At 35.0% G+C, this 72,089-nt stretch overlaps 1 protein-coding gene and 1 pseudogene across 1 annotated transcript; one reads left to right on the forward strand and one right to left on the reverse strand.

Moving 5' to 3' along the window:
- The first annotated feature begins 23,366 nt into the window (after positions 1-23,366).
- Positions 23,367-26,550, forward strand: LOC118036991 (uncharacterized; annotated as a pseudogene).
- A 2,196-nt stretch (positions 26,551-28,746) lies between these two features.
- LOC118037005 (chaperonin 60 subunit alpha 2, chloroplastic) lies at positions 28,747-56,047 on the reverse strand. The gene is made up of 3 exons (XM_073411754.1): positions 55,617-56,047; positions 55,141-55,341; positions 28,747-29,597 (listed from the first exon to the last, which is right to left on the reverse strand). Exons 1-3 carry the CDS (start codon positions 55,932-55,934, stop codon positions 29,310-29,312), a joined length of 807 nt encoding a protein of 268 aa, XP_073267855.1. The 5' UTR covers positions 55,935-56,047; the 3' UTR covers positions 28,747-29,309.
- Positions 56,048-72,089: the final 16,042 nt, after the last annotated feature.

The raw sequence follows: 72,089 nt of genomic DNA on the forward strand, positions 1-72,089 counted from the left end.
GAAGGGACCTCATAGTGAAACCATTTGTTAGAAAAAGCATGGAGTTTACTAAGAATTCTTCCCCCTGGGTAGGTCACCCATAAGAATGAGACCACTCCTTTTCTTTTCCACTTGGGTAGGTCACCCATCACAATGAGACCATTATTTTTTCTGGGTAGGTCACCCATAAGAATGAGACCATTCTCCATCTTTTTTTACCTAGGTAGGTCACCCATAAGAATGAGGCCATTCCTCCCCTGGGTAGGTCACCCAAAGAATGAGACCACTCTTCCTTTTTTCCACTTGGGTAGGTCACCCATCACAATGAGACCATTCTTTTTTTTCTGGGTAGTTCACCCATAAGAATGAGACCATTCTCCATCTTTTTTTTACCTAGGTAGGTCACCCATAAGAATGAGGCCATTCCTCCCCTAGGTAGGTCACCCAAAGAATGAGACCACTCTTTCTTTTTTCCACTTGGGTAGGTCACCCATCACAATGAGACCATTCTTTTTTTCTAGGTAGGTCACCCATAAGAATGAGACCATTCTCCATCTTTTTTTTACCTGGGTAGGTCACCCATAAGAATGAGACCACTCTTCTTTTATCCACTTGGGTAGGTCACCCATACAATGAGACCATTATTTTTCTAGGTAGGTCACCCATACAATGAGACCATTATTTTTCGGGGTAGGTCACCCATACAATGAGACCATTCTTCATCTTTTTTTTACCTGGGTAGGTCACCCATAACAATGAGACCACTCTTTCCCTTTTCCACTAGGGCAGGTCACCCATCATAATGAGACCACACACGCATTTTTTGGTTATGGGTAAAGGAATCGCCAGATGAGATTCCAAGTTGATTGAGATCGCCAGAAGGGATCTCGCATTTCGATATTGGTCAAAGGAGGTCGCCAGAAGGGACTTCATATTTCAGCCTTGGTTAAGAAGAATCGCCAGATGGGATTCCAAGTTTTTGGGGTTAAAGGAGATCGCCAGAAGGGATCTCGAGATGACTAAATTTTGATCATAGTTTTTGGGTTGAGGAGGATTGCTGTAAAGATAAAGTTTCAGAGTAATCGAGCTCCGACCAGATCAGTTTCGGGAGTTCAGTTTTGGTTTATCTTTATAAAACTTACTGCGCAGAACCTCTGCTCCGTAAGCTTTATAAAGAGGGGGCATCTGTTGTAACCCATTTCCGGGTCCCCAAATAAATGAAATAAAATAAATAGCCAAAGGAGGTTAGAAAAAAAACAGGAGGCAGAAGCGCTCAGAAAGTGGTCAGAAAAATCAGTCAAGGAGGATAAAAATACAAAGATGGATTTTTGACAATATATTCTTGAAGGGTAAGAGCCCTGATGGATAAAAAATTTGATTTTTGAGGAGAAAAGTTCAAATTTTGAGGTTTATGGACTTAATTGGATTTTTAATTGAATTTATAGAGGATTTGAGTGCAAGAAAAATTGATTTTTAAGTCAATTTGGACTTTAATTAGAAGAAATTTAAGTTCTGGGGCCAAAATATATTTTTTAGGAATTTATTGGGTCAAATCAGGGGCTTAATTGCATAAATATTGAAGTTTAATGGCCAATTAGGGACTTAATTAAGAAAATCCGAAACCAGGGACCAAATTGGAAGAGGCGCGTAAATGGAGGGGCTGCAATTATTCGGTTCAGGGGCCTAATTGAAGAAATTGAAAGTTTATTAATCAATTGAGGGTTTAATTGCATAAATCAGAGGCCAAGGACCAAAGTGAAAAAGGCGACCAACAAGAGGGACGGGTACCGAATTTGGCAGGGATACAATTGAATTGAACAAGAAATGATGGAGGACTGATGTGAAGTTTGGTTAACTTAAATGAAACGGCGTGTTTTCTCCAAAACGACGCCGTTTCATATATATATATATATATATATATATATATATATATATAAAGACCAGAACAGTGTCGTTTTGAACGACACTGTTCATCTTCCTCCTTCCCCCCGAATGAGCAGAGCAGCAGAAGAAGAAAATGGTTTGTTTTCAAATCTTCCCGCCTCTCTCTCCTCGCCCCCACCACCTTTAGACAATGGGTGACCAGCCGTTGTGTGATCTGCTCCCGCACTAACAATGGTCCCCCACACCTGTTCTGCCCCTATAAATAGAGAAGGAAAAAAAAGAAAAAACGAAGAGGAATAGAGAGAGAGACCCGAGGAGAGAGGGAGAAGAGAAATAACGCACGAAAGAGAGGGGAGAGCAGGAACAAACCGAAAACAAAGAAACCGAAACCGAAAACAAAACAAAAACGAGGAAGAAAGCCACTGAGAACGAAAAAGGAGAAAAGGGAGGAGGAAGAAATTTCACGCCGTCGTTCGAACCGCCCGAAGCCGCCGTCCACGAGCCACGCCACCAGCGACCGCCTCCTCCACGCCAGGTACACACTTCATTCCCCCTGCATTTCTTTTATTTGTTGCAGGTTTGCCTCCTGCATGCTACATGCAGGAGGGGGGGGGAGAAAAATAATTCTCCCCCCGCTGGGCTGCCAATGCTGGGCCAGCCCGATGCTGGCCCAGCCCCTGCACGTCTGGGCCGGTCCTGGCCCAGACTGAAGAAGAATTTTTGGTTGGGCCGAGTTCGGCCCAACCTTTCCTTGTTGGGCTGAGTCCGGCCCGTTTATTTGGGCTGGCCCAGCCCGAATTGTTTTTATATTATATATTATATAATATGTTATAATATATGTGTGTATATATGTATATATATAAAAAAAATATAATAATTAAAAAAAAAATATTTTGAAAAATCTTAAAAAATATTGTTGATTTTTCTGCATATTTTTGTCAAAGTGGTTCAATTTTGGTTTGTATTTTTATACCGTAAAGATACAAAACCAGTGTTAAAAATACCCGGTTTTCGTCAAAATATCAAAGATTTTCAGAATAAAAAATGTTTTTGCTTTCAAAAAAAATTCTAAAAAGTCCCTAAAAATGTTGATTTTTCTGCATATTTTTATCAAAGTGGATTAATATTGGGTTGTATTTTTATACCGTAAGGATACAAGCTCAGTATTAAAATACCTGATTTTCGTCAAAAGCATAAAAAATAATATTTTCCAAAAAAATTGTTTTTGTTTTAAAATACGGCCTAGTCTCTCCAATATATATATATATATATATAAATATTATAACATCATATTTTCACACAACAAAGAAAATTTTTCAAAAAAACAATATATGTATTAGCATGCATTTTGGCTTTAATAACCAGTTTATTCAAGCCATGAGAACTAGGCCAATATTTCAAAAATTCAAAAAAATCTTTTTTGTTTTCTTTTAGTATTTGGGATTACAAATTTATACGTAAAACGTATTCCTAAGTATTATTAATAAAGTTTTAGTATAGACGTTAGAATGATTAGGATTTTACCCGATAAGATAAAGCCTTTCTTACCGAGGAGGATTTTTCTTGAACCATAGACAGACCAACAACTAGGAAAACACGAAAATATCTTAGATTTTATCAGACAATAAAACAATACAGCTTACCTTAGGTAGGGCATATTTGGGGTGCTAATACCTTCCCTTTACGCAACCAGTCCCCGTACCCGATCTCTAAGACCAGTTAGGGTTCCTAGTGATCAAAATACTAGGTGGCGACTCCCATTCCATTTTCTACCAATAAAAGACAATATTTTTTTTGTATCCCTATAAATATATATAGATTTTACATTATAGATTAAGAAAATGAAAAAACATGTTATTTTTCGCCGCGACGCCGCAACCAGTTTCGCAAGGATTGGTTGTCAATATTGATGATTGTCACATCGGCTAGGTCATCTATAAACATAAGACACTTGGAGAAAGCTACTGTCTCAACTGGAAAAGAAGGCTTACTGTCAGAAGGCAATGCTGCATACAATTGGTCCAGGTATTCCCCGACTTTTGCTCGCCTTATAACTAGTGCTACTGGTAGGTTGCTGAAAAGTTAGCCCATTACTGGACTGACTTCACGAAGCCCGATCCACATAGTCTAACCCCTCTAGTTTGAGTTTGAAACTATGATTTGAGTGATACAATTATCTAACACCATATAAACTATAATTATCAACATTATATCTGTATAAAAGTTAAAAACTGACTGAATTATTTGTTGGTGAATTGATCTCACTCAGAATCAAACCACTTCCCAGAAAGTCAAGAAGAAAAGCTTATTTATTTTATTGAAATTACTTGGAAAAAATTTAATGTAATATGGAAAATTACTGATGTGCCGTTGAGCAATGTTTCAAAAAACTTAAATTAAACAACAATTAGTCTTACTAGAAATTCATACCACAACGTTTTGCCTGGCAGAGTACTCCATGACTCACAGAGGCACCAGTTTGCGAGAGTGAAGTTTGTTGTGGTAGCATAGAAAATCCACTTTGATTGTGCTTGTGTTTGGTGTGGCTTTATGAAGTGGACTTGTACCGAGAAGCTTAAACTTTGAGCTAAATGGCAAATGCTCTACCATGGTATGGGAGTTAGGCAAATGTACCATCTAGGCTATGCTTGTTTCTTGAAAAATAATTTCTAGAAAATTATTTTAAAATTTTTTTGTGTTTGTTTATCATTAAAAAAGTTGGTCAATGGAAAATACTTTCCAGTCAAAGAAAAATTTGGCTTGGTTTTCAAAAAAGTGTTTTGCTGTAAAATTTGAGCGGAAAACACTTTCCAGAAGTTATGAAAAATTTAAAAATATCATATTATTTGTTAATTATATCAAATTTGGTCCTCAAACATTTGATTGCTATATATAATTTGTTCTAAATATTTATTTTTCAATTTCATCTCTTAAAATTTAATTTTTATATTAACTTTGGTCCTCATTTTTATAATTGTTGTTTGCTTTTTCCTTATCATTTTTTTATTGAAATTTTTTTATGTATCAAATTTGATCATCATTCTTTTGATTGTTACTTATTTTATTTGAAATAATTTATGAAATGTTAATTATTATTATTTTAATTTCTTCATCTTTTATTATTTTTTTATTTTTTAGATTTGATCTCTATTATTTTGATTATTATTTATTTTATTTGAGATAATTTATGAAATTATATTTTTTTCAATTTCATTCTCATTCAACTTTTTAATTTGTAAGATTTGTTCCTCATTATTTTAATAAACTTGAGAAAAATAAAACATTAATAAGTGATTTTCCAACTCATTTTCCATGACATAACCAAATGCTGAAAAAATATTTTCCAACTTATTTTTCATTACACTACCAAACATTAGAAAATAATTTACTTTTTCATAATTCATTTTTCAAAAAGAAATTATTTTCCAGCTAACAAACAGGCTTAATGTTGTTTGGTTTTCCTTCGAGACTTTGAACCATGTGCTAGACCAATAGTTAATTAGTGTTAGATGACTGTTTCATGATCTGAGTAAAAAATGAAGCCTATGGGCATAGGTTCCCTCTTTTCTCAGGAAACAATGGGAAAATAGTATGGACAATCATGATTCTGAGGTTCTTATGAAGCCTATGGGCATAGGTTCCCTCTTTTCTCCATACAGCATCTCAATTTCATTGTCTGCTGTACTGTATTCAGGAGGTTACCTTGTTCACATGGAAAATCCAAATTATTTTGTTCAAATTGAATGTTGTTGAAATCTACAGAACATCATACAGGAATCTCTTTCAATTGCAGATGCGTTGATGGATTAGAGTCGCAATTAATCAAAGCATGGAACTCTAAAAAAGCTGTATTTCTACCATCAGCACCTTACTGTAGTGAGTTCCTGGCTTATTTAGTTTATAATTTCAAGTCATGAAGGCTGGGCTCCTCAAAATACTCAATTGGGTATTGTTGGACTTTCTAGGCAGCATGCTCTGTTGCTTTTCGTTTCCACAATTATTTTGCTAGGGGTTACTCTTTTCCTCACGGGCTCCTTGTTATAACTAACCATGCATCTTTTTCCATGGTAGGTCTTTCGGAACACCATGTTTGGACCAGAAGGACGTCCTCACCATTGCTGTGCATGGCTTGGTGTTGCTAGTAGCTTTCCAGAGAGTGTGCTTCTCCAATTGTTCCAGAAGAGGTGATCCATCAACTTGCTATTTCAGTTGGGGAGAGGGGCTATAATTGATGATTTTTTGCTAAGAGAAATTGAAATGGGAAGACTTGGATTTTATTTTATTTTATTTAATCTGCCGCACATTGCGTTGATCCATACTCGTTAAGGGCATGGTTGAACAGTTTGCAAAGAGGATGACTCCAACAACTGCTTAACCCTCTACCCCCAACTGTGCTTTCCATCTTGCATATCATGTAATGGAAATGTTTTGTTTTTTCCTTTTTTTATTTTGAGCATACGAATGTTATTTTTAAGTCACCTCAATTTGTGGGGTTAGGCTCATATCCTACAAACTGTTCCGGAAACATAATTGTCAGAGATTCTAAGAAAATTGCCCTAATGTAAAAAAAGAAGAAGAAAGAAATAATAATAAAATAAAAAGAAGAAAAGGGCGCCAGAGCAGTCTATTTTCTGCCTGATTGTTTTCACCAATGGCTGTAGAATGGCAGCCAGACTAATAGTCACAAATCACTCTCTGAGCTGTAAGTTTGTTGGATTGTTCTGCTTTGCTTAATTTGCATTTTTCTTTAAGAGCTGTTTCTTTGCCTTTTCTTTTGCCAACAAAAGCAATGGTGTTCAACATCGTAAAATTGTACCATCAATATATATTTAATTGCCAACAGAATCTTTATTGCTTTCAATTATTGGCCCTATCCTAAAGTCTTGTAGTGGGATGACTTGTGATTGACTTGAATATCTACAGCTCACTGGTGGCCAATGCTCCTAATTTTCTTTCTACAAGTTTTCATCCATGGCTCTCGTCTGAAGGCTAACCATGCATGTAAATATTGTCATTCCAATTTTTTTGGTTATATGTCAATTTTTTCAAGCGAAATACTGGTGAAATTAAGCGAATTTTGTTTTTCTAACTTGTGTTTTCTGTATGTAGAACTATCGGTTTTTTTACCGACAGAATTAGCGATAAATGATGAAACTATCAACGAATGTTATTTCAATGGATGGATTCCATTGGTAAATTAGTCAGTAAAATTTTCACAGACAGAATCGTAATCTCACGCCGACAAAAAAATTCCGCCGATAAAATTATTAAGTGTTGTAGTGATTGTAACAATGATTATTTTTTAAAGTGTTTTTTTTTTGTTTTTAAATACATTAAAATAATATTATTTTATATTTTAAAATTTATTTTTGACATCAATACACCAAATCAATCTAAAAATATAAATAACAATAATAATTTTTTTTAAACATTTTTAAAATATAAAAGTAATAACGCTATTAACATCCAAGTCAAGGATTGGGAGTATACAAATAGTCTTCATCTCTTAATAATCAGGAGTACATGGAACGGTGGGGTACAAGCTAGCTATTATTAATTGAAAAACTAGGAGAAAAAACAAGAAAATAATATAAAAAATCCTTGAACGATGATCACCCAATGCAGAGGCTTGTATTTCTTTTTTCATCATGGAATATAATAATTTTATTAAGCACATAATGGTGCAAAATAATATATTTCTTATATTTCATAAACAAAAATCATCCGAGAATGGGTCCGTACGTAGTTGAAAACCCAACACAAGTATTCTAGAATGACAATTTAAATTAATCTACACGTACTCCTTCTGTGACGCAATTGAATATTCCATCTTGATTAATGTTGATTGTCACACAAAATGTTCACGAAATGAAAATGAAAAATTATACAATAATCCTCGTATTAGTCTACACGTACTGCTGATAATTTTAAAAATAATTTTAGAATTAGGACTATTTTCCGTGGATCATGTTAAACAGAGGCTAGGCTGCTGATAGAGAGAGATGAATTTCTACAAACAAAATAAAATCTGTTCAAAATTATTTGGATATTCAGATGCAACTGTCCACACAAGAAATTTTCGATCATGACCACACTACCAGAAATTCGCTTAATACCAACAAATTTACCGACAGAATATTTCTGTCGGCAATTTGAGGTCGAAATTACCGACAAAATTTTTCCGTTCGTAATTCGGTCGGTAACTGTTGACGGGTAATGGCCGACCGAATTACAGACGGAAAGTTCAGAATTAAACAAAAAAGGCGGGTCGCTGGCGTGAAGATTTTGGCGAGGAGGTTTTTTCCAACAAAATCACGGACGGATTCAAAACGATAGGCCCGTACAATGACGTGACCGGTTCACCGTTAAACATACCGACAGAATAACTGATGGATTTGAAATGGTTGATCCGTACGGTGACGTGTCTACTTTGCCGACAGAAAGACCGACGGTTTCACCGATGGAAATATCCAAGCTCTAGAGTGTTTAGACAAGATGATTAAAATAATGTTAATCAATCAATTTTGATCGAATCATGTAAGCATTGCTTTCTTATTTGTCACAAGTGCACATTTGATTGAAGAACTTGGTGCTGGCGTTCGTTGTACCTCCTGCTTTGGATAATGACCTGCTTGATGAAGTTTCGCTCTGGTTAAGAAATTGAGTTCGTTGGCACATAAATTTCGAACCTGGAATCATGATATCTGTGGTTGTTATAACTCAATTTTTTTGATTTTTTTATTTTATCTTAATGTTTTTAAAAAATTTCTTACTTTGTAAAAAAATGATAATGAAAAAAAATAAATTAAAATTTGAGTTAATAGATATAAATTGAAAGTTTGAAAACTTAATTAAATTTTGGATTAGTTTAATTAATCAAATTAAAAGTTTAATTGAAGAATTGATAAGTTTGAGAATTTATGTAAATTTAAAATTAGTTTCATTAATAAAATCAAGAAGTTAATTAGAGAAATATCAAAGTTTAATGTTTATTCTAGTTAAAATTTGATATAGCATTGGAAGGATTGTCAGTATCGTTTCAAAAAGCTTGAACATCGGGCTATTTAGCTTCTTTTTATTAAAATTCGATTATTACCACAAAAAAAAAAAAAAAAAACCAAGAAGAAGAAAAAGAAGTAAACTATACTATTGCTCAATCCCGCTTAGGACGCAATTGAATATTCAATCTTCTTACTTGTACCTGTCCAAAAGAAACTTGCCACTTGGTACAAACTCTTATGCAAGAGTAACACTCATACCCCTAGTCTACACCTCTCAAAAAGAAATTAAATTTTCTGCCTTTTTATATAAATGTTTATTTTGAAATAGCACAGTTAGTAAAAATAATTCGCAAGAAAATAATATAAAAACGCATTGAAGGATGATCACCCAATGCAGAGTCTCACATTTTTTTAATCATGGAATATAATAATATTTTTGAAGCACATAATATATCTCTGTATTTCATAAAAATATATAAAAAAAAAGTTATCAGAATGGGTTCATAGTTGAAACCCTAACACAAGTATTTTAATAATCATGACAAATATTTCATTTTCCTTTTAGAATTGCAATTTAAATTAGTTTACAAATACTCCTCTAAAACGCAATTGAATATTTCAACTTAATTTATCACAATCTAATTTCTGGATTCATGACCGGTATATAAAAAACATCCTGCTTTAAAATTTCAAATTTATGAGAATCTAAACTAACTTAATATCCAAGTCAAGGATTGGGAGTATACAAATAATCTTCATCTCTTAATAATCAGGAGTCATGGAATGGTGGGATACAAGCTAGCTATTATTAATTGTAAAGTTCGGATTTCACATCATAGATAAAACCTAAAATAATTAGAGTTGGATTTGTTGTTTAACACAAGAAATGAAAACTAGGAGAAAAAACAAGAAAATAATATAAAAATGGTTGAAGGATGATCACCCAATGCAGAGTCTCGTATTTTTTTAATCATGGAATATAATAAATTTATTAAGCACAGGTGCAAAATAATATATCTCTTGTATTTCATTAAAAAAACAAATGTCATCAAAATGGGTCCATAACTGAAACGCCAACACAAATATTCTAATAATTTTGACAAATACTTCATTTTCCTTTTATAATGGCAATTTAAATTAGTCCAAAAATACTCATCCTAAGATGCAATTGAATATTCCATCTTGATTTATAACGACCCGATTTTTGGATCTATGATCAGTACATGGACAAGATCTTTTTTCTAAATATTCTAATAATCATGACAAATACTTCATTTCCCTTCTAAAATGGCAATTTAAATTAGTCCACTCGTACTCATCCTAAGATGCAATTGAATATTCCATCTTGATTTATAACGACCTGATTTCTAGATCTATGATCGGCACATAAACAATATATTTTTTTAAATATTCTAATTGTCGATACACGACGTCGGGTGACGGCTCCGCTCATTTTTGTTTATTTAACAAAAAGATTTATTTATTTTTATTGGGGAAATGAAAATTTTATTGGAGTCGCCATCTAGTAATTTGAGGGAACTAGAAATCCCAAATTAAAGACTGGTTCCAGAGATTCGGGTACTGGATTAGTTATGATTAATTGAAGGTAGACACCACCCTTAAAACATCCTTTCAAAAGAAAGGTTACCCTTACTTGTGTGTTTTTTATTTGATTTAAATGTTATTATATTTCGAGCTTATTTGCAATTTCGTTTTTTTAAATAGTTAACGTCGGTCCCTAAAAATAGGAGACGCGTTAAAAAAATGACATCAGTCCCTAAAAATAGAAGACTTGTCTAAAATTATATTTCGAGCTTATTTGCAATTTCCTTTTTTAAAATAGTTAATGTCGGTCCCTAAAAATAAGAAGACGTGTTAAAAAAAATGACATTAGTCCCTAAAAATAGAAGACTTGTCTAAAATATCGATGTTGAACCCTAAAAAGGAGAATTGCGTCTGAGTTACAAAAAAAACAAAATTTATAGACATAATCCATATTTGTTTGGTATTTAAACTTTTTTATTTGACATCGGTCATTTTCTATAAAAAGAGACGTGTCGACAAACATCGTTCATAGGAGATGCGTTAAAAAAATGACATCAGTTCCTAAAAATAGGAAACTCGTCTAAAATATTGACGTGTCGACAAACAACATTCGTAAGAGAAAATCACATTTTTTTAAAAAATGATTTTGGGGTTTTTTATTTTTTATTTCAAAAAAAAAATTATAATAAACACACACACACACACACATATTTATATATATATATATAATTCACGTCCTGCATGAACAGTAGGACGTGAATTATAATTCACGCCTACTGTTCACGCAGGAACAGTAGGGAAGGAAGAAGAAGGGGAATGGGAGAAGAAGAAGAAGAAGAAAGGGAGGCTCAGTACCTGGCTGAAGGGGTCGTGGCTGCTGTGATGAGGTGGTTCGGCTGGTGGTTGCAGCGGTGGAGTTGGAGGAGAAGATGTTGACGGCGTCAGTTTCCAGTGGCAGAGGAAGAAAGAAGAAGAAAAAAAAACGCGCGGGAGGGGCTGTAGCGAGGAGAGAGAAACTGACGGTGGCTCTTGGTGGTAGGCTGGTGGTTGTTTTGGCTGCCTGTGGTGTAGATGATTGTGGGAAGACCGGTGATGAGGGTGGTGGTGGCTGAAGGCCACGGTGGAGAGAGAAAGAAAGAAGAAATGTGCAGAAACCGGAAGAAAAAACTGGTTTTTTTGCTGACTTTGGACCCGCTTTTGTTTTTGTTAAGGCCATGAAATCCACCTCTATTTATATGCGGTGGAAGAGGAAAATATTTTCTACATTGAGAAAAAATTTCAGCCCTTGATTCAGTTGGGAAGGATCCCAACCACTGGCTCAAAGTAGGTATCATGAGTTGAAAATCTGCAGACAAAAGCTGATTGAGTAGGCCTATTTAGGCTGTCACCAGTGCTAATATATTGTCATTTAGCCCAACCTGATCACATGGGGTTGTAGAAACACTGCAGAGGACCCGTTTCATATAAGAGTTTTTAAATTCGGTGGACATTAAGTACATTAAATGCAGCTGCAAAGTAGTCAACCAGACTAGCTTTTTCAGAAAAAAAATAAAATCTGCATACAAAAGCTGATTGAGTAGGCCTCTTTAGGCTGTCACCGGTGCTAATATATTGTCATTCAGCCCAACCTAATCACATGGGGATGTAGAAACAATGCATAGGATCCGTTTCATATAAGATTTGTCAAATTTGATGGACGTTACCTATATTAAATGCAGCTGCAAGGTTGTCAACCAGACCAGCTTTTTCAGAGAAAAATAAAGAAGATAATGAACAGTGATTTTTGGTCAAAGTCCATTTCAGTCCTCTCTCTTTCAATTGAGCCCTGATTGACCCTAAACCTTTTTATTTAATGCAGTTTGACCACTAATTAACTTGGTAAAAATTAAATTTGGTCTTTTAAAATTCGGATTTTCTCAATTAAGCCCAAATTAAACTCCCAAACTTAATTTTTCACCAATTAAGCCCCAAATAAAATTAATTTGACCCGTTTAAAGTATAATTAAGTCTTTGCACTTAATTAAATCCTTCAATTGGACCCAAATTAATTCTTAAACATAATTAAAATTTAATTTGGCCCATGATTAAATTAAATTGACCCATTAAAAATTTAATTATGTCATTGAACTTATTTTTTATGCAAATTCATCCAATAATCATTTAATTTGACCTTGAATTTGCATTTTTTTTCTTCATTTTTGGGCACAATAAGGTACAATTAGGCCTTGAACTTCCTCCAAAATTGCAGCTTGATTCTCCGATCTCCTTTCTCCACATTGTCAGCCTTTATTTTATTTTATTTTATTTTATTTTTGAAAAAGAAATTGATTTTTTTTTAGAATATCCCAGAATTGGGTTATGACAATCGACATGGTTTGACCCGTATTGACCCGGCGAACTTGGTTTTGGTCGGAAATGACGGTTTTGACCCAAAACTGCCCGAAACTCATTTTTTACCCTGGTCGACATGGTTTGAATGAAAAGATACGGTTGACTCGAGAAAAAATATTTTTGAATTTTCATATTTTTCTTAATTTTTTTGGATTTTTATAAATAATAATAAAAATAAAATAACAGTCAAGAAAATTCTGTGTCGAAAATTGGGTTACAATAGTTGCCCCCTCTTTACAATGCTTACGGTGCAAAGGCATTGGAAGATTCATTTTCTTTTGACTTTGCATAGTAAGTTTTGTAAAGAAAAAACGATGGTGGTATCGAAAAAAATACAGATTTTCAGTTGGTCTATTCTTCTGGGCGACCTGCCCAAGTGAAATACATGAAAGTGATTTCAACAATGGTTTTGTGAACTAACCCGTCTGTGAAATCCGACAACGAATGCACCGACATGTCCACCTGAAAGCCCTTTATCCCGTAGAGTGGTCCGGTCGGTTTGAAAATCTTGGAAAAGGCTCCGTTTATTGGCCCAAAGTGGCACCCTCGGGCAGTCTGCAGCCTTCGATTGCCAAATTTGGCAGTTCGAGGTGCACACTTTGAACCAACGGTTTGTATCCCTCGAGTCGAATCAAGGGCTGAGACTTTTTCCTGGTTGAATACAAGATTACCCTCTTTCCATCCCTATAAATAGGAGCCAATTTTGTGCTCAGGAGGAGGAGAAATTGGGCTCCAAATATCGCAAAAAAACAGCCTCCCCCTGTTTCTATTTTTCTTATTTCCCAGTCAGCCTTCTACAACTCACTCCACCCCTTTTACAGCTGCTTTCTCCAGCGAGATAATTAACAAACCCAGCCTATACATCACCACGAACACCAGCTCCACCATAGGAATCCAACCGGCCACCAAGAAGCCACCGTGAACCTCTCTTTCTTCTCCGTCCAGCGTGTCTCTCTCCTCTGCAAACTTCGTCTTCCTGCACAGTAGTAACTTCGGCGGCCAAGCTCTTCACCAACGCTGCCACTAGCTCGTCTTCCACCCTCTCCACCACACTTATCCCTCTCCACCGAAAGCTCCTCCTTTTTACTCCACGGCGGCAGTAGCCAATCAGCACCACTATTTTTCGTTTTCTTCCTTCTCCAGTACCGGCAGCAGCAACGGCACCAAAGCTCTCCATCAACGCCGCCCCAGCCTCTCGTCATCCAAAAGTTCTTGGGCCGGCCCAGCCCACATTTAATATTATATATATTATTATATTATTTTATAATATTATTTTAAATTAAAAAAATTCCAAAAAAAATTTCAAAAATCATTTTAAAAAATTTGTGATGTTCTCAAATATTTTTCTATCAATTTTGCACAATATCGGATTGTATATTTACACTGAAAAATACAAATCCGGTATTAAAATACTCGGTTTTCTCTGAAATATTCCAAAAAAAATGCAAAAACATTTTCAAAAGGAAAAAAAAAATTTCATTGCATACAGCCAAATCCTAAAATTTTTCCAAGCATATTTTTTGAAAAAACAAAAATTGCATCTTTTTCATGTTTTTTTAAAATGGATATCGTAACCAGATTATGATTGTCCATTAGGATTTGTCCAAAATATCAAAAACTTTTTTCCAACCTTTTTTTTTCTAGGATCCGGATGTAGACTTTAATATTTGTGGGGTGTAAAATTACGCGATAATATATATCCTCGGGTATTAAAGATACAAGGTGTAAATAAAAGCAATTTTAAAATTAAGACTTTAGAATGGTTAGGATTTAACCGAATAAGGTAAAAACTTCCTCACGAGGGGAGATCTGCCTTGAACCTTAGAAAAGACCAGCGAATAGAAACTCGACCTAGAAAAGCAATCAAACAATAATGCAGCTTGCCTTAGGTAGGGTGCACTCGGGGTGATGCGTCTTCCCCTTGCACAACCAGTCCCTTACTCAGACTCTCGCAGACCATAGGTTCCTAGTGAAGATAATACTAGGTGGCGACTCCAACGAACCAAGCAAAACACAAATAATAAAAAATCGCTAGTGGAAGCCGCACGGATTTTGACGTGCAATATTATCAAAACTGAAACACCGATATTCTAGATCCCAGAACCCTATCATGGCTTGAAAACAAGCATGTTGGACCCTAATTTTCAGTAAATGTGATAGATCCCCATATTGTTTCTGAAATCAATTTGATCATGAGAGGATAACTTTTCCCAACAATCTAGCAACTATCCTATACCAAGTGGCATGTCATCTAATTTAACATGCTCTGGCAACTGAGACTCAAACTTTGATGGCAAACAATCCCCTTCATCATGTTGGTTCAATTCTGATCTGGTCAAAAATTCCTCAATAGTAATGGATTTTCCATCTCACACTTCCTGTAAGGATCAGTGGAGATATAATGAGAATGTGAAATGTATATGTTAATGCATTGACATTTGTTTTTGTCCTGAAAGGTATATCCTAGTTGATAGGATCTAGCTCATAAGATTTGGCTCAGTTTATTCTATCCCTAAAGATATTTTTTGGTTCTTAGATTGCCCGAATTACCCATGGGGTAGTCGGCCTCTTAACCTTATACAACATGAGTATGGGAAAAAAATTCCACAATACCCGTTGCATAGGGTGAGTTACAATCCAAGCGAAAGTCCAAATGAGCATCAGTGGACATAAGTCACACTTGCCACCTGAATCTTTCTTTTCTAATCTTAAAAAGGACAAGCTCGGGTCAAGAGCTTTTATGGCTTCACCGTGAAGTGTGTGAATACACAAATAAATAACATGCATGCATGTGCAATCTAAAAAAATTGAAATGATTTACAATTGATATTGCATAAAATAAATAGTGCAAATAAAATAAATACTAAAAAAAATAGCAATAACAAAAACAAATGAAAAGCACGTGCAAGCAATTGGTTCAACCCATGTCCCCAGTGGAGTCGCCATTCTGTCGATAATTTACTCCTACCGTTCACGCAGGAACAGTAGGGAAGGAAGAAGAAGGGGAAGGGGAGAAGAAGAAGAAGAAGAAGAAGAAGAAGAAGAAAGGGAGGCTCACCTGGCTGAAGGGGTCGTGGCTGCTGTGATGAGGTGGTTCGGCTGGTGGTTGCAGCGGTGGAGTTGGAGGAGAAGATGTTGACAGCGTCGGTTTCCAGTGGCAGAGGAAGAAAGAAGAAGAAAAAAAAACGCGCGGGAGGGGTTGTAGCGAGGAGAGAGAAACTGACGATGGCTCTTGGTGGTCAGCTGGTGGTTGTGTTGGTTGCCTGTGGTGTAGATGATGGTGGGAAGACCGGTGATGAGGGTGGTGGTGACTGAAGGCCACGGTGGAGAGAGAAAGAAAGAAGAAATGTGCAGAAACCGGAAGAAAAAACTGGTTTTTTTGCTGACTTTGGACCCGATTTTATTTTTGTTCAGGCCATGAAATCCACCTCTATTTATATGCGGTGGAAGAGGAAAATATTTTCTACATTGAGGAAAAATTTCAGCCCTTGATTCAGTTGGGAAGGATCCCAACCATTGGCTCAAAGTAGGTATCATGAGTTGAAAATCTGCAGACAAAAGCTGATTGAGTAGGCCTCTTTGGCTGTCACCAGTGCTAATATATTGTCATTTAGCCCAACCTGATCACATGGGGTTGTAGAAACACTGCAGAGGACCCGTTGCATATAAAATTTGTTAAATTCGGTGGACATTAGGTACATTAAATGCAGATGCAAAGTAGTCAACTAGACCAGCTTTTTCAGAAAAAAAAATAAAATCTGCATACAAAAGATGATTGAGTAGGCCTCTTTAGGCTATCACCAGTGCTAATATATTGTCATTTAGCCCAACCTGATCACATGGGGTTGTAGAAAACATGCATAGGATCCGTTTCATATAAGATTTGTCAAATTTGATGGACGTTACCTATATTAAATGCAGCTGCAAAGTTGTCAACCAGACCAGCTTTTTCAGAAAAAAATAAAGAAGATAATGAACAATGATTTTTTGTCAAAGTCCATTTCAGTCCTCTCTCTTTCAATTGAGCCCTAATTGACCCTAAACCTTTTTATTTAATGCAGTTTGGCCACTAATTAACTTGGTAAAAATTAAATTTGGTCTTTTAAAATTCGGATTTTCTCAATTAAGCCCAAATTAAACTCCCAAACTTAATTTTTCACCAATTAAGCCCCAAATAAAATTAATTTGACCCATTTAAAGTATAATTAAGTCTTTGCACTTAATTAAATCCTTCAATTGGACCCAAATTAATTCTTAAACATAATTAAAATTTAATTTGGCCCATGATTAAATTAAATTGGCCCATTAAAAATTTAATTATGTCATTGAACTTAATTTTTATGCAAATTCATCCAATAATCATTATTTTGACCTTGAATTTGCATTTTTTCTTCATTTTTGGGCACAATAAGGTACAATTAGGCCTTGAACTTCCTCCAAAATTGCAGCTTGATTCTCCGATTTCCTTTGTCCACATTGTCAGCCTTCATTTTATTTTTTTTTATTTTTATTTTTGAAAAAGAAATTGATTTTTTTTTAATATCCCAGAATTGGGTTATGACACCCGATATGGTTTGACCCGTATTGACCCGGCGAACTCGGTTTTGGTCGGAAATGACGGTTTTGACCCAAAACAGCTAGAAACTCATTTTTTACCCTGGTCGACATGGTTTGAATGAAAAGATACGGTTGACTCGAGAAAACATATTTTTGAATTTTCATATTTTTCTTACTTTTTTTGGATTTTTATAAATAATAATAAAAAATAAAATAACATTCAAGAAAATTGTGTGTCGAAAATTGGGTTACAACACTAATTATCGTCACAAATACTTCATTTCCCTTCCAGAGTGGCAATTTAAATTAGTCCACTCATACTCATCCTAAGATGCAATTGAATATTCCATCTTAATTTATAACGACCTAATTTATGGATTTATGATTGGCACATAGACAAGATCTTTTTTTCAAATATTCTAATAATCATGACAAATACTTCATTTCCCTTCTAGAGTGGCAATTTAAATTAGTCCACACGTACTCATCCTAAGATGCAATTGAATATTCCATCTTGATTTATAATGACTTGATTTCTGGATTTATGATTGGCTCATAGATAAGATCGTTTTTCCAAATATTCTAATAATCATGAAAAATACTTCATTTCCCTTCTAGAGTGGCAATTTAAATTAGTCCACACATACTCATCCTAAGATGCAATTGAATATTCCATCTTGATTTATAACGACTTGATTTCTGAATTTATAATTGGCACATAGATAAGATTGTTTTTCCAAATATTCTAATAATCGTGACAAATACTTCGTTTCCCTTCTAGAGTGGCAATTTAAATTAGTCCACACGTACTCATCATAAGATGCAATTGAATATTCCATCTTGATTTATAACAACCTGATTTCTGAATCTATGATCAGTATATAAACAAGATCTTTTTTCATGGTTGTATATTTATACGAATCAAAACTTACATACGAACTTATCCTTTAAATAACTCAATTAGAGTTATTCGTAATACTAATAACAAAATTAACTTCATAATATTATTTGATTGTCTTAATATAAGAGTTAAATACAAGCTTCTATATTCCAATAACCTATACCGTCCAAAATGAATTATTTCTTTGCCATTCTTTTTTTTTTAATGGAAAAAAAAAAGATTCTGTCTCGGGCACCGAAACCTGAATGTTTACAGATATATTTATCTTTACCTGGACGGCAAATAATATGCATATTTATCTTTACCTGGACGGCAAATAATATGCATATTTATCTTTACCTGGACGGCAAATAATATGCCCTAGCGAAGACGGCACCCTGACTTGGTTGTATTGCATGTTAAGAGATCGTTTGATCATTTTCTATGAGATATTTGCTTGTTTTGCCTTCGTGGCCTCAAAGTTGTTTTACAAAAATATTTGTGTTTTTAGGTACTGGTAATCTATATATATAATCCAAATTACTATTCGTTGCCTTGCACTAGGGTTTGAAAATGCATTCCAAAAGGGCCTTTTTAAATAATTTGAAAAAACAAATTTGCTTAATTTTTTTAATATTTTTTAATCGTTTAAAAGTGCTGATACCAAAAATAATTTGTTAAAAAATAAAAAATATATATTTTGAGTAAAAAACACTTTGTAAAAACAATCGCTACGACACTTTCAAACACCCCCTAATAGTAAAAAAATATATATATAATAAGATTTGTTACAAGTTAAAATATTCAAAGAAAAAGAATAATTAGAAGATATAAAAAATATTTATTTTTTATTTATATATGTCAAAAACTTATCACAACCCTTTATATAGAAAAAATTAAAAAACCAACTATTATTACTAAAAAGAAAAACAAAATATTTCCTTTAAATAGAAAAATCATAAGAGCCTAATAATATTGAATAAAAAACTAAAACAAATCTAAATTAGAAAAAAAAAAATTTAAAAAATTTATTTGATGTCAACTAGTGCATTAATGTTTGATATGAATGTTTGATTATTTTTTAAAGAATTTTTATATTAATACATCAAACCATCAGAAAATATTAATTTAATATTTTTTCAAATCAAACATATTTTTAAAATCTACCTAAATTTAATTTCAAATGCAAAAATAAATGATATCAATATAACACATGAGCATGATAAATGGAATCGTATTAATAACTAGTATTAAAATTGAAAATAAAATACACTTGAGGGTTTAGCCCATTGATCAACTGCAAGGCTTGCCTTTGCGAACTTCCTGGGTTCGAACCCTCTCTGTGTACCCTGTCACCCCCGCGGTGTCTTACCTGCTCACTGGGCTTAAAGGATGTTCAGTGGGCCCCGGGGATTAGTTGTGGTGCGCGGTTATCAAAAAATAAAAATAAATAAAATTGAAAATAAAATTGTTTAATATATTGATTTCATAACCATTTATGTACATAGCTATTAGAAGAAAATTGTTTTATTTTTTTAGTTGGGATTTAGATGTTTTGAGTAGGCTATATATACTAGTACTCATGAACTCAGAATATATAGAAGGTTTATTTCCTTGGTTTGTGTTGAGGATCCTCTGCCCTGATCCACGGCCTTCCATATGTGCACTCTTTGATCCTCAGTTATAGAAGCGTTTTTAGCTAATTCCTTTTACTTCTCTTGTAATTAACATTTATGTGTAGTTTTTACACATTTCTGTGAGAAATTAAACACGGTATATATAAACTGTCAAAGCGTAGAGCGATTTATCACATTCCAAAAGAAAAAGGCAATTTTAATTTTTTGTTTTAAATGAATCCTAAGATTTAAACTCAAAGGATAAAAAAGAAAAGAGAATAAACGTCATTAATCACGAGATCTTCCACCGTGATTCAGGGATTAAAGGATGTCCTTGTTTTGCGTGGACAAACCACAAATTATCCCCATCAATTTTTTTAGTTGAATTGATTTGATTGATCGAAATGACCCGACAAAAGAAGTGAAAAGGATTTAGCAATAATTTTATGTGGTGCTTATGATATTTAATGAGTTATGTTGTTATAATTGATATAGCCTCATCATCTTGTAATCAGGGCCACTTTTATGACATGGACAGAGGAAGCCCGCACAACAAGAATAATTTTAGGCTACCTTGACATGTTAAATCAACCTTGTCTCGAATTGATTTTTAAATTAGACTTTAAAACCATAATAATAATTATTTTTATATATAATAATTATTATTTTTATATAATATTAACTTAAATCAACTCATGTTAATTATCTTGACATATGATTTAGGCCTTGTTCCATTCGATTTTTTAGTTGAGTTTTAAAATTATAATAATAATTTTTTTTATTAATTTATATGTTGACTCGGATTACCCTGTGTTGACCCTTCCAATCAGTGATCTGAGTCATGCTTTGGTCAGCATCTAAGTCAGATTTTAAAATTATAATAACAACAACTTTTATGATATGATTTTACGAGACAATACATATTTACCATGCAAAATCAAATAAAAAATTTTAAAAATGATAAAATAGGACTAAAATCATGTAAAATCAATAAAATAAGAAGAAGAAAAATCATGATTTTATGATCTTATAGTAATTCCAAATTCTCATCTTTCTCGTTGCATACCTTTATGTTTACTCACTAATACATGAGCCCCACAAGCACTTGTATCAATGGATTGTTTCTTTAATTAATAATGCAAAGATGAAGGAAACATGGTCCCGCTCCTAATAAATAAAAAAATATCTATTATGAGATAAGATTGACTAGTTTTATGTAAAACAAAAAAAATTGTAATTCTTGATCAGATTATCATAAAATTCTGAAACTTTGCATGGAACCTTCTAATCTGATTTCTTAGCTTGGGTTAAAATTTCATAATTTTTGGAGAAATGCAGAAATTTGACGAAAAATTACAATTTGACTAGTTTTACATTATTGGACATAATTTTCAATCTAACCATCAGATTGAGCTGAAATTTTACGAGGGACCTTAAAATATATTAAAGTAAAGAAATGTTTGAGATTTCATAACATTGTAATTTGAGGATGTTACAAGACTTTGAAAATTCTTATTTTATAGGGATATCTTTACATATAAGAGTGACAGACCATACTCCAAAGTCTGATCTACCACATACTTATTCTTAAATACCATAGTTTTTTCAACTAATTTACATCATTATGACTTCTCTATAGAAAATCTCTTAACTTGACTAATATATGATCGAGCAAGCAACCATACTTCAAGATTTTTAAAAAATATATCTAACTTTGAATTGTTTGATTCTTTAGTTTCAGTTCATACAAAGCATAAAACTCATTATCTACCTCCTTGTTGAGATTTATGATGTGTAATAAATAATATGTAAAACTTATGAAAATTTAACAATATCTAAAAGAAAGTATGCCATGTTTTTATCTTTACTATCTTTATATTTTTTGTCACATAATAATTACCAAACACTACCTTTTTACAATTAAAGAAAGTATTATTAGGATAAGAAAATATATGTTGGTTATTTAATAGTTATATTTATGTTTCTTATTTGGTAAATATACTTATGTTTTTTAATTTAAACTAATAATATTAAAATTTAATATTTATGCATGACAATGTTTAATCTAAAGTGTTTATATTTATTTTTAAAGGATATAAAAGGATAATTGCCTAAAGCCCCATTGTAGAAAAAACGTCATATCAAAAATCCCAAATATTATCTAACTCTTAATCCATTAACTAATTTGTCTTTTTCAATATATATATATAAAATAATTTTAAGGTTTTAAAAATATTAATAAATTTTACTTAATAAGTTTATATGTCTGTAATATTATATTTAAAATATTTATGTTATATGTATAGTTATATTTTATAAAACTAATGTTCTGTATCTATTAGATAAACTTTTAAAAAAAACAATTATTAATATTTTTATGATATAAAAAAATAATAAAAAGTGTTTTTTTAATATATTTTTCTAAAATATAGCTTTCAATAAAATCACTTTTAAAACCAGCTAATGAGCCCTAAATCAAATTTTTTTTATTAGGATATACAAATTCAAATTCCAACACAGAACACCAGGGTCTCACATCATATATTTTTAGAATGAGCGGTTTATACTGATCGGTCGGTCGAAAGAATACTCTGATTTTTCAGAATGAGTGGTTTATACAAATACTCTGATCTTCTAACAAAAAGATACTTCATTTCCAACGAAAATGCTGACTGGCTGGGTGGCTTCCTCTGCCTCCAGCCCTCCACCTTTAATTGATCTATCTCTCGATAGTTGACACGCGTTTCTCCACAAGGTGAACTGAATTTTTTCTAACATAAAATAGTGATGTTCAAGCATTCTCAGTGTATTTTTAAAAAATAAAATCCAAGATTTAACATCATAGAATTTTTATTTTTTTTAAAATAACAATTGCCTCCAAGAATCTAAACATAAAAAGATGAAATTAAAAATAAAATAAAAAACTAGCAAATCCAAGTATGGTCTAGTTGATTTAGATTAACTCAAGTTAACCCATTTAACTCGTAGCTTAGTACTTATCCTGTATCGATTCTCGGGTCAGGTCTAAAAGCTTTGGGAAGCACCAATAAGACCAGCTTCTAATAAGTGAAACGTTGAATGGTAAAATAAAAAAAATTAATTATATAAAAGCATAAAAAAATAACAATTAAAAGAATAAGAACTTAATTTGAAGAAAAAAATATGGAAACCTTAAATTTTTAATTAAGGGGAAAACTTAATAAAAAAAATCAAAACAAAAAAAAAATCAAGAGATTAAAAATCAAATTTAAAAAACAATTAGGATCTAAGAATAAAATTGAAAACAAATTAAGATTTAATAAATTAATAAATTTAAAAAATCAAAACAGTAAATATATGCTAAACGTTAAACATAATCATTATTGAAATCTACCAGACACCAAATCTTACTCATGAATTTACAATCAAACCAAATCTATCGTTTCTTTCCCATACACACACACACACACACACACACGTATGGAGGGCAAATCATTTTATACATCCTTTTTAAGAAATTAAACAACCAAGGCCATGGCTTCCCACATCTTTCTCTTATGCACACCTTTTTTTGTTTATTCCTTACTTGCTTATGCTTCCTTCTTTCCTTCTTTTGCTTACTCGGCTAGTACTGGAGCTGCAAAAGTAGCAAATGGAAGGAAGGAAGCGGAAGCTCTTCTAGATTGGAAAGTCACTCTTGACAACCAAAGCCAATCTCTCCTGTCTTCTTGGGCTGGAGACAGCCCTTGCAACTGGTTCGGAATCAGCTGCGACAAGTCTGGTAGTGTCAGCAACATAAGTCTGCCCAATTCTAGTTTGAGAGGTACCCTAAATAGTCTCAGATTCTCTTCCTTTCCTGACTTGACTGTGCTTATCCTTCGCAACAACTCGCTCTATGGGTCCATTCCTTCACATATAGGTAACCTTATCAAATTTGATTTGTCTTCAAATAGCACTTCTGGCAACATACCACCAGAAGTTGGAAAATTGGTATCTCTTGATTTGCTTGATTTGTCATATAACAACCTTAGTGGTGCTCTTCCTACGTCCATAGGAAACTTAAGCAACTTGTCGTATCTTTACCTTCACGGCAACGAACTCTCTGGTTTCATACCTAGGGAAGTAGGAATGCTTGAAAATCTATCTGACCTTCAGTTGCTCCATAATAATTTTGAAGGTCCAATCCCTGCTTCGATAGGAAATATGAGATCTCTCACCAGTTTACTTTTGTCATATAATTATCTAACTGGTACAATACCAGCATCTTTAGGAAACTTAAAACCTGACTATCCTTCAGTTGTCATTTAATAATCTAACTGGTACAATACCAGCATCTCTAGGCAATTTAAAAAGCTTATCCGTACTTCGCCTTGGGAATAACAATCTTTTTGGTCTCATTCCTCCAGAAATGAACAACCTTACACATTTGTCTTCGTTACAAATATATTATAATAGATTGTCTGGTAATCTTCCACGAGATGTGTGCCTTGGTGGATTACTTTTATATTTTGCTGCAGATCATAATTATTTCACGGGACCTATCCCTAAAAGCTTGAGAAATTGCAGCAGCTTGTTGAGACTCAGACTTGAGAGAAACCAACTTAGTGGAAACATATCTGAAGCTTTTGGCACACATCCTCATTTGAACTACATGGATTTGAGTGATAATGAATTGCATGGTGAACTTTCATTGAAATGGGAGCAGTTTAACAATCTGACAGCCTTCAAGATTTCTAGAAACAAGATATCTGGAGAAATTCCAGCTGCTCTTGGAAAGGCAACTCATCTACAAGCTCTTGACCTCTCGTCAAATCAACTAGCTGGGAGAATTCCCAAAGAATTGGGAAATTTGAAGTTGATTGAACTTGCACTCAACGATAACAAGCTTTCAGGTGATATTCCTTTCGATGTCACATCGCTATCTGATCTCGAAAGGCTTGGCCTCGCCGCGAACAATTTTAGCGCAACAATTCTTAAACAGCTTGGCAAGTGCTCAAAACTAATATTCTTGAATATCAGCAAGAATGGATTCTCAGGGAGTATTCCTGCTGAGATGGGGTCTTTGCAGTCTCTTCAAAGTCTTGATCTCAGTTGGAATTCCCTCATGGGAGGTATAGCACCGGAGCTTGGACAGATGCAGCAGCTAGAGGTATTAAACCTCTCCCATAATATGCTGTCTGGTCTAATTCCAACCAGTTTTAGTAGGCTGCAAGGCCTCACTGAAGTGGATGTATCCTATAACAAGCTAGAGGGCCCCATTCCTGACATCAAAGCCTTTCACGAGGCACCATTTGAAGCAATTCGCAACAACACCAACCTGTGTGGCAATGCAACTGGTTTGGAGGCTTGTTCTGCTCTCATGAAAAACAAAACTGTGCACAAGAAGGGCCCCAAAATTGTCTTTTTGACTGTATTTTCTCTGCTGGGTAGTTTGTTGGGCCTGATTGTAGGCTTTCTTATCTTTTTCCAAAGCAGAATAAAGAAAAGGTTAGTGGAAACACCACAAAGAGATGTTACCGCGAGATGGTGCCCTGGTGGGGATCTGCGCTACGAGGACATCATTGAGGCTACTGAGGAATTCGACTCCAAATATTGCATTGGTACAGGAGGGTATGGAGTTGTATACAAAGCTGTACTTCCATCAGAACAAGTCCTTGCCGTGAAGAAATTCCACCAAACACCAGAAGTTGAGATGAGCAGCTTGAAAGCTTTTAGAAGCGAGATTGATGTCTTAATGGGTATACGTCATCGAAATATTGTGAAGCTGTATGGTTTCTGCTCGCATGCCAAACACTCATTTTTGGTATATGAATTTGTGGAAAGGGGAAGTTTAAGAAAGGTACTGAACGACGAGGAACAAGCAGGAAAGATGGATTGGGATAAAAGGATGAATCTTATCAAAGGCGTAGCCAATGCTTTATCCTACATGCACCATGACAGCTCTCCTCCGATTATTCATAGAGACATTTCCAGCAACAATGTTCTTTTGGATTCAGAATATGAGGCTCATGTCTCTGACTTCGGTACAGCTAGGCTCTTAATGCCTGACTCATCCAATTGGACATCATTTGCTGGCACCTTTGGGTATACAGCTCCAGGTATGTCGTTAAGTTTCAATATCACCTTCTACAGTAGGTTAGTTTACAAAATCACTTGAAAACAAAATAGGTGCAGTAAATTATTTTGGCAAAATATAGCATGACCACCGCTTTTGCAGAGTTGGCATACACAATGAAAGTGGATGAAAAATGTGATGTGTATAGCTTTGGAGTATTAACATTGGAAGTAATGATGGGAAAGCATCCTGGCGATTTCATCTCATCTCTGATGTTATCTGCTTCCACCTCCTCATCATCACCAAGCGGTCACAATACAATCTTGAAGGATGTCTTAGACCAGCACCTTCCACCTCCTGAAAACGAACTTGCAGACGGTGTGGCACATGTTGCAAAACTAGCATTTGCTTGCTTACAGACCGATCCCCACTATCGGCCAACAATGCAACAAGTTTCTACAGAGCTTACAACTCGTTGGCCTCCATTGCCAAAGCTATTCTCGACGATGGAATTGGAAGATATACTGGTTCACAGAAATGTTATTGGCTGAATTTTTCCAGTATACTTGGGCGTCTTGTGAAAAACAACTTGTTTGACAAAATGTAATATTCAATAATCAAGTCATCGCCAATAAACCCTCAAGAGTTGTTATTGTCTGTTTTAGATATTCCGTCCAAAGCATCATTTTAGATGAACTTGGTGAATGTCATGAATCTTGTAATTTATTGCCTTCATTTGTATCAATTGCATTCCTACTACATATTTTTTTTTGGAGAGTAATAAACAATCCAATTGCCAACACAAAGACCGTACAATATTAATAAATTCATTTGTCATGTTGAAATTCCATATTTATTCCTCCGGGTCTATAGAGGGCTTCCCTCTTAGAAAGAAACAAATCAGTAAGACAAGCACCTTAAGTACAGAAGCTATGCAGAAAAGCTTTCAAACTTGCTTTTGAAATATTGCTCAAATCTGTAAATCACACGTTGCAAAAACATGTCAGGTCTTCACCTACATGTTCTTGCAAAGCACCAAATCTCTTACTCATGAAGATTCAAGTCTTCAAGTATTATTTTGTAAACAATTTACGATGTACCCACACACAATTTTAATAAAAACAAATATTTTCCACACTTTTATCTTATTATTTTTCAGGCTAACTTGGTTTGTACAATAAATATGCTAGAGGTTCAATAAGATTTAATCCATATAATAGGAGATAGCCATCCTCTAATCTCAAATCTCTACCCACCCGACCTTTTCCAGGATTTGAATCTAAAAAACCTCATGTTAAAAGTTCAAAAACTCTTTAATGGATCGTCCCTCTATCTGTGGTGTACTTCCCAGTCCTGTGAAAAGGAATGCTGCTTCTGCTCAAAAACTCTGTTGTAGAATTGTAGGCATAATTTTCTCTCAAGGTTCAGGTTAATTTTGTACCTGGAAGGCCAACGTGCCTTGGCATCAAAACATTTTGTAATTTTCAACAGTTTTCAAGAGTTTACGCGATTATGCTGAACTATAAGTGGGATTTCCTGAATTGAAACAAGACCAAACTTAGAGCCAAAAAAAGTCTGTTCATCAAATAAAAACAGAGCGTCTCTGTATCTTTGCCTTATGGTAGCCTGCCTCAGTTCCTTACGAAACTTTCATTATTGGGTTAGCCATACACTTTACATATTTCTAGCAATTCATATGACATCATCTAATGATACAAGTCATGGATAAGAATCTACAGCACACTAGAACACCCTTGTTGACGATCCTTGCTTCTCTGAGAAAATCCATTAGTATCTTTCCAAGATCAAGAAACTCCAAAACAAAGAACATCCAAAACCCTTTGCAACAAGTAAAGAAAGATGTTTTCGTGTACCTTACCTTAGCCTTCAAGCAAACTCCAACAGAACCCTAATTGAATATAACAGCTGAAAACATCCCAGTGAAGTGCTTCAGATTCAAAAACTGAAGTCTAATAATGGACTTCTTGAAGCAAAGCAGAAGTTATGAGACACTTATGATGCGTCTTTTGTGGATAAAACGGCTGTTTCCGTAGAAAGAAATTTTCAAGACGAATAGGAACATTGTGGCAGTTGATTTGAAACATAGGAATTGGAAGGATCAAAATTCAGAATGTCTGCAAAACAATGATACTTTATATGAATCCAGGTGGTGTGGTTAAGGTCGGGGTGATTTGGATGGCGAGAGAGGAGATAATGGAGAATGTGATGGGAGCACTAAATGGTGTTGTGGAGATTCCTAGGCAGTGGACAGGGTTGCGGCCTCGAATTTCCACTTAAAGTTAGTGGATTCAATGCGTTGCTGATTTTTCAAGCAAAGACTGATTGGGAGGGGAACTTTGAAATAGTTAAACGGAATGAGGAAAAGGAGGCATAGGAAGAGGAAGAGGAAGATGAGAAAAGAAACGAAAGTAAGAAAGATGGGAAGTGTGTCAAAACTAAATGAAATATTCATGAGCTTATATTAGAAGGTGCATTGGGTACGACTGAGGAGAAAGGGGGATGGTAATGACATGGATGTCGAGAAAGGAGAGAAAGTAAGCAAGAAGAAGAAAATGATTTTCATATTTAGAGTAGGGATTGAGAAGGGAAATCTGTTCTCTGTCCTCTTTACATCATTGATAATAATCTACATCATTGATAAGCACATGCCCAAACTGAAATATTTCATTTAGTTTTCGAGCACCGGGGCTAAGTCCATTTCCATGAAAATGATAGAGGATGTACGTGTGCGCTTCTAATTCTTAACAAAAAGAAAATATGTTGAAAAATCAAACATTTGAAAACTCACAAAAGATGCTTCTCAAACAGCAGAACATGTTTTATAACACTACAAGGCAATCATCCAATAGCAAACAAAAATCAATTAAATTTGATGGCAATAGACCAAAACCTCGTTCAAATAAAATTGACAGATGAATCATATAGCAGTCAAGGGAAAATATAATTGATAAAATAAAGGTGATTTTCTGCTTGAATTGTGTCAGTGACTAACTTCAGTTGAAGATTTTAAAGAGGGCATCTGGATATGGGGATTACTCTTCTTATATGGCTACTTGCTGAGTTACTGGAATAGTAGTGAGTTTCTTGACAGGAAACCAGCCAGAAAATCAAATATAACAGAGACCAAACACAAAATTTAGGGGAGTAGTCGTCGTATCAGCAGGGAGAACCAAGCATTTCCAGACAAATGCAAAGTCTTTCATTATGGCATTTGATGCTTTTGGGGTCTCAAGCATGATCCACCTGGTGATCCCAGAAGTTGTAAAGGCTTGTTGAAGAGACTTGCTTCACCTTCAAGTTTCATTCTGACCAGCCAACTCAAAACTGTTGATGTGAGCCATCAGAGCAATAAAATTTCTTCAGCTTCTTTCTACAATTTTAACAGCTCTTTTCCATTTTTCTCAAGGTGTAATTCCAGGAACATAAGGGACAGCGGGCTTGGGCTTCTTTATTTTTTCAACCAGCACAGCTTGAGTTGTTAGAACTATCCCAGCAATTGAGACAGCACTTTGAAGTGCACACCTAGAAACTCTACAAGGATCTACCACCCCTGCATTGAGAAGATCTTCATATCTACCAGTCATTGCATTGTAACCAGTTCTCCAGTCACAAGATCGAATATTCTCCACCACAACTGCTCCATCAACCCCTGCATTAGTTGCAATTGTTTTTGCAGGTGCGAGAAGTGCCTGTAATGCATCATTGGTATGTGTTACTACATGGGAGAAGAAATTTCCCTTTGTAGTCATTTAGAAACCACTACTTGTAGGGTTTCTCCATGCTACGCCCTGCATTTATAACCATTTCACAGGGATGTCCAACTTTATCACTAATTATGAAAGGAACCTTGGTCCGTTTTACAAGTCTTGTGCAATAATCTGCTTTAGCACAAACGCTGCTTGGTAACTCATTCACAAACGCTGCTTATTTCTATTTGAGACGCAACATTCACCAATCCAAATAAAGAAATGAGCATAAAAGGCACATCTCACAAAAGAAAAGAAAATCCATTAGTATCTTTCCAAGATCAAGAAACTCCAAAACAAAGAACATCCAAAACCCTTTGCAACAACTAAAGAAAGATGTTTTCGTATACCTTACCTTAGCCCTCAAGCAAAACTCCAACATAACCCTAATTGAATATAACAGCTGAAAACATCCCAACTCCAATCATAAACTTCTAACATAAACTTTGATGTAATACCAATTTTCCAGTGATTTATCTGACAAGATTTTACACCGTGTCCGGGTGTTGGTCCTCCACGGTTGGCCTCTCAACTCTATATATGTTGACCTTGTCTAAATCACCATCCTTGTCTTTGTAGTTTCTTTACAAGTGTTGCTCTCTTCTTTATACATTAACAAAACAATTTCTATGTGTTAGCCCTAAACCACCATACGTACAATGTGGACATGCTCCAATTCTTTTTCTTAAAAGAATTATAGTGGATGGAGAAAAGGCACATCGTGTAGATCAACACAAATAAATACTGATTCAAATCAGAGTATCTTATTTAATTACTTGTTGAGTTTTATTAATTAATCTGAATTCAAACTTAAAAAAATATGGTGTGAAAACATTTCAATCAATCAATCAAGCATGATTGAAAACCCAATCAAATTTAGAGAGTTTAGATGTAAGCAAGCTTAGTTTTGTGTCGTAATTATCTGGAATCAAAAATCCTTTATAAAAAGAAAAAAAAATAGATAGTGTTAGAGAGTATGGTAATCTTTGTTTTTTTATTATATTTTAAAAATATAATTTATTGAAAAAAATATTAAATTTATTTTTTTAATATATTTTGATAATTTTAATATGGTGATGTATAAAATTAAAAAATAAAAATAAAAATATTATTATAATGTATTTTCAAGTAAAATGTTTTTTTTTATTATTATATACCACATTATCAAATATAAGTATATACTAGATGGTTAGTCTTAAACTTGATTATCTAAGTTAAATCCTATATAAAAAAAAAAATTCTGTTAAATGCATTAAATTAGATATAATTAATTAACTCAAATATTAAAACCTGACTAAGAAAGAAATTTAATTCTAAAGAGCAAGAATTTGTACTCAAAATATACTATGGAGAGAGATGAAGAGGTTCAGAATATGTTTAATGATGGGGTAAGATTGGGTCTGGGTGACATACAGGAACTGAATGTTTTTGCTGAATCGATCTGGGAAACTGTGAACAAGGAATTTGAAAAAAGTTAACAAGGAAATTGAAACTGCTTAACATGAAAATATACTTTTGGAATTGCTTCGGTTTGGTCTTGGATATGCTAGCAAAACGTCAACGTGAAAGAGGGCGGTACTATAGAGAGTTTAATTGATTTCACCCGAGGTAATTATGAAATAATTAAAAGTTGAAGGGTAAATTAAGAACAGATTTAATTTATTAAATTGGAAACTAAGGACGGTTTTGTAAATTCCTCGACAATCCAAGGGTTCAATTGCAATTTGATCCGGGGGTAAAATTAAAAATAAAGGGGGATTTTCCATGATTAGGGGCCTAATAGATAAATGTCAGAATATCAGGGGTGCAATTGGAAATAACCATTTCTGGAGAAAACGACGCCGTTGCGTTTCTACTATTCATCACCTTCTTCATGGATTAATTCAGCAGAAAGGAAACTGCCTCAAACCGGTTGCAATCGTGTACCACGTCTCCTACACAATGCATCTCCAAATATGCCTCACCCCCACGATCATTGTCTGGGGAGAAAGAGAGGACATTCAGAGAAAAGACCACAAAAAGGGGGGGACGAGCGCACTGGACAAGGGAGAGACGGGAGAAAATTTTTAAACGTCAAGCTATTAAAAAGATGCTTATTCACCATGAAATTGATGTTTGTTTTCTGCTTACTTGTAGTAATTTTGACATAACAGGGGCATCAATTGATCAGACAAATCCTACTCACCACATGGTACTTAGAAGGAGTAGAAGAAAAGTTAAACTTCAATCCCAAACCGGCAGCATTCAAGAAACAGTGGAGCACCAGGAAGATAGCTCTTCAGAATTAAGGTTTATAGTGATCATAATATTAGATAGAGACTCCTTAAATAAAATATTTTTTATATATATAAAAATAAAATGTCAAAAATTTATACTTTTAAAAATTCTTTAAATTTTTAAAGTTCGTCGCGATCCCACTAGGCAGGCAGCTTGCACCGAAAAATTTGTCAACTTTCTTTAGAAATAACAGGATATTAGATGGACTTCTATAGATGCTGTTGGGTAATCCGGTGGTGTTTTAGTCTTATGGAATGATAACAACTTCAAAGTTGACTCCAAAGAATATGGGGGACAGTGGATTGCTAGAAATCTAACAGGATATTAGATGGAATGATAACAACTTCAAAGTTGACTCCAAAGAATATGGGGGACAGTGGATTGCTAGAAATCTAACAGGATATTAGATGGAATGATAACAACTTCACAGTGGATTGTTTTAGTCTTGGTGGTGTTTTAGTCCCACTAGGTGTTTTAGTCTTGCGCAGCCCCCTCTGCCACAAAATTTTGACGTGGACTCTCCCACTTGGAACTGTTTCTGTCCTGATAAAATTCATGACAAAAGCTATTCTTGCAGGCCTTTAATTTTCCACTGCCTGTTATGGTTAGTTGGCATTAATTCTTGTTTGCTAGATGTTTGTTTGTTGTAACTTATTTTTGGATCTTCATATAAAAAATAATAAAATATAAAAAAATTCAAAAAAATATATTGGCTATTGAAAACTGTGGTCTTCCTTTTACATATTCAGCCTTCTAGAGTTCTATGCGATAAAAGAAAAGCTTGGAACAGCAATTGCCAGGACTCTTCTAAAATTGTGGTTAATTGCTTGTCATTAAAATTCTGATTCTATTTCAAAGAACCTGAGAAATTTCTAAAGGAGAGAAACCTAGAGATCAAGGTTTTCCTTCTGCGGTGTGAGTGTGTGTGTGAAGAGCAAGATGACTGTCCTCGATCTAGTTTAATTATAATCTCATTGGATGATTTTCTTTCATTCACATCCAGGTTTACGGTGTAGAACCAGCAGAAAGTGCAGTCCTGAATGGAGAAAAACCTGGTAACTAGTGAATTGCTCCAAGCTCTAGAGTGTTTAGACAAGATCATTAAAATAATGTTAATCAATCGCTCTGGTTAAGAAATTGAGTTTGTTGGCACATAAATTTCGAACCTGGAATCATGATATCTGTGGTTTGAGTTAATACGAAATCTGAATTAAGTTTGTTGGCACATAAATTTAAAAATTTTCTTACTTTGTAAAACAATGATAATGAAAATTTTTTAAAAATAAAATAAAAATAAATTAATTAAAATTTGAGTTAATACGATATAAATGGAAAGTTTAAAAACTTAATTAAATTTTGGATTAGTTTAATTAATCAAATTAAAAGTTTAATTAATCAAATTAAAAGTTTAATTGAAGAATTGATAAGTTTGAGAATTTATTTAAATTTAAAATTAGTTTTATTAATAAAATCAAGAAGTTAATTAGAGAAATATCAAAGTTTAATATTGATTGTAGTTAAAATTTGATATAGCATTGGAAGGATTGTCAGTATCGTTTCAAAAAGCTTGCACATCGGGCTATTTAGCTTCTTTTTATTAAAATTCGATTATTACCACAAAATAAAAAACAAGAAGAAGAAAAAGAAGTAAACTATACTATTGTTCAATCCCGCTTAGGACGCAATTGAATATTCAATCTTCTTACTTGTACCTGTCCAAAAGAAACTTGCCACTTGGTACAAACTTTTATGCAAGAGTAACACCTATACCCCTAGTCGACACCTCTCAGAACGAAATTAATTTTTTTGCTTTTTTTTATTCTATAAATGTTTATTTTGAAATAGCACAGTTAGTAAAAATAATTAGCAAGAAAATAATATAAAAATGCATTGAAGGATGATCACCCAATGCAGAGTCTCATATTTTTTTTTAATCATGGAATATAATAATTTTTTGAAGCACATAATGGTGCTAAATAATATATCTCTGTACTTCATTAAAAACTAAATTGTCAGAATGAGTCCGTATTCAAATAACCGTGACAAATACTTCATTTTCCTTCTAGAATGGCAATTTAAATTAGTTTATACATGCTCTCTTAAAACACAATTGAATATTCCATCATGATTAATGATCAAGTCAAGGAATGGGAGTATACAATAGTCTTCATCTCTTAATAATATTCAGATTTCGTATTTTTTTTTAATCATAGAATATAATAATCTTATTAAGCAGCAAAATAATACATCTCTTATATTTCATAAAAAAATCATCCGAGAATGGATCCATAGCTAAATCCCTGATGAACCAAGGCTAGAAGAGTCTGTTACATGATTTAAATAACTCAATTAGAATTATTCGTAATACTAATAATAAAATTAACTTCATAATATTATTTGATTGTCTTAATACAAGAGTTAAATACAAGCTCCTATAATTGTAGAGCACTAACTAGATATATATAAAAAAATATTAATTACAACAGAAGTAGGTTTTGAGGGTCCAACAAAAATAATATGCTAACAAACTATAAACCAAAAAAATATAAATAATGAGAGGGTGAGTTCGACAACTCCATAAATAGATAACGTTCAATATACATTTATAACTATTTGCTTGGATGGAATCGAAGTTCAAGTTGTCTGGATGCATATACATATTCTTTTCCACATGGTACCATTTTATTTATTCCAATAACCTATACCGTCCAAAATGAATTATTTCTTTGCCATTCTTATTCTATAGGGATATTTTTATATACAAGAGTAATAGACCATACTCTAAAGTCTGATCTACCATATGTTTATGCCGAAATACCATAGTTTTTTAAAGAAGTTTACATCATTATAACTTCTTTATAGAAAATCTCATAACTTATCTAATATATGATCTAACAAGCAACCAAACTTCAAGATTTTAAAAAAGAAATATCTAACTTTGAATTATTTGATTCTTTCGTTTTAGTTCATACAAAGCATAAAACTCTTTATTGACCTACTTGTTGAGATTTATGGTGTGTAACAGATAATATTTGAAACTTATGAAAATTTAACAATATTTTAAAAAAAGCATAATGTGTTTTTGTCTTTACTGTCTTCATTTTTTTTGTTACACAACAGTAACCAAACACTATCTTTTTACTGTTAAATATTTATATTTTATTAGAATAAGAAAATCTATGTTTCTTATTTAACAAGTATATTTATGGTTGTTATATGGTAAATATACTTATATTTCTTAATTTTAATTATTATGTAGGGGTATGACATTAAAATTTAATATTTATGCATGAGTATGTATGATGTAAAGTGTTTGTATTTATTTTATAATGCTTAAAGGATATAAAAGGATAATTGCCTAAACCCCATTGTAAAAACAATTGTCATACAAAAATCCCAAATATCTAACTCTTAATCCATTAACTAATTTGTCTTTTTCAATATATATAAAAAATTATTTTAAGGTTTTAAAAATATCAATAAATTTTTACTTAATAAGCTTATATGTCAATAATATTATATTTAAAATATTTATATTATATGTATAGTTACATTTTATAAAACTAATGTTCTATATATATATATTAGATAAACTTGCAAAAAATAAATATTAAAATTTTTATGATATAGAAAAAACAATAAAAAGTGGTTTTTTAATTTATTTTTCTAAAATGTAGGTTTCAATAAAATCACTTTTAAAACCAGGTAATGAGGCCTAAATCAATTTTTTTTTATTAGGATATACAGAACCAAATACCAACACACAACACCAGGGTCTCACATCATAGATTTTTAGAATGAGTGGTTTATATTGAAGAATAAAATTTCAGGAAATAAAAAAAATTACAGATTGGTCTAAATTAGAAATTCCCGGCTTGTCTCCTCGGTTGCTTTCATTTGAAGTCATCAAAAGGATAGTTCATTTCTAACGAAGATGCTAACTGGATGGGTGGCTTCCTCTGCCTCCAGCCCTCCACCTTTAATTGATCTATCTTCCTCGATAGGTGGCACGATTTTCTTCACATGGTGAATTGACTTTTTTGTAACATATAAAAAAATGATGTTAAAACACTGTCAATATATTTTTAATAAAGAAAATTCATGACTTAACATCATAAAAAGAAAATAAGAAATTTGGTTGATTTGGTTAATTTATTAACTATTTTCTTATATTTTCATTTTTTAAAATGATTGCATTTTAACCTTTTTTATAAAACAAAAAGATTTGATTGACTTGAGTTAACTCAAGTTAACCCACCTGACTTGTGACTCGGTATTTGCCCCGAATCGACTCCCGAGCCAAGTCTAAAAGCTTTGAGAAACATCATTAAGACCAGCTCCCTAATTAATAAATAAAATGTTGACTGGTGAAATAAATAAAAAAATTAATTTTTTAAAAGAAAAAAAATAGCAATTAAAAAAATAAAAACCTAATTTGAAATAAAAAAATAAGATGACAATCTAAAATTTTTAATTAAGGGGTAAAATTAAAAATAAAAATCAAATTAATAAAAGAATCCAAAAAAAAAATAAGAGATTGAGTACCAAATTTGAAAAAAATAAATCAAGATTAGGATCCAAAGATAAAAAATTAAAAACAAATTAAGATTTGATAAAAAAAAAATCAAAATTAATATCGTCAAATTTTTCAAAATCAAAATCCATCTCCATCGAATCTTACTCGTGCATTTATAATGAAACAAAATCTATAATTTCTTTCCCATATATATATATGTATGCGGGGCAAATCATTTTATACATCCTTTTTAAGAAAGTAAACCACCAAGGCCATGGCTTCCCATGTAATATTTGGAGTTGGAAAATACAATAAAGCCCTTGGTGGCTTAAAGAGTAAGTATAAATGATTAAAGGGTAGTATGGTAATTGACCAATAGTTGATAAATATAAATAAGAAGAAAGAAAAAAAAGAAGGATCTGAAAATTGGAAGAACAAACCGTAAGAGAGAAGGGAGGAAGAAGAAGAAGAAGAGAAAAGAAGGGAAAAATAAGGGAAAAAAGGAGGAGATTGGGAGGAAATAAGTTTAAAGGTAAGATTATGTATAAATATATGTTAATTAAGCTTTAATTTCAGTTTTGATAAATGTTAGGGTTATAAAGTTTGTGTTTTGAGTTTAATTGATGAATTAAAATGAATGATGGAGGTTGATTGTTGTGTTTAATTGATGATTTAGTAGATTATGAAGATTGTGATGATTTTGAGTTATAGTTTTGTTTGAATGGTGAAATTTGTGTTAGAAATCAGGGGTTAAAAGTAGGTGATCTTTTGAAATTCTGGGTTTGAGGTTGAAGATGACAAAAATTCAGTTTGGTCCCTCAATTTGCGAAAATTACAGTTTAGTCCCCGAACTTTGGAAATATTACAGTTTGGTCCCTAGGCATAAATTGAGGTTCTGAACAGAACTGAGGATGATTTAAGGACAAAATTTCAGTATAATTAGGAATATATGATATTTTTCAGTTTGGTCCTCCAATTTGACAAATTACGATTTGACCCCTAAAATTTTGATAAAATGACATTTTGGACCTTGGGGCATAATTCAAGATTCTGGACAAAGATAAGGACGAATAGTGGACAAATTTCAGTATGGTTATATATTTCCAATTCGTTCCTTAAATTTTGGTAAAATTATGTTTTGGTCCCTCTGTTGGAAAATTATCGTTTTAGTCCATAAACTTAGGAGATTAAGCCCGATTTTATTTTATGCATTGGGATCTTTTGTTTGATTTGTTTTTGAGTAAATTTCATATATTTATTGTAGGTTCTCCTAACGAGCCTTAATAGGATTTTCGGGTTTTTCGTCTGACATTCCTTTAGTTCAGTATTTTCCGGGTGAGTGGAATAATCTTTAATATGCATATAATATAAATAAATATGTATGTTGATTATACAATAAGTACGACTAGTAAATTTCTGGAATATTTATATATGTTGCTTTATTTTCCGATTGATCATCTCACAGTGGTCACCTACGGGTGTCATCTGATCTCTGACATGTAATCCACTACGTTATGATAATATGTTACGTTATGATAATATGTTTAGTAAGTATATGTATATGTATATGTATATGTATATTAAATGTTATTCCCTCACTGAGTTGGTTGAACTCACCTCTCATTTTTAATATTATTTCAGGTTCTTAGTTTCTGGGACTTTGTTGAGTGTTTCCGCTTCTTCATTTCTGGTCGGTATGCCTTGCTTGTTCGCGCGGCTTTCCTTTCAGTTTTGATTTGATGTCTTAGACGCTCCACTATTACCTTGTTTAATTAAGTTTGGATTTTGACAATGTGATGAGTATTATGAATTATTATTTTTGTTTTAATAACTATTTTTCGGGTTTTGAATATCCTCATTTCTAATTCACAACTGGTGATACCCCGATCGTAAATCAATCTTTGAGAAACACTGAGCTCCTTGTAATTGATCAAAAAGATCATCAATGCGAGGGAGTGGGTATTCTTAACAGTGACCCTGTTCAACTGCCTATAGTCTATACACATCCTCATTGATCCATCCTTCTTTACAAATAAAACAGGTGCCCCCCATGGAGACACACTCGGACGAATAAACCCCTTATCTAACAAATCTTGAATCTGCTCCTTCAACTCTTTTAATTCTGCTGGTGCCATCCTGTAAGGTGCCATAGAGATTGGTTTTGTTCCTGAATCTATATCAATACAAAATTCAATTTCCCTATTGGGAGGTAGTCCAGGTAAGTCATCGGGAAAAACATCGATGAATTCCTTAACTATCAAAACTTGTTCTATCCCCGGGACCTCCATGTTCACATCATGCACATAAGCCAAAAACCCTTGCATACCCTTTCGTACCATCCTTCTCGTGATGGCCGAGAGAATACTAGATGGAGATGATAACCCATCTCCATGAAAAGCAAACTATGTCTCCTCATCAAGCTTGAAAATCACTGTCTTATTCCAACAGTCAACTGAGGCATGATGCCTTGACAACCAGTCCATACCTAGTATCACATCAAAACCTACTATTTCTAAACTTACCAAATCACCTAATAGGTTTCTACCTTGCACTTCAACTTCACAATCAACATAAACATATTCCCCAAACATAACCTCATCTGAAGGGGTAGCAACACATAAATATTTATATATGTTGCTTTATTTTCCGATTGATCATCTCACAGTGGTCACCTACGGGTGTCATCTGATCACCTACGGGTGTCATCTGGTCACCTTCGAGTGTCATCTGATCTCTGACATGTAATCCACTACGTTATGATAATATGTTACGTTATGATAATATGTTTAGTAAGTATATGTATATGTATATGTATATGTATATGTATATGTATATGTATATGTATATGTATATGTATATGTATATTAAATGTTATTCCCTCACTGAGTTGGTTGAACTCACCTCTCATTTTTAATATTATTTCAGGTTCTTAGTTTCTGGGACTTTGTTGAGTGTTTCCGCTTCTTCATTTCTGGTCGGTATGCCTTGCTTGTTCGCGAGGCTTTCCTTTCAGTTTTGATTTGATGTTTTAGACGCTCCACTATTACCTTGTTTAATTAAGTTTGGATTTTGACAATGTGATGAGTATTATGAATTATTTTTTTTTTTTAATAACTATTTTTCGGGTTTTGAATTATATGATATTTCTGAAGATTATGAGACGCTGCGTATTTTTGAATAAATTGTTCTTTTGATATGTCCGTTCTGAGGCTTAGCGTAGGTGAGGTGTCCTTTCGGCACCGCTCCTGCGTTGCCGGTCACGGACCTGGGATTCGGGTCGTGACAAAGGTGGTATCAGAGCATGGTTTTATTAAAACCTTGTAATCTATTTGTTTTTGTTAAAACCCTCGTAATATGTGGAGCTTAGGATCTATCTTGTCTGGATGTCATTACCCTTATAATTCTCCAATCTAGTGTTTGGTGTGTCGTTCTTAAAACTCCTTATAGTTATGTTGATACATATATATAAATGCATTTTTTTTAGGAAATATGCCGAGAGCTAAACATGTAGTTAATACCGATTATGTTGGTAATGATCAATAGGACATTCCTATCGCTCAGCTTAGGAAGGAGAGGCGCAAAAGGAGAGTTAGAAACCCTTCACCTCAACCAATGGAAGTCGAAGTTCAGGATGAGATTGAATTTGAGGGGGACTATGGTCTGGATGTTGGTAAGAACCAGGAGCAGGAATCCCATGATAGGGTATCTTCTACTGATAGTGCTTTGGATAAAATTGGGCAGGCCATGCAGACCCTGGCTGACCTTTTAACTAAGAAAGAAAAGGAGAAGGATAAGAATGCATCTTCGACTTCCCATACTGTGCATGGGGTGAAATTGCCACTGGTAGAGTTCCTTAAGTTGGCACCTCCTACCTTTAAGGGTGTAGATCACTCTGAGGATCCACAACAGTTTTTAGATGCAGTGTGGCGTAGGTGTGAGGCCATGGGGTGCACAGATCATCGTGCAGTGACTTTAGCATCTTTTAGGCTAGAAGGCAAGGTGGCTGTGAACTGGTATGAGTCCAAGAGAGGTGAAAGGGCAGCTAGTTCTCCACCGATGGTGTGGAAGGAATTTTCTGAGATGTTTTTGGAGCGTTTTCTACCTGAAAGTGTGAGGGAAGCTAGATCATACAAGTTTGAGAAGTTGGTTCAGGGTGACTTGACTGTGACAGAGTATGAAGTGGAATTCACGCGGTTGTCCAGATTTGCTGGGTATTTGGTACCGACTGAGGAGAGGAAGATCAAGAGGTTTGTTCGGGGTCTTAATAGCTACTTATTCAAAGCTATTGTGGCTCATGAGTATAAGACGTACTCGGCCGTAGTGGATCATGCCCGAGCTATTGAGGCACGAGAGTTAGAGGATGAATTATCAGTTGGTTCAGTCAAGAGGCCTAAGGTGGAAAATCAGTTCTCTTTTCATCAGCGGTCTGATATAGGTCCTAACAGGGGACATAGAGGCCGGCAGGGCCAATTCAGTCAGTCAAGGAATTTTTTGTCGAGGTCTACTGTCGGGGGAAACAATAAACACAACATGAATGGAGCTGGTCCAACTCAGAGTCGAAGTACTGTTCAGTTAACACCACAAGGTTCATATGAGAAGCCTCAATGCCAGTCTTGTGGGTCTAGGCATTACGACACAATCTGTTATAAGCAGACAGGAGCTTGTTTCGGTTGCGGGCAGACTGATCACTTATTGAGGGATTGTCCGAACAAGCGGCGGTCCAAGCCTAGTGCTTCTGTACCGATTGCATCTCCTACTCAGACTCAGTCAGCTAGCCATTCTGTGTTTTAGGGTGGTCGTGGAGCTGGTGAGTGTGGCCAGTGGGGCCATGGAGTAGGCGGTAGAGGTTTTGCGCCAACAAGTCAAAGACAGGCACGAGTTTTTGCTATCACTCAACAGGATGCCCAGGCATCCAATACTGTTGTCTCAGGTACACTTTTGATATGTTCCTTCGAGGCTAGAGTTTTATTTGACACTGGGGCAACTCACTCTTTCGTGTCATCATATTTTGCTTTAAGGTTTATTAAACAACCCATTTTGTTAGAGAGTCCTTTATGTGTTGCTACCCCTTCAGATGAGGTTATGTTTGGGGAATATGTTTATGTTGATTGTGAAGTTGAAGTGCAAGGTAGAAACCTATTAGGTGATTTGGTAAGTTTAGAAATAGTAGGTTTTGATGTGATACTAGGTATGGACTGGTTGTCAAGGCATCATGCCTCAGTTGACTGTTGGAATAAGACAGTGATTTTCAAGCTTGATGAGGAGACATAGTTTGCTTTTCATGGAGATGGGTTATCATCTCCATCTAGTATTCTCTCGGCCATCACGAGAAGGATGGTACGAAAGGGTATGCAAGGGTTTTTGGCTTATGTGCATGATGTGAACATGGAGGTCCCGGGGATAGAACAAGTTTTGATAGTTAAGGAATTCATCGATGTTTTTCCCGATGACTTACCTGGACTACCTCCCAATAGGGAAATTGAATTTTGTATTGATATAGATTCATGAACAAAACCAATCTCTATGGCACCTTACAGGATGGCACCAGCAGAATTAAAAGAGTTGAAGGAGCAGATTCAAGATTTGTTAGATAAGGGGTTTATTCGTCCGAGTGTGTCTCCATGGGGGGCACCTGTTTTATTTGTAAAGAAGGATGGATCAATGAGGATGTGTATAGACTATAGGCAGTTGAACAGGGTCACTGTTAAGAATACCCACTCCCTCGCATTGATGATCTTTTTGATCAATTACAAGGAGCTCAGTGTTTCTCAAAGATTGATTTACGATCGGGGTATCACCAGTTGTGAATTAGAAATGAGGATATTCCTAAAACTGCCTTTAGGACTCGTTATGGGCATTATGAGTTCTTGGTGTTGTCTTTTGGGTTAACGAATGCACCTGCGACTTTTATGGACATGATGAACAGGGTTTTTAGGCCATTTATTGATAAGTTTGTTATTGTGTTCATTGATGACATCTTGGTGTATTCAAGAAGTGAAGAGGAACATGAAGAGCATTTGAGATTGGTGCTTCAAACTCTAAGAGATCATCAGTTGTATGGAAAGTTTTCGAAGAGCGAGTTTTGGTTAGAGAGTGTTGGGTTTTTGGGACATGTGGTGTCCAAGAATGGAATAGAGGTTGATCCACAGAAAGTGGAGGCAGTTAAGCAGTGGCCTAGACCAGTTACAGTATTTGAGATTAGGAGTTTCCTGGGTTTAGCAGGATACTACAGGAGATTTGTAGAGAATTTTTCCCGAATTGCTGCTCTGTTGACTAAGTTGACACAGAAAAGTGTCAAGTTTCAATGGTCAGAAGAATGTGAGAAGAGTTTCCTGGAGTTGAAGGAAAGGTTAATTACGGCTCCAATTTTGACAGTACCTTCAGGGTCTGGTGGTTTTACCGTGTATTGTGATGCATCCAGGATTGGTTTGGGTTGTGTTTTGATGCAGAATGGTAATGTGATTGCTTATGCCTCGAGAAAGTTGAAGAAGCATGAGCAAAATTACCCCACACATGATTTGGAGATGGCTGCGGTAGTGTTTGCCCTTAAAATTTGGAGACACTACTTGTATGGGGAGACATGTGAGATATTTTTAGATCATAAGAGTCTTCAATATATCTTTAGAAGGATCTAAATTTGAGACAGAGAAGGTGGATAGAATTGTTAAGTGATTATGATTGCACGATTCAATATCACCCGGGCAAGGCAAATGTTGTTGCTGATGCCTTAAGTAGAAAATCTATGAGTAGTTTGGCTCATATTCAGGAGGTGAGGAGACCCTTGATTAAAGAGTTACACGGATTGTTAGATGAGAGGGTCAGTTTTGAGATTTGTGAATCGGGAGCATTGTTGGCTCACTTTCAGGCTAAGTCAGACTTGGTAGATAGGATTAAAGTAGCTCAGATGAAGGATGAACGACTTTGCAAAATTCAAGATGAATTGGAGTTAAGGAGAGCTCCAGGTTTTGTTATCCACGAAGATGGTGTGTTAAGATTTGGTTCAAGGTTGTATATGCCTGAGGTGGATGATTTGAAAAGAGATGTGATGACGAAAGCACACCAAACTGCCTATACTATACATCCTGGTTCTAACAAGATGTATATAGACTTGAAAGAGTGTTATTGGTGGAATGGTATAAAGAGGGACATTGCTGAGTTTGTATCTCGATGCTTGACCTGTCAGAGGGTTAAAGGTGAGCATCAGAAACCACCAGGACTTTTGCAGCCATTATTGATTCCTGAATGGAAATGGGAGAGGATCACTATGGACTTTGTGTCAGGAGGGTTATGATTCGGTTTGGGTGGTAGTTGATCGTTTAACCAAGTCAGTTCATTTCTTGCCAGTAAAGGTGACATATGGGTTTGCAAAACTCGCAGAAATCTATGTTAACGAGATTGTAAGGTTGCATGGTGTGCCCATCTCAATTGTGTCTGACAGAGGTCCACAATTCACTTCTCGGTTTTGGGTGAAGTTTCAGGAAGCTTTGGGGACTAACATTCAGTTAAGTACTACTTTTCATCCTCAAACAGATGGACAATCTGAGAGGACTATACAAATTTTGGAGGATATGTTAAGAGCTTGTGTGATTGCCTTTGGTGTCGGATGGAGCAAATACTTGTCTTTGGTGGAGTTTGCATATAATAATAGTTATCAAGCGAGCATTGATATGGCTCCATATGAGGCTTTGTATGGCCGGAAGTGTAGATCACCTGTTTGTTGGTATGAGGTTGGAGAGAGGAGATTAATGGGTCCCGAGTTAATACAGATTACTTCGGATAAGATTAAGGTGATTCGAGATAAGCTTCAAACAGCTCAGAGCAGGCAAAAGAATTATGCGGATAAAAGGAGGCGTAATCTAGAATTTTCAGTGGATGACAACGTGTTCCTAAAAGTCTCCCCGACTAAAGGAATATTCAGATTTGGGAAGAAAGGAAAGTTGAGCCCTAGGTTTATAGGGCCCTTTGAGATCTTGGGAAGAGTAGGGGTAGTGGCATATCGGCTTTCCTTGCCACCTAATCTATCCTCCATCCATCCGGTATTTCATGTTTCCATGCTAAGGAAGTATATGACAGATCCATCACATGGAATTAAGAGATGATATGGTTTATGAGGTGCAACCGGAAGCTATAATTGACCGACAACTGAGGAATCTTAGGTCGAAGGATATACCTTCAGTGAAAGTGAAATGGAAAGGTCATTCACGTGAGGAAGCGACCTGGGAGCTCGAGGATAAGATGCGTGACGAGTATCCTCATCTTTTCGATAATCTCGGTAAGTATTCAATCTTTTATATTAAGTTTCGAGGACGAAACTCTTATAAGGTGGGGAGATTGTAATATTTGGAGTTGGAAAATACAATAAAGCCCTTGGTGGCTTAAAGAGTAAGTATAAATGATTGAAGGGTAGTGTGGTAATTAACCAATAGTTGATAAATATAAATAAGAAGAAAAAAAAAAGAAGGATTGGAAAATTGGAAGAACAAACCGTAAGAGAGAAGGGAGGAAGAAGAAGAAGAAGAGAAAAGAAGGGAAAAATAAGGGAAAAAGGAGGAGATTGGGAGGAAATAAGTTTAAAGGTAAGATTATGTATAAATATGTGTTAATTAAGCTTTAATTTCAGTTTTGATAAATGTTAGTGTTATGAAGTTTGTGTTTTGAGTTTAATTGATGAATTAAATTGAATGATGGAGGTTGATTGTTGTGTTTAATTGATGATTTAGTTGATTATGAAGATTGTGATGATTTTGAGTTATAGTTTTTTTTGAATGGTGAAATTTGTGTTAGAAATCAGGGGTTAACAGTAGGTGATCTGTTGAAATTCTGGGTTTGAGGTTGAAGATGACGAAAATTCAGTTTGGTCCCTCAATTTGCGAAAATTGCAGTTTAGTCCCCGAACTTTGGAAATATTACAGTTTGGTCCCTGGGCATAAATTGAGGTTCTGAACAGAACTGAGGATGATTTAAGGACAAAATTTCAGTATAATTAGGAATATATGATATTTTTCAGTTTGGTCCTCCAATTTGACAAATTACGATTTGACCCCTAAAATTTTGATAAAATCACATTTTGGACCTTGGGGCATAATTCAAGATTCTGGACAAAGATAAGGACGTATAGTGGACAAATTTCTGTATGGTTATATATTTCCAATTCATTCCTTAAATTTTGGTAAAATTACATTTTGGTCCCTGTTTTGGAAAATTATCATTTTAGTCCATAAACTTAGGAGATTAAGCCCGGTTTTATTTTATGCATTGGGATCTTTTGTTTGATTTGTTTTTGAGTATATTTCATATATTTATTATAGGTTCTCCTAACAAGTCTTAATAGGATTTTCGGGTCTTTCGTCTGACATTCCTTTAGTTCAGTATTTTCCAGGTGAGTGGAATAATCTTTAATATGTATATAATATAAATAAATATGTATGTTGATTATACAATGAGTACGACTAGTAAATTTCTTGAATATTTATATATGTTGCTTTATTTTCTGAGTACTCATTTATTCTTGAATTTGCATTCGCAATCTGTCAAAGTAAATTCTATTTGATATGATATACATTTCTTTGATGATTCTGTGAATATCTATTATACCTTGATATGGGACTTGTCAGTAACTCCATGCTAACGGAGAGTAGTTAGCATGTATGCACATAGTATTCTGTATACCTAGCTAGTGAGAGAGGCATCAGCCTGTGGCGATTGATCATCCCACAGTGGTCACCTACAGGTGTCATCTGGTCACCTACGGGTGTCATCTGATCTCTGACATGTAATCCACTACGTTATGATAATATGTTTAGTAAGTATATGTAAATGTATATTAAATGTTATTCCCTCACTGAGTTGGTTGAACTCACCTCTCATTTTTAATATTATTTCAGGTTCTTAGTTTCTGGGACTTTGTTGAGTGTTTCCGCTTCTTCAGTTCTGGTCGGTATGCCTTGCTTGTTCGCGAGGTTTCCTTTCAATTTTGATTTGATGTCTTAGACGCTCCACTATTACCTTGTTTAATTAAGTTTGGATTTTGACAATGTGATGAGTATTATGAATTACTATTTTTGTTTTAATAACTATTTTTCGGGTTTTGAATTATATGATATTTCTGAAGATTATGAGACGCTGCATATGTTTGAATAAATTGTTCTTTTGATATGTCCGTTTTGAGTCTTAGCGTAGGTGAGGTGTCCTTTCAGCACCGCTCCTGCGTTGCCGGTCACGGACCCGGGATTCGGGTCGTGACATCCCACATCTTTCTCTTTTCCACACCTTTTTTGGTATTTTCCTTACTTGCTTATGCTTCCTTCTTTGCTTCTTTTGCTGAAGTAGCAAATGGAAGGAAGGAAGCGGAAGCTCTTCTAGAATGGAAAGTCAGTCTTGACAACCAAAGCCAGTCTCTCCTGTCTTCTTGGGCTGGAGACAGCCCTTGCAACTGGTTCGGAATCAGTTGCGACAAGTCTGGTAGTGTTACCAACATAAGCCTGCCTGATTCTAGTTTGAGAGGTACCCTAAATAGTCTCATATTCTCTTCCTTTCCTAACTTGATTGAGCTTATCCTTCGCAACAACTCGCTCTATGGGTCCATTCCTTCACATATAGGTAACCTTTCTAACCTCTCCATCCTTGACTTGTCTTTCAATAACATTTCTGGCAGCATTCCGTCAGAAATAAGCACATTGACAAGCATTACACTGTTTTCCCTGGCTGTAAACCATATCAGTGTGGCTCCATCCCTAAGGAAATAGGAATGTTGAGTTCACTTTCTCAAATATTTTGGCATGAGAATGATCTCGGAGGATTACTCCCTGCTTCTATAAGCAATTTGACCCACTTAACTGATCTTTATCTCAATGGAAATGAGCTTTAAGGTGGAATACCACCAGAAGTTGGAACATTGGGATCTCTAAATTTGCTTGATTTGTCAAATAACAACCTTAGTGGTGTTTTTCCTACGTCCATCGGAAACCTAAGCAACTTGTCTTATCTTTACCTTTACAGAAACAAACTCTCTGGTTTCATACCTAGGGAAGTAGGAATGCTTGAACATCTATCTACCCTTCAGTTGTCCAGAAATAATTTTCAAGGTCTAATCCCTGCTTCCATAGGAAACATTACAACTCTCACTAGTTTAATTTTGTCATTTAACAATCTAACTAGTACAATACAGCATCTTTAGGAAACTTAAAAAGCTTATCTGGACTTTATATTTCTAATAACAATCTTTCTGGTTCCATTACTTTTATCGGAAACTTGACAAAATCTCTCACTATTTTATTTTTGTCGTCTAATAAACTGACTGGTACAATACCCGTATCTTTAGGAAATTTAAAAAGATTATCATTACTTCACCTTGGGGATAACAATCTTTTTGGTCCCATACCTCCAGAAATGAACAACCTTACACATTTGTATTCGTTACAATTACATTATAATAGATTGTCTGGAAATCTACCACGAGATGTGTGTCTTGGTGGATTACTTTCACATTTTGTTGCGTTGGACAATTATTTCACGGGACCTATCCCAAAAAGCTTGAGAAATTGCAGCAGCTTGTTGAGACTCAGACTTGAGAGAAACCAACTTAGTGGAAACATTTCTGAAGCTTTTGGCACACATCCTCATGTGTACTACATGGATTTGAGTGATAATAATTTGCATGGTGAACTTTCATTGAAATGGGAGCAGTTTAACAATCTGACAACCTTCAAGATTTCTGGAAACAAGATTTCTGGAGAAATACCAGCAGCTCTTGGAAAGGCAACTCATCTACAAGCTCTTGACCTCTCGTCAAATCAACTAGTTGGGAGAATTCCAAAGGAATTGGGGAATTTAAAGTTCATTGAACTTGGACTTGTTGAAGTTTGCTTCTAAAGCTGTCATTGGAGGAGCTGTCAACGAGTCTTTTGCTTTCTGTTATTTCTAATTATCTTGCTAATAATAATCCATTGTCCTAGTCTCTAGGAGTTAGTTTTTCTGTTTTGATGTTAACAGATAATAGCATGATTACATGCTATAAGTTTGGAATTCTGTTATTCTATTTTTCAATAAATATGTGTAACGATTGCATGGAATGCATGCAATCAGGATTATTCATTTCTTTTATCAAAATTCAATACAACAGTTTCTGTATTTTCTCTTCTACTTCTTTCTATCAGTTTTCTTCTCATACACGTTTACTATTCAAACACTTTCAATTGGTATCAGAGCAAATTCTTAAAGGGACCTGTAATGGAGTCTGAAACAAGTTTCTCTCACATTTCTTCTCCAATCTTTGATGGAGAAAATTATCAACTATGGGCTGTAAAAATGGAGACTTATTTGGAGGCGATGGATCTTTGGGAAGCTATTGAAGAAGATTATGAAGTCCATCCTTTACCAAATAATCTAACAGTAGCTCAGATCAAGAATCATAAAGAGAGAAAAACAAGAAAATCGAAAGCAAAGGCTTGTCTATTTGCAGCTGTTTCAACAACAATCTTCACAAGGATCATGTCTCTTAAATCAGCAAAAGATGTATGGGATTATTTAAAGAAGGAGTATGCAGGAGATGACAGAATTCGTGGCATGCAAAGTCTTAATCTAATAAGAGAATTTGAGCTACAAAGGATGAAGGATTCTGAAACCATCAAAGAGTATTCAGACAAATTACTTGGAATTGTCAACAAGGTAAGATTACTGGGCACACTATTTTCTGATTGCAGAATTGTAGAGAAAATACTTGTAACTGTGCCTGAACGTTATGAAGCATCCATAACCACCTTGGAGAATACAAAGGATCTGTCAAAGATTACCTTGGCAGAATTGATAAATGCTTTGCAGTCTCAAGAGCAACGACGACTTATGAGGCAAGATCAAGTTCCTGAAGGAGCTTTGCAAGCAAAATATCCTGGTTCTGATAAGAAGAAATTCTTCAAGAAGAATCAGATGTCAAACAGTAGTAAGACTACTGTTAATCAAAGTCAGAACAGAGGAAAATTTCTGAAGAGAAACTTTCCACCATGTCAACACTGCAACAAGTTAGGTCATCCACCTTTCAAGTGCTGGAAAAGACCTGATGCAAAGTGCAGTAAATGTCATCAAATGGGACATGAAGCAATTATCTGCAGAACAAGATTTCAGAAACAGGATGAAGATGCTCAGGTTGCCAGTCAAGATGATGAAGATCAAATGTTTGTAGCCACATGTTTTTCAGTCCAAACTTCCTCAGATCACTGGTTAATTGACAGTGGATGCACAAATCACATGTCTTTTGACAAGAGTCTCTTCAGAAATTTGCAAACTACTGAAGTTGCAAAGGTCAGAATTGGAAATGGTGATTGTATAGCAGCAAAGGGAAAAGGAACAATTGCCATCACAACCAACTCAGGTACAAAAACGATTTCTGATGTTCTTTATGTACCTGATATAGATCAGAATTTGTTGAGTGTTGGACAATTAATAGAGAAAGGCATGAAAGTGGTTTTTGAAAATCAATCTTGCTATATTTTTGATGCTGCTGGACAAAAAATATTGCAAGCAAAAATGAGAGGCAAAAGTTTTTCATTTTTACCATTTGAGGAGGAGCACACAGCCTTTCCTATCAAAATAAATGACATGGAAATATGGCATAAGAGGCTGGGTCACTGTCATCAACAACGGATGATCAACATGAAGATACATGAAGTAGTAAGAGGAGTGCCTTCATTTTCTGATTTGCTGCCAAATTGTAATGCTTGTCAGTTTGGTAAGCAAAACAGAAAACCATTTCCAAAGTCAACATGGAGATCTAAACAGAAACTTCAGTTGATTCATACCGATGTTGCTGGTCCAATGAGCACACCGTCAATAAAAGGTAGTAGATATTATATACTTTTTATTGATGATTTCACCAGAATGTGCTGGATTTTCTTCATGAAATTCAAGTCAGAAGTGGCTGGAATTTTTTGGCGATTCAAGAAAAATGTGGAGAATAAAAGCAGATGCAAAATTCAGTCCATTCGGTCAGACAATGGAACAGAATACACTTCATCAGAATTCAATATCTACTGTGAAGAAGCTGGCATTGAACATCAATTCACTGCCCCCTACACTCCAGAACAAAATGGAGTCAGTGAAAGGAGAAATCGATACATTATGGAGATGGTGAGATGCATGCTGCATGAAAAGAATCTGCCAAAAATGTTTTGGGCAGAAGCAGCCAACACAGCTGTCTTCCTTCAAAATCGACTTCCAACAAAGCTACTTGAAGAAAAGACTCCTTTTGAAGTGTGGTATGACAACAAACCTTCACTACATTTTCTTAAGATCTTTGGCAGTATTTGTTTTGTTCATATTCCACAGATAAAAAGGGACAAGCTTGACAAGAAGGCAATGCAAGGAATCTTTGTTGGCTACAGTGATGTATCTAAAGCCTACAAAGTTTATCATCCTCAAACTCAGAAGATGGTTATTACAAGGGATGTGCATTTTCATGAAGAAAAACAATGGGACTGGGGTGATTCACAAAGTTCTGAGCAGCTGTCAGGTTTATTGCAGGATGAATCAATTGATGATTCACAAAGAAGAGCCACTGCTGATTTGTTGCAGGATGAATTAATTGATGATTCACCAATTAGAGGCACACGATCCCTTGATGACATTTATCAAAGGCAATGCAGGAGAAAATATGCATGATTGAGAAGAATTGCACATGGGAGCTTGTTGACAGACCACCAAGCAAAAATGTCATTGGCGTGAAGTGGATTTTCAGAACTAAATTGAATGCAGACAGTACCATCAACAAATATAAAGCCAGGTTGGTTGTTAAGGGGTATGCTCAGATTTATGGTGTTGATTATTCAGAAACGTTTGCACCTGTAGCAAGGATGGACACCATACGATTCTTGCTTGCTGTTGCTGCACATAGAAACTGGAAAGTCTTCCAGTTAGATGTTAAATCAGCTTTCTTGAATGGCATTCTACAAGAAGAAATTTATGTTGAGCAACCTGCTGGCTTTGTGAATCAAGGAAAAGAAGACAAAGTTTATCTTCTAAAGAAAGCTCTATATGGCTTGAAACAAGCACCTAGAGCTTGGTATGGGAGAATTGATGATTACTTGACAGGTTCTGGATTTCAGAAAAGCTTGTCAGAAGCAACTCTTTATGTGAAGAGATTCAATGATGATGTGCTTATAATATCTATTTATGTTGATGATCTCTTAGTGACAGGAAGCAACACAGTGCAGGTTGTAGAATTCAAGCTAAATATGATGCAAGTATTTGAAATGACCGACCTTGGTCTCATGAAGTTTTTTCTGGGAATGGAAATTATGCAAAACAGAGAAGAAATTTTCATCTGCCAGAAGAAGTATTCAAGGGAAATCCTGAAGAAATTTCAGATGGAAAATTGCAAGCCGACAGCTACTCCTATGAATCAAAAGGATAAATTCAGCAAAGAAGATGGTACTGCCAGAGTAGATGAAGAAAAATTCAGAAGCTTGATTGGATGCTTGCTGTATTTAACAGCAACTAGACCTGACATACTTCACGCAACAAGTCTGTTATCTCGGTTCATGCATTGTCCAACCGAAATTCATATGAGAGCAGCTAAAAGAATTCTGAGATACATGAAAGGAACCTGCAGTTTTGGAGTTAAATTTGTGAAGTGCTAGAATTTTAAACTTCATGGTTTTTCTGATAGTGATTGGGGAGGATCTATTGATGACATGAGAAGTACTTCTGGGTTCTGTTTTAATCTAGGATCTGCTATATTTTCATGGTCATCTAAGAAGCAAGATATTGTGGCTCAATCTACTGCAGAAGCAGAGTTCATTGCAGCCACAGCTGCAGTGAATCAAGCATTGTGGTTACAAAAATTATTACGTGATTTACAGATGGAAGAAGATGAAGCAACTGAAATCTCAGTTGACAATCAAGCAGCTATTGCAATATCTCATAATCCAGTTTTTCATGGAAAAACTAAACATTTCAATATCAAGCTTTATTTCTTGTGTGAGGTGCAGAAAAATGGTGAAGTTAAATTGATTTATTGCAAGTCTGAAGATCAATTGGCTGATCTGTTTACTAAACCACTTCCAGTAAATAGGTTTGAATTTCTAAGACAAAGGATTGGAGTTTGCAGCTTCTCAAGCAAGGAGGAGTGTTGAAGTTTGCTTCTAAAGCTGTCATTGGAGAAGCTGTCAACGAGTCTTTTGCTTTCTGTTATTTCTAATTATCTTGCTAATAATAATCCATTGTCCTAGTCTCTAGGAGTTAGTTTTTCTGTTTTGATGTTAACAGATAATAGCATGATTACATGCTATAAGTTTGGAATTCTGTTATTCTATTTTTCAATAAATATGTGTAACGATTGCATGGAATGCATGCAATCAGGATTATTCATTTCTTTTATCAAAATTCAATACAACAGTTTCTGTATTTTCTCTTCTACTTCTTTCTATCAGTTTTCTTCTCATACACGTTTACTATTCAAACACTTTCAGGACTCAACGATAAAAAGCTTTCAGGTGATATTCCTTTTGATGTCGCATCGGTATCTGATCTCAAAAAGCTTGGCCTGGGCGCGAACAATTTTAGCGCAACAATTCTTAAACAGCTTGGCAAGTGTTCAAAAATGATATTCTTGAATATCAACAAGAATAGATTGACAGGGAGTATTCCTGCTGAGATGGGGTCTTTACAGTCTCTTCAAAGTCTTGATCTCAGTTGGAATTCCCTCATGGGAGGTATAGCACCGGAGCTTGGACAGATGCAGCGGCTAGAGGTATTAATCCTCTCCCATAATATGCTGTCTGGTCTAATTCCAACCAGTTTTAGTAGACTGCAAGGCCTCATTAAAGTGGATGTATCCTATAACAAGCTAGAGGGCCCCATTCCTGACATCAAAGCCTTTCGCGAGGCACCATTTGAAGCAATTCGCAACAACACCAACCTGTGTGGCAATGCAACTGGATTGGAGGCTTGTTCTGCTCTCATGAAAAACAAAACTGTGCACAAAAAGGGCCCCAAAGTTGTCTTTTTGACAGCATTTTCTCTGCTGGGTAGTTTGTTGGGACTGATTGTAGGCTTTCGTATCTTTTTCCAAAGCAGAAGAAAGAAAAGGTTAGTGGAAACACCGCAAAGAGATGTTACCGCGAGATGGTGCCCTGGTGGGGATCTGCGCTACGAGGACATCATTGAGGCAACTGAGGAATTCGACTCCAAATATTGCATTGGTACTGGAGGGTATGGAGTTGTATACAAAGCTGTACTTCCAAAAAAATTTGCTTAATGAGGGAAATTAAGTAGAAAGTGATGAAGTAAAATGAGGAAAACCTGGCGAATGATGGATTTTTGTTTTTGAAGTTGAAGTTCCACAACTAGATATTTATTGCAATAATAGGGGAAGTCAAGCAATGAAGTACTGTTTGGATGAGGCATAACCTTAAGCTTAACCTCAACAGGCAACAACATTCCTATTGTACTTATTTCAGCATATGCTATTATCATGACTAAGTCATGGAATAATTCATTAATTAGAGATTGAAACTGTTTCTGTCCTGATAAAATTCATGACAAAAGCTATTAGAGGAATAGGAATAGGCCTTCCACTGGTGCAAACCCCAAAAAGGTTATCAACCTAGAAACCAATTATCTCTCAGATCATATCAAGGTTGGCAAATTGGAAAGGCAAGCTTTTGAGTATAGCAGGGAATATATGTTCGTTGAAAAGTGTGTTGAATTCTCTCAATCTTTACTACTTCTCCATATTCCTAATGCCTATAGGGGTGATTATAGCCAGTACCTCAATTCGGAGAAGATTTTTATGGTGTGGGTTTATTGAGGCCAGAAAGATTAGCACGGTATCCTGGCACGTTGTAGTACGAGATAAGAAAAGAGTCTGTCTAGGAGTGGATTCCATTGAGGGAAAAAACAAAGCTCTTCTTTTCAAATGGTTATGGAGGCTGCGTGACCAACACAATAGAGGATGGCAGGATGTCATTAACAGCAAGTATTAGACTAGTTTTGAAAATGGTCTCCTTTATTTTTCTCAGTACTCTCTTCCAGGTATATGGTCTGGTATATATTCCATTATACATGATGAAGGTGACATTTCGGCATGATTGAAAAATTGTTGTCATTTTTCAGTTGGAAACGGAACGAGGACGCATTTTTGGATAGATTCATGGCTAGATCATGGACCTCTAAAGCTTCAATATCCGGCGATGGGAAATTTTTAGTAATAATTGTTTTTTAAAGTGTTTTTTTTTAAAATATCATTGCATTGTAACCAGTTCTCCAGTCACAAGATCGAATATTCTCCACCACAACTGCTCCATCAACCCCTGCATTAGTTGCAATTGTTTTTGCAGGTGCAAGAAGTGCCTGTAATGCATCATTGGTATGTGTTACTACATGGGAGAAGAAATTTCCCTTTATAGTCATTTAGAAACCACTACTTGTAGGGTTTCTCCATGCTACGCCCTGCATTTATAACCATTTCACAAGGATGTCCAACTTTATCACTAATTATGAAAGGAACCTTGGTCCGTTTACAAGTCTTGTGCAATAATCTGCTTTAGCACAAACGCTGCACGGTAACTCATTCACAAATAAAGAAATGAGCATAAAAGGCACATCTCACAAAAGAGAAGAAAATCACCTTAGATCAAATCCTAGTGAGGCGAAAGTGTGAAGAAAATAACTTTTGAAAAAAGAAAGGAACCGAGAACAGACCTTTGCAACAATATCAGTACCAATCTTCTCATTTTCATCTTTAATGGAATTTTTTATTGAGGAGATCTGCTCCGAGAGATGTACATATGTTGCACCACCACCAGGTACTATCCCTTCATCCATGGCAGCAAATGTAGCATTCTTTGCATCTTCAATTCTGAGTTTCCTATCTTCAAGTTCTGTCTCCGTGTGTGCTCCTACCTAAATTTGCATGCTAAACAAGTTAAATCTAAAGATAACTTTAAAATAAAACACCACCAACAAAATATTAGAGTCCTGTCGTTTGTCTTAGTATTTCTTAAGGAAAACAGGGCAGAAAATTCATCCCTGCTACTGAGCTAACGCCACTCAAGGAGCCCATGTCCTGAGCAGTAATTCTTCACACTTATAGCCAGATTTGTCAAGATGCCCATCTATTTTTCCGAAATATATTGTATACAAGTTTAGCAATTCTTTCTGAGAGCTTGATCACAAACCTTGATTACAGCCACACCACCAGATAATTTAGCAATTCTCTCTGAGAGCTTTCTTGAAAGGGCAGCATTATCTGTTTCAGCGAGGTCCTTTTTTATCTGAAGAATTCTTGCCTGAATTTCAGCTTTGGTAGCTGAGTCAGCAACTATGGTTGTTGAATTACTTGTTATGGTAACTTTTCGTGCAATGCCAAGTTGATCCGAGGTTACACTTCCGAGTGTAAGCCCAAAATCACCTGAGAGAAAATCAGCACCTGATGGTTTTGGTATGGCATGAATTACACAGCATATCAGATGCAATGACCTTCCTATGATAGTCATATGAGAACAGAATACAATCTTGCGCAAGCATCCAAGTAAAGAATTTATTATTTGTAGTGCATAAAAAGTAATTATAATTTTTTTAATTGAGGCCTCGGTACTTGTTGCTACCCAAGTTTTGACCCATATTTTTTATAAAATTTCAGAAAAATCAAAAATAGCAAAAAAATCAATGAAAAACCCAAAAAAAATATATTTTTGATATATTTGCATCGTTTTTAGCATTTTCAACGTCATCTCAAAAGAATTTAAATTTTCAAAGGTATTCTGAACTCGTTCAACTTTTAACGCGTAAATTTTATGATCATCGATTTTTCTTATTGAGTCGACGTTGATATTGCCCGTTTTCAAAAATACAAAAAAATAAGAAAAATCAAAATTTATAAAAAAGAAAAAAAAGAAAAAGAAAAAGAAAAGTGGAGGGACTAGTTTGAAAATACAGCAATATTTTTGCTTATATATAAGCTACAATGAAAAACAGAGGAAGGAGAAAAATTTATTCACGGAGGCAGGGGCGGAGAAAATTAACAAGGGACATCGGCTAAAAAGACAAACCCTAAAAACAAAAGGGGGACTTTCTTCTCCAAATTTTTTCTGGAAAAGACGGATAATAAAGAGAGGGGTCAAAGCGAGGCTCATTGTAAAAAAAATAGAGATCATCAAAGGTGAAATGGCTAGACGCACATCTGTTTGAGCAAGCGGTGAGCTTTAGGAAATAAAAAGGGAATGTCTGCACAGTCGTCTATAGGAACACTGCGTGTCCACGTCCCATTGAAGCTGAACCTCTCTTTTTCAGTCATGAATGACAACAATGCCTTCAGTCATCAACTTATGACAACCTGGTGCATTGGCCTTCTTTGAAATCATCCCCATTGTAAGCCATTCCAGTCCAGCAACATAGGATGCTGATATGAAAAACGGAAGAAGATTGAAACTTCAACAGAGCCTCTACAAGTGCCTGTTTGCTGCACCGTCAGTGAGAAATCAAAGAGAAGACAAAGGAGTTTTAGATTCATCAGGTGCTCTTCCAATAGGGACAATGTGTGATTCCACACGTCGGTAGTGGCGATGCTGCAAATTTCTGGGCATTGCCAAGATTACCAAGCTGTGGAAAGTTTTCTAACAATCCTCAAACAACCACAACAACATTGGCAGATTGACACGATGTTGAGAGGATTGCGGAAAGAATTGAACATGCTATTAAGATGGGAAAGATTAAAGGCTCTACCGGGGATTCCAGAACTGTAAAGAGAGTTCAATCAGAAGATAGTCACTCTCAATTGAGAAACATCAGTTATTTTGCCTAGTCAGGTCTTGCAATAACATCAACTGCTCAAGTGTCTTTGCCAAGATTGACATCCATCTGCCCCTCAAGTTTTTTTTACCAGCATCTGTTAGATTCCAGAATTGGTGCCCTGACTTTGACAAATTACATCCAACCACTGTGGCATAATTCAAACGAGAAGTGAATATCATGATGGGGTCCGCGACCATTTTTAGTTGAACAAATGCAAGAGTTTCAAGAGTTGAGCTCAGTTTGTGAAAGATGATGTCATCAATCATGTTCAGAATGACAAGTGATCGGAATTGCTTGTCATAGATATTGCCAGAGAAGCTGATCCAAGAAGGAGTTAAACTGTCAATCATCTTTGTTATGGATTTTTGCCATGTTGCATTTTTGTTCTGGGGTCACATCTCATCCTTGAACGAAGCATGTCTTTCCTTTGTCTTATTGTTGTTTTGAAATCAAGAGATACTTTTTTCAATGCGTATTTTGACAAAATTTGTGATTGAACTCCAACATGCAAAATTAAGGCTAGTCAATCCTTAAAGATCAAAACTGCTTTGATTACAAAAATGACTTGATGCTTGAAGATGACATGAGGTGACCAAACAATTTTGAACTCATACCTCCTGAAACTGAACCGCCCATTATGTAGCTATGTTTTAACAGTATGCATAATGACATGTAGTGGATTCGGTAGCTATGGACTCGTGAATCATTGACTCTTACAAGTCCAAATCATTACACTGGATGAGGTCAAAATTTATCGGTTTTAACTGGCCTTGCTTGAAATGAGAAAAGGCCATCTTTGTTATCCTTTCACGTTTCTTGAAATATTATCCCTTGCAGTCCCATTTTGAGCCTAGTGAAATATTTTCTTTCAAAAAAAAACCCTGACTAGGATCACACCCCACACTGGGGGCAAGTGAGAGATATTTTGAAGACGTTGATATGATTAATGGATAAAAGAAAGGCTAAAAAAAAAGTCCAATGATTAAGAAAGGGCCAAAAGAAGAAAATCCATATATTAAGGGTCATCCAAGAAAAACTTTGAGGAAGGCTATGCCAAAAAAAAAAATGGAAAAAAATGGAAAGGAAAGAGAATGTCTATCAATTCTAAGAGGGGCAAAAGATGTTTCAATTGAAGAAAGACACAACAAATGCCAAAAGTCAACACCAAAAAAAAAATCAAGTTTCATGTCTTTTGGTGTGTCTAAGATAAAGCCTTTAGTGTCTTCAAAAATTGATTGATTATTCATCAAAGAAAAAGTTGGATTTACATTATGACCTATGTTAAGAGAATTCTGATATTTGAGATTAACAAGGTTTTATGTCACTTTCTCTACAATGACAACAAGAGAAAGAGAGTCGATGAATAGTTAATGTTGGTCCTACGTCGTTGAAACCCTCAAACACCTTTTGAGCCTATGAAATTCCTTTCTTTTATAGCCATGAACCATATCCTACATTACGTGCTTGTAAAAGCCCTTTTTGATCAAGTAAGCAATCTGAACCGGTAAATGGCGATCTCAAAACTTGAAGAGTTTGTCCATAAGAGTCATGGCTTCATGAATTAAGCTACTGGTCATTATGCATGCTAATAAAATTGGTGCTAAAAAAGAAAAACAATCTTTCTTGATGAATCCTCAAGTTTTGACTTGAGCCTTTTGTTTTCCTGGAAATTCACAAAAGGTCACCTCATCGCAAACCATCAAAAGATATATCCAAGATCACAGATTAAAATAGACATAAAAAACCAAGAAAAGTCATTTTAATCTTACAACGGGTCATTTTTGTTTTCAAAATACAAGATAATCAAAGGACTGCATTGAATAGTGTGTGTTGGGTCTTTGACCAAAGAAGCTTGAATTTCAAAAAAAAAAAATACTTTCAAAAAGAGACATCTCTCTGATTTCATTTCAACAATTAGACTTGAATAGACATGATCGTTGAAATATGAGAGTTGATTCCAGAACAAGAAAGATTTTCAAACAAGAATATCGATCAAATTGGCAAAATCCTTGATCAAAATGACATCAACATTTCTTGACACTCCTTTAAACGTTGACCACCTAGGAGCAATACAGTGGACCCTTAGAAGAAAAACAAACAGCATTCAGATCGATTGGGGGCAATGTTGTTCAAAGACAGTTTGTGATTTAATACATTTCAACAGCAATTGAAGAGCAACGCTGCACTTGAAGGATATTTTCATATCTTCATCTTGGTTTATCGTCTTCAACATGGCTATGACTTTTGATTGATGTTATCACATAGTTGCATGTGAATGAACGCTGTAAGGATGCACCCACCAAGATTGACTATGGGGCGATCTGTTTTGAAGCTCAAAGGTGCATTTCACCGCATGAATATGGGTGAAAAAATGGATCATTGATGATGCCAATGCATTTCTTTTCACGAATTTGATTTGACAAGCTGAGAATAACTCATCGAGGAGAGCATCGAGAATGCAACAAAGAGCTTTTTACTGCAGGCTATGAGATGCATGTCTAGATGACTTGATAGTTTTCAAGAAGGTTGATGATAACATATACTTGAAAAGTATTGTTTCAACTAGAAGCAATTTCATGACTGGTTGACAATCTTGATGGGGTGTTGGCATGATACACACAACCAATCAGAGGATAATTCTCAGAAGAATTCAAGAGAGAAAATCCTTCATAATGAATCAAGCAAAACCACACTTAGGGGCATTGTCAAGCTTGATAAACAGCAAGAGCAGTAATCGTCGTGGACAACCTAGGATGAGCACTGCATTTTCAGCTGAGTGGATGGCTAGCACATAAATGAGCCAATGCATCGAAAGAACAAAGAACGCTTTGGAATGCAAGAAAAGGCACCCTATGACGTTGGAGCATCAAAGAGGGGGGGATCTATATTTTTCTCAGGTAAGTATACATGCATATTGACCATAATGCATTGCTTTCAACATTGTCAGATTGGTGTCTCATCATCATCTCTTGGGTAGTGTGTTTTCTAATCCTACCTCATTTCGAGTGCGCCTTTGAGCCCTCACTTCTCGGGTAGTGCGTTTTCTAACCCTACCTCATTTCGAGTGCGCCTTTGAGCCCTCATTTCTCGGGTAGTGCGTTTTCTAACCCTACCTCATTTCGAGTGCGCCTTTGAGCCCTCACCAACATTTTTCTGGGTAGGTCGCCCATCATAATGAGACCATCATTTTTCCTGGGTAGGTTACCCATAACAATGAGACCATTTCTTTTGAAAAAAATCTTTGAATTTTCTTGGGTGGGTCACCTGTAACAATGAGACCACTTTCCACTTTCCATCTGGGTAGGTCACCCGTAACAAATGAGAGCACTTTTCTTTTCATCTGGGTAGGTCACCCATAGCAATGAGACCATTTCTTTTGAAAAAAATCTTTACATTTTCTTGGGTGGGTCACCCGTAACAATGAGACCACTTTCCACTTTCCATCTGGGTAGGTCACCCGTAACAAATGAGACCACTTTTCTTTTCATCTGGGTAGGTCACCCATAACAATGAGACCATTGTTTTTTAAAAACAATCTTTGCATTTTCTTGGGTAGGTCACCCATTATAATGAGACCGTTTTTCATCAAGTTTCATCTGGGTAGGTCACCCATAACAATGAGACCATTTCTTTTGAAAAAATTATTTTTTTCTGGGTAGGTCACCCATAACAATGTGACAATTTCTTTTGAAAAAAAATCTTTGCATTTTCTTGGGTGGGTCACCCGTAACAATGAGACCACTTTCCACTTTCCTTCTGGGTAGGTGATTAGTACTTAAAAGTGCATACTTATCAAGGTTTTATATTATCATTTTGCACTTAAAGTATCAATAACTCCTTAACTAAAGCATGTTTTATAATAACAAGTATAATACTATAAAATACCCTAATATATGGTAAATGTTCATCTTAAATGCAGGTCTGTCACATAAATCAAAGTATTGATTGATGAATTCAACTACTGAAATTTGTGAAGATAAAGAGAGGGTGAAACTTGGAAAAGAGATGTTGGTGCAATCCAAACTGGAACACTGTTCGGTAATTGGGTCATATCTCGAGTTCTAGATGTCCAAATGACCTCAAATGTTTACACAAATTCAGTAAGACATAGGCCTACAACTTTCATTTGGACATCAAGATCTAAGAAGGCCATTTTCAAGTCCAAATTATAGCAACAACGGAGAAGTCTGAATCTGTCCTGCAGCCCAGACACTATTCAGTGTTCAGCCCATATCTTGAGTTCTAGAAGTTGAAATGACCTCATAGTTTTTTTCCTGGAAAGCTAAGAGAATTTCGTAGAACTTTCATTTGGACATCTGGACCCAGTTCTGATGCTAGCATTTTTGTTTTATTAAGACAAGAAGGTAAGGATTTTCACCAAGTCAAAAGGTGGCCACCCACTCAACAATTAGTCATCAAATCAATAATTCCGAATTTTGGCCTATAAAAGGAGGCATTTGCCATGTATTTTGGGGCTTGGTTGTTCAGATCAAGTTCATGCTCTTTATTTCTCTCTTTATATTTTTTGTAATTCTTAAGTTTTGCTTTCATTAATTTCTTGTTTATGCTTTTCATTTCCTTTCCTTTCCTTAGTTAACTTGTATTTTATTTATGTTCTTGTTTTGTTTATTTATGTTTTTTCTTCTTCATTATGTTTAGCTAAGTTTATTATGTCAAGGTGAAAAGATTACATTAATGGTGTAAGAACAAGTATGGTGTAAACTCAACATGGACCTTAATGTTTAATATTAACATGTCTTATCTTTTTATCTTACTAATTCTTAATACCTTACTTGTTAAATGGTTAATCTAAATTTGTGTTGTATAATACTTGGTACAAATGCTTGGCACTCTCATAGCCCAACCGTATGGTATTACCTACACGTGGGTTATGAAAGGAACTTGATTTGTTGTTAACATCAGTTAACATCATGAATTCCTGACAATATTTAAAAGTTTGGTGTTATGTAAATAAGATAATTAATATGATCATGTTAATAATTTATAATGAGCTTTTAATGACAAATCATCCGACTAGAACCTCCTTCGTGTGTGGTTTCCAAATTGAGTAATAAGAGTTTATACTATACTTGTTTGAAATACCATTGGTGGATTCTCTAACCTTGACATTTGTCTTTATCATTGTTTAATCCTTACATTAATCTTCCATCTCAAAGTTCTCATTAATTTCTTCCTCCTCTTCTTTTTATTGTTATTATTATTATTATTATTATTATTACTAATATTATTACTATTATTAGTATTATTATTATTATTTACATTCTTGTTATATTTTATGTACGTTAAGTATGCTCTGTGTTTGATCAAGGATCCTGATATTGTTGGTCTTGCCTTGTTCATTCGCATAAGAAATCTGTTTATATTATATAATATATCTCTTTGATCTTTTCATAAACTCAGTATATAGACTGGAAACCTGTGACTCGATTTTTTAGATCATTCTCAAGTATAACAACGCCACGTACTGAGTATTATTATTATTATTATTATTATTATTATTATTATTATTATTACTATTACTATTATTATTATTATTATTATTATTATTATTATTATTATTACTACTATTAATATTAATATTACTATTACTATTATTATTATTGTTGTTATTTTTGTTATTATTATTGTTGTTGTTGTCTTGTTATTTATAATTTATATAATTAACCTCTCTGTGGTTCGACCCCGATCTTGCCGGGTTATTTATTACTTCGACACTCCTGCACTTGGGAGAAGACATCAATCTTTTGGTCGTGTCAGTAGGTCACCCGTAACAAATGAGACCACTTTTCTTTTCATCTGGGTAGGTCACCCGTAACAAATGAGACAACTTTTCTTTTCATCTGGGTAGGTCACCCGTAACAATGAGACCATTGTTTTTGAAAAAATCTTTGCATTTTCTTGGGTAGGTCACCCATTATAATGGGACCATTTTTCATCAAGTTTCATCTGGGTAGGTCACCCATAACAATGAGACCATTTCTTTTGAAAAAATCATTTTTTTCTGGGTAGGCTACCCATAACAATGAGACCATTTCTTTTGAAAAAATCTTTGCATTTTCTTGGGTAGGTCACCCGTAATAATGAGACCACTTTCCACTTTCCATCTGGGTAGGTCACCCATAATAATGAGACCAATTCAAATTTTGATCGTATTTGTCTAGGTAGGTCACCCATCATAATGAGACCATTTAACAAAAAAAATCTTTTCATTTAGGTAGGTCACCCATAATAATGAGACCAATTCACATTTTCATCATTTTTCCAGTTGGGTAGGTCATCCATCATAATGAGACCATCATAAATTTGTATTTGGGTAGGTCGCCCATTATAATGAGACCACCTTTCATCTATCATTTTTCATCTGGGCAGGTCGCCCGTGAAAATAGACCATAATGAGCGTGTGTGGGCAGGTCGCTCGTGAAAACAGACCACAGCGAGTATGTGTGGGTAGGTCACCTGTAAAAATAGACCAGCATGAGTGTGTGAGCATGTCACCCTTGAAAATAAACCACTTTTTCTTTCTAAATGGCAGGTCACCCAAGATAATGAGACCGTTTTCTTTTGAAAAGAGAAGTCCTTGGCTGAGTGGATCACTCAATAAGCCAGGAAGACCTTTTGTTTTCTTTATAAGCTTATTATGCAAAACATTGAATAATTTTTGCTTCGTAAGCATTGTAAAGAGGGGGTATCTGTTGCTACCTAATTTTTGACCCATATTTTTGATAAAATTTCAAAAAAATCAAAAACAACAAAAAAATCAATGAAAAACCCAAAAAAAAATATATTTTTTGATATATTTGCATCGTTTTTAGCATTTTCAACGCAATCTCAAAAGAATTTAAATTTTCAAAGGTATTCTGAACGCGTTCAACTTTTAACGCGTAAATTTTATGATCATCGATTTTTCTTGTTGAGTCGACGTTGATATTGCCCGTTTTCAAAAATACAAAAAAATAAGAAAAATCAAAATTATTAAAAAAGAAAGAAAAGAAAAAGAAAAAGGGACTAGTTTGAAAATACAGCAATATTTTTGCTTATATATATAAGCTACAGTGAAAAACAGAGGAAGGAGAAAAATTTATTCACGGAGGCAGGGGCGGAGAAAATTAACAAGGGGACATCAGCTAAAAAGACAAACCCTAAAAACAAAAGGGGGACTTTCTTCCCCAATTTTTTTAGCTGCCCCCCCCCCCCAACGACGGTTTCCTTTTCCTTCTCCCCTTCTCAGCACAATTCCCACTCGTCCCTCTCAGTTGCAGAAAACACCTAAGCCCGGCCGCCCTCGTCTTCCTCTGTTTTCATTCCCAAAAACCATCCTCCAACCGCGAGCTCCTCTGGCCACAACAACCACGAAATCGCAGGAGCTCCCCTCTCTGGTTTCCCCCACCGCCGGTGAGAAGGGGAGAGGAGGAGAGAACGTCTCAGATCCACCCAGCTCCCACGTTGTGCCAGCGGCGGCGCGCGAACCCACGCGCCGCCAATGACGGCCGCGCGTGGGAAGACGCACCTCTACAGTTCCTGAGGACCTCCTCTGCAGTTCCTGGCCTCTTCAGGGACCTTTTTGTAATTTTTAAATGTGTGAATATGTATTTAAATTGTTGTTACATGTTTTTAGTTTATGTTATGTTGTAAAAAAATTGTAACATAGTAAAAAGTGACGTGGAAGTGTGTGGTTGTATAATTTGTTTTATGTAAGTTATTGAATTATAAAAATAAAAAAGACAAAAAGAATTAATTGTTAATTTAAATATGGTTAAATATCTTAAGAACAAATAAAATTAAGTTGTATTTTTCATTGAAATGTAAGAATTAATTGTATTTATTAAAGTCTTAAGAATTTAATTAATATTTTTAATTTTCAAATCACATCAAACTGCAAAGCAGCTTACCTCGGGTAGGGTGCGCTAGGGGTGCTAATACCTTCCCTAGCCATAACTAGTCTCGTACCCTCGAATCTCTGACCACGACCCGTAAATCCGGGTTTCCTAGTAACCCTCAATAAATTACTAGGTGGCGACTCCCAAGACCCCAAATCAAGCAAAGGAGCGAAAAATCACCAAATCGTCGTGCGGGTGACGTGCTACAGAATAACGACTCCACTGGGGACAGGTATTGTTTTCAACTTTGTCGGACTAAGCTTTGTGTTTGTGTTCAAGTTTTTTTTGTGGTTTGTTTTATTTTATTTATGTTTTATTCATGCATTGTATAGAATTCTCTCATGCATCACATGTTTTAATTTTTGAAAGCACACACAAGCTTCAGGTTAAGTGGGGGACTAACAACTTACCTTACGACTTTTAGTCAAGGTTAAAGTTTGTGTAAACCCCAATTCTTCGTTGAGTGCTTAGACTGGTAAATATTGGTACACGTGCCAACCCATTACCTACTGGGCCTGATATAAAACCCAAATCCATCTCAGGTTTTTTAAAAATATACACTTCGATTTTATTTTACCACGTCACTAGATGTACCAAAAATCCAGTTCACTATATCACACTAAAGCTAATATATGTCCATCAGGACTGTCCGATCAACTTTAAGGTTGAGCCAACAGTAGTTGGATGATCAATCCAGAAGTAATCAAGAGGGTTACAAGCTTCAGGTGCACCAACTCACTATACTAACATCCCCATTATAGCAAATCTCAAATCTCAAATATTCTCAGCTGTACAACAAGATTAATTGAAAAAATAAATGATAAACAAAGTCATCTTCACCTTCTTATGTCCAATCAAACAATGGAAAATATTTGAGAATTAATGGAGTTTGAAGGTTCTTGCCCTCAAGATACTGTGGATTGGTCGTCCTAAAAGGTCTTTCTCTCACAGCATCAACAAGGGAGAACTTGGATGTATAGATATTGTCCACTCTTCATGTGGTGCTGAAGGTTCACTTGCAAATATTTCCACACAAGGAGCGCTGTGAGCGTTGGAATTAAACACGGCAGTATTAATTTCCAAAATTGACATTTTTTCAGCAAGTCGTTGTGCTAACTGATACAGTTCATGCTCTAATTAAAAAACAATCTCTACCACAGTAGCATGCTCTAAAAATAAATACACGACAATATTGATTTCCTAAATGGATTAAACAGTGTTTTAGGGGTTCTTATTTTTTCTTAAATTAACTAATCCTTTTAGTATTAAAAGTAATTAAATAGTTATTTGACCAATTTTGATCATGCTTATTTGAGTAATAATTTTTTTTTTTACATACTTTTCTTGCTTATCAATCTTTCAATTTATATACTTTGATTTTTCCTTTTTTTCTTTTTCTATTTTAAATAAAAAATAATTTTACTATGAGATTATGTAAATAAATAATTAAAAAATATTTATTCAATAAAGAATGAAAATTATAAACCCTTTACCTGAATGATTCAATAAGTATTTATAGCCCTAAACCTTATTATTTTGCTGGAATGAAGGGCTTGAAGAGTCATTTTCTTCTTATAGCAATAATAAATGATAGATATCTCTTACATAATATTAAATGAAAAACAAATATCTCTTGCAAAATATTAATGGGGGATAAATATCCGTTACAAAATATTAATATTGATAAAAATATAGTAGGTTCTTATAAGATTTTTATACTACTAGGGATATAGAAAAATGTTACTTTGAAACTAATAAATTAATCCCAATTATAGAACAAGATGATCATGATGTTGGCATCAAAAAGTTGATATTTCAAATCTAAATTATCAGTGATTTGAAATTTATCAAACATGAGATTGTGTCAAATATTTAGGAAGAATTTTATATATCTAAGGACAAAATATCACTTATACAATACCATACCCTTTTATATTAAAATTCATAAGAATAAACAAATAAAACATTGTAGCTTATAATACCAATTAGAACTTTCTTTTTAGCTCATCTAGCGATGATAATAATCGTAAAAATATCAAATTAATATTTTTTATGTGTTTTTTTTTTATGGTTTTCAATGCTTTTAATTTGTTGATGTTAATTATTTTTTGAAAACGAGTTATTTCGATATATTTTGAATTGAAGAATATTTTTTAAGATTTAATAATTAAAAAAATAAAGTAAAAAATAAAAACCTTGGAAATATGTAAGGTTCCTATCAAATTGACTTGAAATTGCGCAAACTAAATTGTTCCTTTTTCTTCCCTCTCTCCCTTCCTTCTAGGCTCCCGGCCTGTTATGCAGTTGGTGTGGTAATAATCCCCTTTGCATGGGACATGCTGACTCATCAGTCCTCATATATGTAGAGGCCTCCTTTCTCTTGGGAATAATGAATGAAGCTTGACAAAGTTTGCGTAGGATTGTTTTTCATGTGATTGTTCATTCTTAAATGCCAAACTAAGAGTCTGTCGCTGAAGTTTCCTAAATCGTGCAATTTGTGCTCTAATTATAACTCCCTTTGATGAACTAAGTACAATACATAATATTAATTGTATATATTATTAAATTTATAAATGATAATTAAATGCTCGGAGTCCATTGCTCTCTAATGATGAACTAAGTACAATACATAATGGATGAAAGTGAAAAGAAATCAGATTAATGAAAGGATCCCTATGCCGTGCCATATTATATATTACGTAATGTCATGTAACCTCCATCAAAATATAGAAAATCTAAAGTTTGGTATTGACGGTTCAATCATAACATGGGCTAAATCCACTCACTTGACAAGTATTGATCATAATACAAATAATAATTAATTAAGTCATAAATACAATTAAAATTATAGAGATTAAAGTATAGTTTGCAAAATTAACTACGTACTAGGTTGAACCATGATTGAACCACAATGCTAAACATTAATTTATGGAAAACATTGATATACTGATTAATTGAGTGAGAATAATACTTACCTCTTTCAGGATTTAAAAATTTAAACAAAAAAGATATTTTTTTATAGCATTAATAAAAGATAAATATTTTTTACAAAACATTAAGTGATGAACAAATACTCCTTGCATAAAATTAACGAGGAATAAATATCCATTACATTATTTTATCTGAATCCATGCAAGTCTTGTTGGTTCTGTGCTGATTAGAAATAGACTTAGAAGTAACTAGTTTGCGTAGTTGCTTTTTTGCTCCTATCTAAGTTCTTGTAATCTGATTGATGTTGATTCTCTTCTATGCTGTTGTAGTTGCTGCTGTTTTCAACCTGACTTATAAACAACAGCCTGCTATTATATTTATTGACGAGGTTGACAGTATTCTGGGGTAGCGTCGTACTACAGATCTTGAGTTCTTACTCTTGAAACAAGTGCTGCGTTTGTGCGGTCTTCTTATGCATTGACTTGCTAGAATGTGTTTTACGTAAGATTTGTGAAAGTGTGATTTATTCATGGGCCTGGCCTGCCGGACTAAGTGATAATATCTTACAAAAAATTATTTTAATGTTTTCCCTATTAAGCATTGTGTCGCACCCCCACAAAAAATTTATAAAGGCACGACATCGGCTGGCGATTTTCGTTGTGTTCTAAGGATTTGGTTCTTTTGGAGTCGCCACCTAGTATTTGGTCACTAGGAACCCTAACTGGTCTTTCAGAGATTCTAAGGCAAGGGACTGGTTGCGTAAAGGGAAGGTACTAGCACCCCTAATACGCCCTACCTGAGGTAAGCTGCTTGGTGTTTGGTTTGCTCTATAGTCTATGGTGTTGGTGTTTTCTAAACCCGTCAACTCGTAAATCGCAAGGAAAAGAGAATAAAAAAAACGAAGAAAATTTCACAATTCTTAAAAAACAATTACTTTTCCCGACTCATAAACCGTGGAGAAAAAAATTTAATTTTTGAAATGTTCTCGATCGCAACCAAAGCTTCTTTCAAACATGTGCGTTGATTTATTACTCCCGATAATATTTTGGATGTTCGTCCTTTTAAGGATTTCTTCATCCAAACATTAGCGGTGAACAATAACCACAACTTCTCCTCCCAAAATAAGATTTTTATAGTTTTTGGAATATTGGCCAATACCCTTTGGAGTTTTACAAACAGGTTGTAAAATCCACAAATGCAAGAAAATGATTTGTGTTTAAGAAATCCATGTGAAAACACATTTTCAAAAAAACTTCCAATATTTTTTTTTATATAAAAAGAACATTCAAAACATGTTAGTGTATTGGCCGTATGCAACACGCAAGAAAATATATTTTTTTTTTTTGACGAAATCAGGTATTTTTAATACTGAATTTGTATCTCCACAGCATAAAAATACAAACTAATATTAAGCCACTTTGACAAAAATATGCATAAAAATCACAATATTTTTTTTAGATTTTTCAAAATATATTTTTTATAAATATATTTTTTTATATAAATATATATATAATATACACACATATATATACTATAATAATATATAATATATTATAGGGCTGGGCCGGCCCAAATAAATGGGCCAGGCTCAGCCCAAAAAGGGGCGGGCCAATCTCGGCCCGCAATGATATTGGGCCGGTCTCGGCCCAAAACTAAAATGGGCCGATCACGGCCCGAAAAAAATTCTACAGTCTGGGCCCAGACCGGCAAGGCTGGGCCAGCATCGGGCTGGCCCAGCACCTTGCGGCCCAGCGGGGGGGAGAATCATTTTTCTCCCCCCTGCCTCCTGCATGCAACATGCAGGAGGCCAGACCACCGAAGAAAAACAAAAATGCAGGGGGGAAGAAATGCGCACCTGGCGTGGAGGCGGTCGCTGGTGGAGCTGCGGTGGCGTGGCTCGCGTACGGCGGCTCCGGGCGGTGCTGTGGCGGTTCGAACGGCGGCGAGAAAGACTTGTTTTCAGTGGCTTTCTCTTTGGTTTTTTTCTTGGTTTTTGGGTTCGGTTTCTTTGTTTTTGGTTTGTTTCTGCTCTCCCACTCTCTTTTGCTCGTTTTTTTCTCTTCTCCCCCTATCCTCGGGTCTCTCTCTCTCTCTTCGGTCTCCTCTCTCTCTCCTCCCTTCGGGTTCTCTCCTCTCTTCGGTTCTCTCGGGTTTTTTTTTCTTTTTCTTTTTTTTTCGGTTTTCTTCTCTTATTTATAGGGGCAGAACAGGTGGGGGACCATGGTTATTGCGCCTTCAATCACGCAACGGCTGGTCGGCCATTGATGCTTTCGGTGGTGGTGGTAGGGGCGAGGAGAGAGACGCGGGAGGTTTTTTTCAAAATTTTTTCGTCTTCTGTTCTGCTAAAACGGGGGGAAGGAGGAAGATGAACAGTGTCGTTCAAAACGACACCGTTCTGATCTTCCTCCTTTTTTTTTTTTTTTCATATATATATATATAAAACGGCGTCGTTTTAGGTAAAACGCGCCGTTTCATTTAAATGGCTAAACTTCAAATCAGTCCTCCAAATTCGGTCCCCGCCCCTCTTGTTGGCCGCCTTTTTCACTTTGGTCCTTGGTCTCTGAGTTATGCAATTGAGCCCCTAATTGATCAATAAACTTCCAATTTCTTCAATTAAGCCCCTGAAACAATTCCAAACAGCCCCCTCTATCTTTGCGCCTTCTCCAAATTGATCCCTGGTTTCGGATTTTCACAATTAAGTCCCTAATTGGCCCTTAAACTTCAATATTTATGCAATTGAGCCCCTGATTTGACCCAATAAATTCCTAAAAAATATATTTTGGCCCCAGAACTTAAATTTCTTCAAATTAAAGCCCAAATTGACTTAAAAATCAATTTTTCTTGCAATCAAATCTTCTATAAATTCAAATAAAAATCCAATTAAGTCCATAACATCCAAATTTGGGGCTTTTCTCCTTAAAATTCAAATTTTCCTTCTCAAAAGGGCTGTCAAAAATTCAATCCTTGTATTTTTAAATTCCTTGACCAATTTTCTGACTGTTTTCCGAGCGCTTCTGCCCCCTGTTATTTTTCTAACCTCTTTTGGTTATTTATTTTATTTTTCATGGGGACCCAAAAATGGGTTACAACAGATGCCCCCTCTTTATAATACTTACGGAGCATGGATTTTGCGCAGTAAGTGTTATAAAGATAAACCCAAAACGGAACTCCCGAAACTGATCTGGTCGAAGCTTGATTGACCTGAAACTTTGTCTTTTACAACAATCCTCCTTAGCCCAAAAACTATGATCAAAACTTAGTCATCCCAAGATCCTTATCCGGTGATCCTCTGAATTCTTACTTTAGTTTGATCAAAATGAAAATCCATCCGAGATCCCATCTGGTGATCTCCTTTAACCTGGAACCCCATCTGGCGATTCCTTTACCCATAATCAATACAAAAAATGTGTGTATGGTCTCATTATGATGGGTGACCTGCCCGAGTGGAAAAGGGAAAGAGTGGTCTCATTCTTTGGGTGACCTACCCAGGGGAAGAATGGCCTCATTATTATGGGTGACCTACCCAGGTAAAAAAAAAATGGAGAATGGTCTCATTCTTATGGGTGACCTACCCAGAAAAAATATGGTCTCATTGTGATGGGTGACCTACCCAGAAAAAGAAAGAGTGGTCTTATTCTTTGGGTGACCTACCCAGGGGAAGGAATGGCCTCATTCTTATGGGTGACCTACCCAGATAAAAAAAAATGGAGAAGGGTCTCATTCTTATGGGTGACCTACCCAGATAAAAAAAAGATGAAGAATGGTCTCATTGTATGGGTGACCTACCCAGGAAAATAATGGTCTCATTGTATGGGTGACCTTCCCAGGAAAATAATGGTCTCATTGTATGGGTGACCTACCCAAGAAAAATGATGGTCTCATTGTATGGGTGACCTACCCAAGAAAAATGATGGTCTCATTGTATGGGTGACCTACCCAAGAAAAAAATGCTGGTCTCATTGTATGGGTGACCGACCCAAGAAAAATGCTGGTCTCATTGTACGGGTGACGAACCCTAGTGCTGGTCTC

This window comes from Populus alba, chromosome 10 (assembly GCF_005239225.2).
Source record: "Populus alba chromosome 10, ASM523922v2, whole genome shotgun sequence".
Lineage (NCBI taxonomy): Eukaryota > Viridiplantae > Streptophyta > Magnoliopsida > Malpighiales > Salicaceae > Populus > Populus alba.

Bases quoted from the DNA above. Each gene is read 5' to 3' on its own strand.
- LOC118037005 (XM_073411754.1), bottom strand. From the start codon at position 55,934: ATGACTATCATAGGAAGGTCATTGCATCTGATATGCTGTGTAATTCAT. The intron at 55,342-55,616 runs GTTTGTGATCAA...ATGCAAATTTAG, and splicing joins GTGGTGTGGCTGTAATCAAG to GTAGGAGCACACACGGAGAC. The intron at 29,598-55,140 runs GTCTGTTCTCGG...GATGCATTACAG, and splicing joins GTACTGATATTGTTGCAAAG to GCACTTCTCGCACCTGCAAA.